This window comes from Xenopus laevis, chromosome 6S (genome assembly GCF_017654675.1).
Source record: "Xenopus laevis strain J_2021 chromosome 6S, Xenopus_laevis_v10.1, whole genome shotgun sequence".
Lineage (NCBI taxonomy): Eukaryota > Metazoa > Chordata > Amphibia > Anura > Pipidae > Xenopus > Xenopus laevis.
This window is the reverse complement of record NC_054382.1, coordinates 114,157,286-114,219,538: the sequence shown is the minus strand read 5'-3', so window position 1 is coordinate 114,219,538 and position 62,253 is coordinate 114,157,286. Positions and strand designations below refer to the sequence as shown.

Sequence of the window (62,253 nt, the reverse complement as noted above, 5' to 3'; positions counted from 1 at the left end):
CTTACACTACAGTTGTGTTTCTGAAGCAAACATACCAGTTATACCAGTGCAGGGCAATACCACATTATATTGGCATTCCTTTAAGACACTTTCAGTTTTTGGTGTTACTGTTCCTTTAAAACCATACCACACACACACCAAAAATTACAATTTGTGAAGCCACTGGACACCACTGGCAAAGTCCATTCCAACAAAGACCACCCTTACTTCTCTAAAGGGCCTAATACTTCTGGGGCCTTGTTGACTCCAGGCTCAATGGAAATTCATCAAATCTCTTGCAGGCCAAAGAAGAAGAATCGCCCTTTGCAAAGCAATATGTTAAAGTGATGCAGGAAACGGTCATCAGCCTAAGAGCCAATGAACTGGGTATGTAAATGAGGTACTGGTAGGGAATGGAGCCATAGGGGTCATGATCCTATGAGATCCTATGAGTTCCTACAGTAGGTAAGGAGCTGTTTTTTTTTGTATTTAAAGATTCAGAATGCTCTGTAGGAACTGAACCACAGACAAGCCAACATTCACTACCTGTGCTCTACTATCTGCCCAATATAGAGATGGACTGAATTCTTTGTGAAAGATTCAGCCTAATACTGAGCTGAATCCAACCCCTAATTTGCATATGCGGAGGAGGGGAAAGAACGGTGCTTGTTTGTGTGACGAAAAGTCATGTGGTTTTTTTTGGATTCGGTTCAGCCAAATCCCAAACTGAATCCTGGATAGGCGATTGTGCGCATGCGCGAAAAGACGCTTGTGCGCATGCACGAATAGGCGTTTGCGCTGAGCAACGCGCTATCGTGCATAGACGAGAACAAGTGGGCGGTCGGGACTCTGCAGTGAAGGGACCGGACTAGGGTAGGAGTAAGTTTGTCCCTGGCGCCCCTCCAGCTTTGCGCCCTAGGCACGTGTCTACTCTGCCTACCCCTAGTTCCGGCCCTGGTTTGGAGTTAATAGGCTGTTGTAATTATATTGACATGTATTTGACGATTTTTCCATTTCTGTAGTAACTATACTGGCATGTCTGGGGTTAATATGCTGTAATAATTATACTGAAATTTCTGGGAGGTATGGTTTGCTAAAAATGGGTGTGGTATGTAGGGGAGTGTCCACATAATGGGCAAAAAGATTTTCTGTGCTGCAAATCTTTTTGTCCCTCTTTCTTTTTTATATCCAATTGTTGGTCGGTACAGATACCCATGTTTACCTGACCCACTGCAGGACTCTAGCCTGTGCCCCAAGCCCTTTGGTAACTGGCATTAACCCCATAAAATAGAGAAAATAGATTTAATTTGTGTGAAAACTGAATTATAAAAGCAATAGGTATACATCATCCAAAGAATCACAGCTGCACAAGATTCTCCTTGTACCAAAAAAAAAAGAAAAGGGGAAAAAAAAGCTTTACCGCTCCCTTCATTGGCACACAGTAGTGATGAGCAGGTCAAAATCTCAAACCTACTATTTGGGCTGGTTCAGGCAAACAACATGGGACCCAGGTGAGAGTTTGGCAGCCCCACCTCTTTGCTGATGTAATACTGCTGACTCCTCTCCATGATTGCTGATGCCACCCATATATGAACCATAAAATTAGTGATAGGTTGGGTTAGGGCTGGACTGGGAGGAAAAAGTAGCCCTGGCAAAATTATCAAAGCAGCCCATGTATTCACGCGCATGCAAAGCATGAAATATAGTTCCAACCCTAACTAGAACTAGTGTTTATTAACAGTCCATTAGCATACAATCCCCAGCAATATTATACACAATATGTACTGGAACTGGCCCTTGCAACAAGTATCTCACCATAGTTTCTATCACAACTATTCTCTCAGATGTATTAGTGGCTCTATATATACAGTATATTTTAAATTTTCCTTTGTGTGCCCCCAGCTAGACCATGAACCCGGCAGATAAAAGGACCTTAATTACCATGTGTGTCACAGGGCAAAAGTGTGGCATACTTGAAGAGACTAGGCTGCCTCATGCAATTAATGGTACATGTGACAGTTTTCCATATAAAGGCGGAAGTGATTGTTTTGAGCATGGATCCTCCTGTTGCCAACATACCTATCATAAGCATAAGGGATTGGGTATATAGCAAGCAACTCTAATATTACTAACTGAAGTTGGTCAGAATTCCTGGTTCTGCCCATATGTCAGTACTGGCATGTGCACTAACAAATACAGGCATTGGCTTAGCTGAGGCTGGCTGTTACAGACGGTTTATTTACATTTCTAAAGTGAGTGGCTAATTTACATATTAAAGACAGACTTAATTTGCATTTTTAGATGAGAGGCCCATCAGGCATTTGCCCGAACACACAGATTACTAGTTTGGGCCTGGGTTGGGCATGGGTCTAAAATCGAAGGGTTGAGTGAGTGTCAGGTTTAGGTTTCACTAGAACATAGAGGTATGTTTATAAGATCATTAGTAATGTGAAAACCTTGACCCACACCTGCACCCGCCTTTCCCCTTCCATTTATAGACCCGTGCCGACCCACCCTGCCGATGACATCAGAAACAGGGTGGGGAAGGCACACACCTATAAAACCGAGGCTGGAAACCGGCAGTGTAAGGTCATGGACAGGAGAGCAGTAAGAAGAGCTCAACTCGGACCCACCCGCAACATGCAAAAGGTGCACTGAGGTCGGCCTGAACCCACCCGACCCGTGGATACTGGTCCGGCCCACACGTCACTTAGGGGCATATTTATCAAGGGTCGAATTTCGAATTGAAAAAACTTCGAAATTCGAATTCAAAAAGACCAACCGAAGTTTTTTTTTTTGGTCGAATAGGTCTGTTTTCAATTGAATAGGTCCGTATTTGGACGAATTCTAATCAAATTCAATCGAATTGATTCAAAGGTTTTTCCCCAAAAATTTAATTTTTTTTAAAGTCCACCAATTTACTCCAAATAGGTTCTAGGAAGTCCCCCCATAGGCTAAAACAGCAATTCGGCAGGTTTTAGATGGCGAATGGTCGAAGTCGAATTTTTTAAAGAGAACAGTACATGATAAATTTTGATATTTGAATTTTCAAATTTTTTTCAAATTTGAATCGAATTTGGACTATTCCCTATTTGAAGTGCACAAAAAATAGCTCAAAATTAAAAAAATGTCATTCAAAAATTCACCTCGACCTTCGATAAATCTGCCCATAAAGATCATAACCCATGCACAACCCAAATCTGCATTTAGTTTAAGCCTTTTAGATTGGAACGTGTGTAGTTATTATGCATACAGTTTCCTATGCAACACGCAACAGGAACTGCCCAGCACTAGAAGTGCATAAAATCCAAAATACTGATATTATTTTTGGCATGATCAAGTCCTTTTAAGGTGTAGATCAACAACTTTTGGTGGTGGGGGAATGGATGCCCTTGATAATAAAGCAATAGAAGGTATTGAAAACTGACAGCTAGGGGCTGATTCACTATGGGTCGAATATCGAGGGTTAATTAACCCTCGATATTCGACTAGGAATTGAAATCCTTTGACTTCGAATATCGAAGGATTTAGCGCAGAAAATTCTATCGAACGATCGAAGGATAATTCCTTCGATCGAACGATTAAATCCTTTGAATCGAACAATTCGAAGGATTTTAATCCAACGATCGAAGGAATATCCTTTGATCAAAAAAAGTTAGGCAAGCCTATGGGGACCTTCCCCATAGGCTAACATTGACTTCAGTAGCTTTTATCTGCCGAACTAGGGGGTCGAAGTTTTTTTTAAAGAGACAGTACTTCGACTATCGAATGGTCGAATAGTCGAACGATTTTTACTTCGAATCCTTCGATTTGAAGTCGTAGTCGAAGGTCGAAGTAGCCCATTCGATGGTCGAAGTAGCCCAAAAAAACCTTCGAAATTCGAAGTTTTTTTACTTCGAATCCTTCACTCGAAGTTAGTGAATCAGCCCCTTAGTTATTAAATTGATCAACTGCTTCTTTGCAGTTGGTTGGTTTAACCAGGTTATCAAATATTTGAAAGGACACCTGATACAAATGAAGAGTGGATACAAAAAAAAAAGAGAAGGTGGAAGATTGTAGATGGAGTAGTCAGAAAAAGGAAGGGAGCAAAGGGAAACAAATAAGACAAGGAATCAGAGGAACAGTAACACCAAAAAAGGAAAGTGTTTTAGAGTAATTATAATATCATGTACTGTTGTCCTGTCCTGGTAAAGGTTCTGGGTTTGCTTCAGAAACTGCTTTAGATTATATAAAGAAACTGCTGGGTAGCTGTGGGACAGCCATTCAAAGCTGAAAACATTAGAAAAGGCACAGGATTCACAACAGATAACAGATAAGCTCTGTAATATACAATGGGATTGTGCAGTGCTTATCCGTTATCTACTGTGTATCCTCTGCTTGAATGGCTGCCCCCATGGCTACACGCTTTTTGCAGATTTTTTATATAAACCAGTTAGTAGTGTTTCTGAAGCAAATACACCAGTTTTACTAGTGCATGGCAACACTACATGTATTCATTACTTAAAGAGATACTGACATCAGAAATGAAACCATGTTTCCATCTATCATAGTATTGGCTTTCTTTGCTACTTATAATTTTGCCATAAAGTATTTGCTTAAAGCTTTAACATAACCTTTCTTACCCCCATGTTCCTCTATGAGGGGGCTGCCATATTTGTGCAGCAGGAGTACATTCGTATTAGAAACTCTAACGGACAGGCTGAGATGGGACAGTCAGGTTGGCAAATAGGGTTGCCACCCGGCCGGTATTTTACCGGCCTAGCCTAGCCACTAAAACACCTGCCAAGGCCAGTATTACAAATTTACCGGCAATGTAGCTGCCGGTAAATTTGTAATACCCCTAACAAAAGCCCTTGGCCTTGCCCCAATCCACTCAAAACTTACCTTTTTGCCTCCTTCTGGTCAGTGGCGTAACTACAATACAGCAGACCCCGCGGTTGCGTGGGGGCCCGGGGGACAGAGGGGCCCTGACCAAGGGGTCTGCTGAACTGAAATTCCTTGCACACTCTGTGCGCCACCAAGATTGTCGCTTGCCACAAGTAATTTGCGGCTGGGTGGATCTGAGGCTTTCCGAAGGGACAGGAGAGCTCAATGTGCGAGCACTGAAGAAGGTCAGCGGATGCTTGTATGCGCGTGCAGGTGTACGTGCGTGCGTGCAGCTAAGCCGGGGCCCCTGAAGATTTTTTTGCAGGGGGGCCCGGCTAGCTGTAGTTACGCTGCTGCTTCTGGTCATCGTGCGATGTGGCCCTTCCCCTATTTATTTCACACTCCGCCCCCTTTTACATCAAGGACAATCCCTTTTTACATCACGGCCCGACCTTCTGTTACCACCCCCGGCTGGTGGAAATTTTCTTAAAAGGTGGCAACCCTATTGGCAAAACAGTCAGGTTTAGGAACATCAACTAAAATGATTTACAAAAACAGACCTCAGCAAAAAATGCTCAACATGACTTATAGGTAACTTTTAATGTATATTTATATTTTAAAAAGTAGTTTTCTAGCGTCAGTATCCATTGTCGGACTGGGATGCCATGTAGGGTTACCACCCGGCCGGTATTTTACCGGCCTAGTCGGTAAAACACCTGCCAAGGCCGGGGCCAGTATTACAAATTTACCGGCAATGCAGTTGCCGGTAATTTGTAATACCCTTTAAAAATTGACATTGGCCTGCCCCCAATTTGCGCAGAACTTACCGTTTTTCCAGTGTTCTGGACATCGCCATGATGTTGCTCCACCACTTTTGCATCATGCCATGTGGATCCACCCCTTTTTGCATCACGGACCGCCCCCTTTTTGTGCCCACCCCCAACCGCCCGGTTTCCTTTTTAGTAAAGGTGGCAACCCTAATGCCAGGGGCCCACCAGAAAACCTTACATTGTGGGCCCAACAGGAAAACAGACAGTGGGCCCACTTTCCAAACTATTATTCCTCCTCCTTCCCTCACTTAACCTCTTTATTTTTCCTAGTCTTTTATATCTACTTAATATTCTCTATTCTTCCATGTTAACATGTTTTTTCCCCATAAAGAAATAGGGAATGACCATGAAATAGGCCAAATGGTTAGAAGCAGGAGGCCACTGACACTTGGGCCCACCGGGAGTTTTCCTGGTATCCCAATGGGCCAGTCTGACACTCAGGGACTGCTTTACATATCTGGCGCCCCTAGGCCCTCTGTTGTTCGTCGCCCCCACTCCTCTCCTTTAATTCGCTAGAATTTTCATCATCGGGACCGGAGCAATGGGGATTGGCGCACAGGAAATTTTAAAATCATATCTCCTTAGGGTTGTCAACTTTTCTGGAAAAAAATACCGGCCTTCCTATATATTTATCTTTTTTCCCTATTAATAACATTGGGATCAACCATCATTTTTACCGGACGGTAAAATACTGGCCAGGTGGCAACCCTATATCTCCTGCGCATCCCTAGTGTTTCTAAACCAATGTGGGTGTGGTTGAGCAGCATGCCTCCCCCTAAAATCCTGCGGCCTTATGCCCGGGCCTTGGTGGCCTCTCCACAAATCTGGGCCTGCTTACACTGTCAGTATCACTTTAAAAACATTCATTTTTTTTGATGTTACTGTTCCTTTAAGCTGGCCATAGACGCAAAGATCTGATCGTACGAATCAAGGGTTCGTACGATTTTCGGAATGTGTGTGGAGAGTCCCGACATTTTTCGTCCGGTGGAGATCGGTCGTTTGGTCGATCGGACAGGTTAGAAAATCTCTGTCGGCTGCCGATAATATCTCTGCGTGTATTGCCGATCGTACGATTTTCAATGGGAGACTGTCACTAGCTTTGGTTGGACATAGATATCGTACGATTGCTGTCAGGGGCAGAACATTGGTGATCTGTTCTTTAACTAATCTGACTGGTAAGACTTTGATCTGAATGGTTAGTGGCGGGTCGGGAGATGGGAAAGTCCGATCGTACGATGATTCGTACGATCGGATCTTTGCATCTATGTCCAGCTTTAAGAAGAAAACTATTACGACGCCTGCAGTTCAATATCCAGCCAGTAGGTGTCAGTCGCGCCTTTCCCTCCCTGCACTGTCCTTGATTGGCCAGCAGATGGCGCCTGATATTGGGGGATAACAAATGATATGTGTTGCGGGGTTGTCTGGATCGTGTCTGCCGTGACGTTCCCTGGAATCGTTTAGTCTCGCACCGTGGGAGGTGGGTGAATAGCGTTTGCTTTGTCGTTTCCGTGCGTGTGTGACTGAGCGGCGGGGCCTGGGCGCGCAGGGGATGTCGGGACTGTAGTGAGCTGCGAGGCCGCGGTGTGTGTGGAGCGTGGGAGGCGCTGGGAGGAGAGACGCGTTGGTTTGGGGCCTGGAGAGATCAATGTAATTGTAGCAGTTCTACTGGGCAGCTGTTTCGTTGCAAGAGCTTACACTCCACTGGCCACAACACTCTCTATTCCTCCCTATTCTTCTCTATTCCTCTCTGCTCCTCTCTATTACTCCCTATTCCTCTCTGTTCCTCGATTCCTCCCTATTCTTCTCTATTCTTCTCTATTCCTCTCTGCTCCACTCGCCCCTATTGCTCTGTATTCAAATCCCACTGCCCATTGTTTCTGTGGAGAGAGACCGTATGTTCCATGTTATTTGTGTCTCTATATACAGCAGCGATATTCAACCTGTACATCTACAGCTGAAGGCGAGTATCCGTGGGACGCTGGGAGTTGTAGTTCAACAGCTGAAGGCGAGTATCAGTGTGACGCTGGGAGTTGTAGTTCAACAGCTGCGGTTTCAACAATCATGCCGGAATGATGTGTATCCTCTCCCAGTAGGGAACTGCTTGCCCAGATATTGCTGGACCGCAACTCCCAAATTCTATAACATTGAAGGAATGCTGGGATTTGTAGTCCAGCGATATCTGTGGACCTGAGGTTATTCCATTCTGTAAGTCCAGCCAGTGGTGTAACCAGATATTACTGGGCCCCTCAGCAAATTATTTTTCAGGCCTCCAAAATGCCTAGACGTTGTCCTGTTTTACCAATATGAGGCCCCTATACCTCCTGGGCCTAAGGTTGCCACCCGGCCGGTAAAAATGGTGGCTGATCCCAATGTTATTAATAGGGAAAAAAGATAAATATATAGGTATTTTTTTCCAGAAAAGGTGGCAACCCTATTGGACCCCCCTGCAGCCACAGTCGGCTTCCTCTGTAGTTACACCCCTGAGTCCAGCCCTGATTGGCTGCAGGTCTGGTACCTTTGGTTTATAGCAGAGCTTATTCCTCTCCTCCTTTTCCGAGACAGCTGCATGCATGCCTCTGACTCTCCCCTGCCCTGCAGTGTATTTACTGAATAAAAATATAAGGATATTATAAGTCACAGAGGAGTTCCATGACCTTCGGCCTTGTGCTTTTTTACAGGTCATGGAACTCCCAGGTTACTACTAATATTCTCATATTTTCCAACAAGGGATACTTTGTTTATTATAATACACACGTTTTAGTGAGTCATGTGACAGAAACGAGCTCCATTTATAACTGTTGACATCAGAACTCACCGTTTATAAGGATATAATTTACAAGATATTCATGGCTTTTGTGTATTTTTTTATATATATATATATATATTTAATATCAAAACAGGGGGGTTGTGGGAGCACTCTAAAGGCTTTAAAGTATATATATAAGTATAATAAATGCTATTGCATATGTACCCAAAACAGGGGTTATTTTGTTACAAAGTTATGATCATAAAATTGATAAGCCACCATACCACGTCAAGGTAAACCCCGAATGGCGGTCCCTAACTTGTTTTATATTTTATGTGCATTTTAGCATTACCTGTAATCAATGTCCGTTGAACGCTGTTTTTTCACTGAGGGCTAAATCCTCCCCAGCCAGCAATCAGGCTTTTAAAGGAGAGATATTCCCAAAACAAATGCCCAATTTTAAAAGCATTGGATCACCACTAGTTTAAAGGGGGGGTATGGGGTGCTACAACCACTGAAGCTATGCCACAGCTCCTGGCTAAATATACAATATCAATATATACACACACACACATATACATATGAACAAAAGCCATGAATATCTTGTAAATTATATCCTTATAAACGGTGAGTTCTGATGTCATCAGTTATAAACGGTGAAAAGTTACAAAATTTCCCTCCCTGCCCCTAATTTGCATATGCAAATTAGGATTCGGATTTGGTTCGGCCGAATCCTGGATTCAGTGCAATATATATATATAACAAACAGGGGAAAGTTGTGCTCACCACTAGTTTTTAAAATCATTAGGCGGGGGTGCAATGAGGGTGTGACCACAAAAAACAGACAAATACAAGATTCCTCTGCACTCAACCCATTATCAATATATTTAAGACAGCGACATTTTGTGCATACTGCTACCGAAAAATGCCTTACCCTTTAAACAACGCAGGGATTGCTCGTCCATATATTGCAATACATTTAAGCCAGCCAACTACGCCAAAGTCATCCCATATCTGGCCAGTCCTATGCTCAATTTTCATCTGATTCATTAAGAATTCTATGGTTTAATTATACATTTTATAAAAGGGACGAATACGTTTTACCTGCAACTTACTAGCTGCTTTCAAAGTAAAACTCCCAAACTTGGCTGCCCTTTTATTAGACACCAGTGGGATCACCTGACTATAGCTGGGAAGGGTGGGAGCTACAACATGGAGCTGGTCACTGCTCCTGTATAAACTATAACAAACAAGGGAAAGTTGTGCTCACCACTAGTTTTTAAAACCATTAGGCGGGGTTCCAATGAGGCTTTGACCACAAAATACATATAGTCAAATACAAGAGTCCTCTGCACTCAACCCATTATCAATATATTTAAGACAGCGACATTTTGTGCATACTGCTACCTACTTTGAAAGCAGCTAGTAAGTTGCAGGTAAAACGTATTCGTCCCTTTTATAAAATGTATAATTAAACCATAGAATTCTTAATGAATCAGATGAAAATTGAGCATAGGACTGGCCAGATGTGGGATGACTTTGACGTAGTTGGCCAGCTTAAATATATTGCAATATATGGACGAGCAATCCCTGTTTTGTTTGAAGGGTAAGGCATTTTTCGGTAGCAGTATGCACAAAATGTCTCTGTCTTAAATATATTGATAATGGGTTGAGTGCAGAGGAATCTTGTATTTGTCTATGTTTTTTGTGGTCACACCCTCATTGCACCCCCGCCTAATGATTTTAAAAACTAGTGGTGAGCACAACTTTCCCCTGTTTGTTATAGTTATACAGGAGCAGTGACCAGCTCCATGTTGTAGCTCCCACCCCCTCCAACTATAGTCAGGTGATCCCACTGGTGTCTAATAAAAGGGCAGCCAAGTTTGGGAGTTTTACTTTGAAAGCAGCAAGTAAGTTGCAGGTAAAACGTATTCGTCCCTTTTATAAAATGTATAATTAAACCATAGAATTCTTAATGAATCAGATGAAAATTAAGCATAGGACTGGCCAGATATGGGATGACTTTGGCGTAGTTGGCCGGCTTAAATGTATTGCAATATATGGACGAGCAATCCCTGCGTTGTTTAAAGGGTAAGGCATTTTTCAGTAGCAGTATGCACAAAATTTCTCTGTCTTAAATATATTGATAATGGGTTGAGTGCAGAGGACTCTTGTGCGCGTCTATATGTATTTTGTGGTCACAGCCTCATTGCACCCCCACCTAATGGTTTTAAAAACTAGTGGTGAGCACAACTTTCCCTTGTATGTGTGTGTGTAAGTATATATATATATATATATATATATATATATATATATATATATATATATATATATATATATATATATATATATATATATATATATATATATATATATATATATATGTACGTAATTCTCTATATATATATATATATATATATATATATATATATATATATATATATATATATATATATATATATATATATATATATAGTGAATTACGTACCCCCTATTGTAAATTATAAGGATATCACAGAGGAGTTCCATGACCATATATAAACACAAGGTCGAAGGCCGAGTTTTATACACGTCATGGAACTTCTAATATCCTCATATTTTCCAACAAGGGAAACTTTATTTATTATAATACACACTTTTTAGTGAGTCATGTGACAGAAATGACATCACTAAGCTTCATTTATAACTGATGACATCACTAGTCACTGTTTATAATGGTATAATTTACAGGATATTCATGGTTCTTGTGTATTTTGTGTGTATATATATATATATATATATATATATATATATATATATATATATATATATATATATATATATATATATATATATATATATATATATATATATATATATGTATATGTTAAACTTGCTGTTAAGTTGAGATAACATTGTAATAAACAGTAAATTGATGGCTAAGAGGGCCATGGTCCTTAGGTGGCCCATTGGTCCCAAATAAAGGTTTTGCAACATAAGAAATTAAAACTGCAATCTGAAGGGGTAAAGGGATTATATGGGTGGATACTTTCTCCACCTATACATTTTCATGGGAATTGCATGCGCCTGTGGAGATGGACTGTATCAGTCAGTACCGACCCGGGTGGAGAAATGTATCAGTCTATACCACCATTTAGTTCTTTTGTATTGGTTGAAATTGTCTTTTAGTTTGATCATTCTCATGGCAGTTTTAAATGTGATTTACTATTGTGTCGGATATATTCAAAACTACAGCTCCCAGCATTCTTAGCTAACTGGGTGGGGATCTGAAGCATCCCTGCTGGGTTACACTGATATAATGGTAGAGGCAAAACTTTGATCTATGTCATGTCTTAGTAAAAACATTTATTCCTTTCAGGTGTCCAAGCATATTCCACTTTACTGAGCTGGTCAGAACCAAGCTGGTCCTTTTATCATCACAGGTAAGGGATCGTCTTCCTAGCGTAGAATGGGCATTTGGAGCAATATGGGAAAAAGGGAAACACATTTGTGTAGATATTTTCTGTGTATAAAACAGAAATGTTCAGATATTCCTGCCTCCATGTTGTTGTTGAACTGCAACCCAAGCCTGTTAAGAGGGTACTGGGAGTTGTGGTTCAAGAATGGCATAGGATGGGGAAATGTGACCAATCTGTATGAAGAATAAATATTCTGGCCATCCATTTGGATAACCGAATAATACCAATAATCTTTCTTCTTCTGTATCTCTTGATGCATCATGCAGCGTCAGTGAGACCTTAAAGGGATACTGTCCTGGGAAAAAAAAAAAATCAAAACACATCCGTTAATAATGCTGCTCCAGCAGAATTCTGCACTGAAATCCATTTCTCAAAAGAGCAAACAGATTTTTTTTTTATATTTAATTTTGAAATCTGACATGTGGCTAGACATATTGTCAGTTTCCCAGCTGCCCCCAGTCATGTGACTTGTGCTGTGATAAACTTCAGTCACTCTTTACTGCAAGTTGGAGTGATATCACCCCCTCCCTCTCCCCCCAGCATCCTAACAAAAGAACAATGAGAAGGTAACCAGATAGCAGCTCCCTAAAGGTGGCCATGGACGCAAAGATCATCGCCAAACGACCGGATCTTTCCCCGATATGCCATTAACGAGCATGGCTATATCGGGGGTAATCTGAACGTTCGGGCGTATGGCCGAACGATCCGATTACGATGCCAATGGGCTCCGGCGGGATTGGTCGGGTCAAAATCAAACCTGTCCGATCGACCAAACGACCGATCTCCGCCTGACGAAAAATGTCTGCACACTCCACACACGATCTGAAAATCGCACGATTCGTACGATAGGATCTTTGCGTCTATGGCCACCTTAATACAAGATAACAGCTGCCTGATAGATCTAAGAACAGCACTCAATTGTAAAATCCAGGTCCCACTGCAACACATTCAGTTACATTGAGTAGGAGAAAACAGCCCGCTAGAAAGCAGTTCCATCCTAAAGTGCTGGCTCTTTCTGAAAGCACATGACCAGGCAAAATGACCTACACACCAATATTACAACTAAAAAATACAGTTGCTGGTTCAGGGATGAGATTTTATATTGTAGAGTGAATTATTTGCAGTGTAAATAGTGTAATTTAGAAATAAAAACTACATCATAAAAATCATGACAACATCCCTTTAAAGAGGGGGCTCACTTTTAAGTTCACATTTAGTATTTTACAGAATGGCTAATTCCAAGCAACTTTTCAATTGGTTTTCTTTGTTTAATTTTTATAGTTTTTTTTATTTATTTGCTTTCTTCTTTTCTGACTTTTTCCAGCCTACAACAAATTCTCTGTAAGGCTACAAATGTATTGTTATAGTTACTTTTTATTAATCATCTTTCTATTTAAGCCTCTCCTATTCATATTCCAGTCTCTTATACAATTTAGTGCATGATTGCTACGTTAATTAGGACCCTAGCAAAATGGAGAGCTTCTGAATAAAAAGCTAAGTAACTCAAAAACCACAAATAATAAAAAATGAAAACCAATTGCAAATTGTCTAAGAATATCCCTCTCTACATCATTATTAAATACTTACTATTTTTCTTCAGCTACAGGTAGAGCTTGTAAAAGGTACAGCCATGTCCTATGTTTTTGTGAACGACTCGTCCCAGACCAACGTCCCTCTGTTGCAAGCATGCATTGATGGGGATTTCAACTACTCCAAGCGCCTGCTGGAGAGCGGCTTTGACCCCAACATCCGTGAGAGCCGTGGCCGAACAGGTCTTCACCTGGCTGCCGCCCGTGGGAATGTGGATATCTGTCAGCTGCTGCACAAGTTTGGTGCTGATCTGCTGGCTACTGATTATCAGGGCAACACGGCCCTTCATCTTTGTGGCCATGTGGATACCATTCAATTCCTTGTTTCCAATGGACTGAAAATAGATATTTGGTGAGTAAGTAGTCTATGTCAGATTTATAATCCATAATGCTTGGGACTTGGGGTCTTCCAGATAAGGGATCTTATTACGTAATTACATATTCATATCAGTCCCTGCCCCAGAGGAGCTTATAGTCTAAGATTCCTAAAAAAAACACACACTAGGGTCAATTTATTAGTAGGGATGCACTGAATTCAGGATTCGGCCAGGATTCGGCCTTTTTCAGCAGGATTTGGATACGGACGAATCCTTCAGCCCGGCTGAACCAAATCAGAATCCTAATTTGCAAATGCAAATTAGGGGGCGGAGAGGGAAATTGCATGACTTTTTGTCACAAAACAAGGAAGTAAAAAATGTTTTCCCACCTCTAATTCACCTCTAAGTGCAAATTCGGTTCGATATTCGGCTGAATCTTTTGCGAAGGATTCGGGGATTTGGCCAAATCCAAAATAATGGATTCGGTGCATCCCTATTTATTAGCTGCCTATTAACCTGACAGTGTGTTTTGGAGTGTGGGATGAGCCAGAGGAAACCCAAACAGATATGCAGAGAACAAACCTGTTGCCGATAGGGCTCTGACTGGATTTGAACTCAGGACCTGAATTGGATTGGAATTGAACCAGCTGAATTGGAACTGAATCACTCTCCACTGTGCTGCTCATTTCTCCCATGTTTACAGTTTTGAAACCAGATTTAGATCTCATAATTACCATGATAGGATAAAGAGCAGTCCCAGAGTTTGTTGTGAGTTTGTACTCATGGGAAGTTGTATCTGCATTCACAGTAGAGTGCAATCCTAAATTGGGGGAAGAGGGGGTTGAATGTTCACTAGACAGAGGTTTTATTTAGAGAAGGGGGGCATCTAGTGGCGGGGTTATTGCTGTATTGCACACGGTAGCTGCACCACCTGCACTGATGCTTCAGGATGAGGAGTGGTGCATCAGGCGCAGGTATGTTGTTGCAGTGCTGCTGCAGTCTGCCTGTCATCCATACATCCCTCCTGTTCTGTGAATATGGCCCCCGTTTGATGCACCCATGTGCAGTCTAGGAAGGCACAGGATCTGGAAGGTGTGTAATTGTGCATTTGTGTATAGGCCCGAAGATTTTTATTGAATGGTAACAAATTATTTGTATTTTTTTTTTTTTTTTTTACTAGAAATTTCAGGATAAACCACCCCTTACTTTTTTTAAATAAGCACATTTCTAGTAACAGGCCAGACACTTGACAGAACTCCACATGTAATCCGATTGAGTGGAATTTGCACATGCTCACTGAAGGCTCAATTGCTTAGACGTAGGATCCCATGTCACACAGAATTTTGGGACAAATGTCCCCCCTCAATTGCCAAATCAACCGTGGCCCCATACACCTTAGGCTTATGGCATACAGGCTTTTCTGCTAGAGCAGTAAGTCCAACTTCTGTGGTACCGAGGGCCAACATTTTTCTCCCCCTTTCAAACCACACCCATTTAAACCACACCCATGTTATCTCAACTCTTAAGACCATGTTCACATTAATGGTGGTAACACACCAAAAAAACCAAATGGTTGGTGCTCATTGCAGGGATATCATTTATCACTCATGTCAAGAGTCATACCCTTAAATATACCAAAAACACACCCTTAAATCCATATACCGCCTCCTACCTTGTGAATAACACTGGACCCCCCAGCACATGATTAAACACCTTAGGGCCCCCTAAGAACAATTTCCAAATGCTAACAACCCCCCAGAACAAACCCTACCAGGCTCATGTACCACAAGGTACAGAGTAGGGCAGAGTATGGCACATACAGAGAGCATAGGGCAGGCAAAATATCACGCACACATAGAGCATAGGACAGGCAGAGTACGGCACACACAGGAAGCATAGGCCAGGCAGAGTGTGGCACACACAGGGAGTATAGGGCAGGCAGAGTGTGGCACCCACAGGGAGCATAAGGAAGGCAGAGTATGACACACACAGGGAGCATAGGGCAGGCAGAGTATATAGCACATACAGGCAGAGTATGACACACACAAGGGAGCATAGGGCAGATTAGTCGCCCAGCGACAAATCTACTCTTCTTCGGGCGACTAATCTCCCCAAAATGCATTTCTGCTGCCTAGAATGTAGATTGCGTCAGCTTTCCGAAGTCGCCTGAAGTTTCCTTGTGAGGGGACTTCTGAAAACGATGAGAGTGGCATCCCACCGGCGATTCACATTCTAGCCGGCGGAAAGGCATTTCGGGGAGATTAGTCGCCCGAAGAAGAGGAGATTTGTCGCTGGGCAACTAATCACAGCAGGCACTGCCATGTGGAGGGGCACTAGAGAATAATTGTTGTCAGAGAACCCCTGTCACCGGTGGTGATAGACAGACCTTTGCACCAAAACTTTGTGCAGTCACAAAGGTAAATTATTAGCTGTTCTTGGACTCTTGAATTGTGTCTCGAGCAAAGCCTTCCAAGTGATGGCACAAATACATGTGTGTGTATATGAGTGAGCCTGCCCAGGCAAGTCCTTCTGTAACTACAGCTGTGTCTCCCTATGGAGATATTTTCTCTCTCCCTCAGGAAAGAGAGATAATTAGACTTAATACAGGTTTAAGACTTTAAAACCTTAAAGGCCAGAAAAGAGCCTACGATATCCTTAAGTTGTTCCAGAGCTCTCAACCTCTGCTCCTCCTAAGCTTAATAAGCAGCCTTTCTTATGTCTGTAAGTGATACTCTGCCTTATTTTAGGACCTTGACTGTTAAAATTTGCTTCAGTTATAGGATTAGTGGGAGCTGCCATTTTTTTCAACTTGACTGAAGCGTTCCTGGCCATGGCCTCGACTCTACATGCAACTGTATAGGGAGCATTTCTATGAATAGTTTTAAAGCTTTATCTATTCTACTACTGTCTTGCTCTCTTTAAGGAAAAGAAAAGTCACCTCGCACACCCTGGCCTTCAGCAGCTCTGCCAGGTGCTCAATTACCTGGAGGGATCGGCACCCTCCTCAACCAGTAGTAAGGAAAAAAGGCAATGGCACACTGGACACGATCAAGCAGGGAAAACCCTTGCAAAGATTTATTTGCACACGATGCTAATGTGTGCAAATAAATCTTTGCAAGGGTTTTCCCTGCTTGATCGTGTCCAGTGTGCCATTGCCTTTTTTCCTTGCTCTCTTTAAGATCAGGACCCACGCTCAGATTTGGGGAGACTAGTTGCCCGGCAACAAATCGGGGCGACTAAACTCCCTGAACTGCCTCCCGCCGGCTAGAATGTAAATCGCCAGTGGCACTCGGAACGCTTCGTTTTCCCGAGGTTGCCCAAAGTTTTCTCACAAGGAAACTTCTGGCGACTTTGGAAAATAAATGCTCCAAGTGCCATCCTGCCGCCAATTTACATTCTAGCCGGCGGGAGGCAGTTCGGGGTGAGTAGTTGGCCAGAAGAAGAGATTTGTCGCTGGGCGACTAATCTCCCCAAATCTGAGGGTGTGCCCTGAAAAAACTTTCTTTCGTTTCTTTTTTTTTTTTGTTCAAGTCAAGTTTATTTCAGATTCCACAGTACAATTATCTTAATCAGGCAGTGTCAACACAGGGAAATACCAATACGCAGATTGGAAATATGTTTTTATACTTTATACAAGACAAGGTTATAGTTTTAATACAGATGAGGATCCACATTCATCTAGGCTGTAACACAAGTTATAATTCACTTAGAAGTTACAATTATTCCATTGTCAAACAGTACTCAAACCATTTACCCCAAATTTTTGTAAATGTTGCAAGGTTATCCCTTCTTCTATAGATATACTTTTCTAGATTCCCAGCTTCACTTAAGTCGACTGCCCATGCTTTCACACTTGGTGCAGCGTCTGCCTTCCAATTTTTGGTGATTTGTCTGCGTGCTTGGAACAAGGCTTTGCCCAAGAACTGCTTCTTGTCTGACTGTATGTCTGGGCTAGTAAGAACTCCTAGCACACACATAATTGGGTCATCATTTAACTGTAACTCCATTACTTTACTTAGTCTAGTAACAATCTCTTTCCAGAATTGTGTTAACATCGGGCACGCCCATAGAGTGTGTATAAGGGTCCCTGTCATTTGTTTACATCTTAGACACAATGGAGAAGTCTCTGGGTACATTTTATGAAGTTTCTCTCTAGTGTAATAAGCTCTGTGTATCATGTACAGTTGTAGCAACTCATGCCTACAATTTTTGGAGATTTGCTTAGGGGTTTTAAGCGCTAATGCCCATTGGCTGTCTGTCAGTACTCCTAGGTCTTTCTCCCAGCGAGTTTTACTTTTTAGAGTGATATCTCTACAGCAACTTTTTTGAATTATTTTATATATGGTTGATACCTTACCTTTCCCATTTCCTGCTTTTAGGTGGTCTATTAATGGATCAGCTTCTATTATGGGAAGTGTGCGTTTGTATTTTTTAAGAAGTTGCCCATGCACTCTTGCATACATTAGCCATTGTGATGCAGGCAGCTCAAATTGGTTTTCCAAGGTTAGGAATGATTTCAGTCCTGCCTCTTCCCAAATATCTCCTATAGTGACAATACCACATTCTATCCATCTTTTTGGTGGGACTAGGTCCGCAAGAGTGCCAAATATTTTATTATTCCACAGGGGAGTGGATGGGTCCACGCAAGGGTTACGCATGAGCTTTTTGGCCATCACATATGCTTCACCTGTAGCTTTGCTTATGGGGTTTTGTCCAACCTGTTTTGGTGTTGAAAGCAAAATTTGCCATGCCATTAAGTAAGGTGGATTCTGTAATCTCCATAGATTATATAGCGGGACACATGGCCCATTCGAGGTTAGTGAGCAGGTGTGTGATAACTGAGCTGCTAGGTATAGCAAGTGAAAATCCGGAAGTGCTACTCCACCTTTCTGACTTGGACATTTTAAAAGTGACATCCCAATCCTATGTCTTCCCTTGCCCCAGATGAATTCCCTCACTTGTGTTTCCAATCTTTTAAAGAAGGCTTTTGGGGGTGCTGTGGGGGTATGCCACATCATGTATAAAATCTTAGGTTGCACAAACATTTTTATGAGGTGTATCCGCCCAGATGGACCGACCGGGAGATTCCCCCATGCTTCAAATTTATTATTTACCCAGGTGAGCAAGGGAAGTAGATTCATTTCGTAGTAGGATTCAATTGGCAAAGAGACTTCCACTCCCAGGTATGTGAATTTGGTAACTATTGGTAATGCCGGCTTTTCCAGCAGCTCCCCCTCCTGTTGTGGATCCACTAGAAAGAGTATTGATTTAGATTTACTGACTTGGAGACCTGATATTTTACCAAATGTTTCTGTTAAGGTCATGAGTTCTTTGAGGGAGTCCCCCCTGTCCCCTAGGTATATAAGTGTGTCGTCCGCGTACAGTTGCAATTTATCCTCCTGGACTGGAGTGATCCAACCTTGCATTTTGGTGTTTTGGCGGACCGCTGCAGCAAATGGCTCAATAGCCAGCGCAAACAGCAAAGGGGACAGGGGGCACCCCTGCCTGGTGCCCCTTGTGAGCTGAAAGGTGGGAGAATCACCACCCCCCACTCTGAGCGAGGCCACAGGAGCCTTGTACAAGAGTTGTACCAAAGAGATAAACCTAGGGCCCATTCCGAAGGCAGCCAGGACCCTCCACAAATACGGCCACTCCACTGTATCAAAGGCTTTAGCGATGTCTAAAGCAGCTATAGCTCTGCGGCCTGAATTAGTGTGCGTAGTTGTAAGACTTTGCATCAGCCTTCTGACATTTAGGGCAGTGGTTTTCCCAGGCATGAAACCAAGCTGATCATCATTAACTAGTGTATTAATTACTTTTTTCAACCTAGAGGCCAATATTTTCGCCAGCACTTTAACGTCAGCTGTCAACAACGATATAGGTCTATATGATTCGGGTAGTGTCTGGTCCTTGCCTGGTTTAGGGAGAAGGGCTATTGCAGCTTGATACATGGAGACTGGAAGTTGACCCTTCCGCTCTGCCTCTCTATACACTTTTAGCAAGATGGGAGCCAGTGTTTTTGCGTGTTTTTTGTATATTTCAATCGGGATTCCATCAGCTCCTGAGGCTTTCCCAGAGGGAAAGGTATCTATCGCCTCCTGAACCTCAAGGAGAGAGAGGTCTGATTCTAGGAATTCGCTATGTGTCTCAGTCAGAGTTGGCAAATTTATCATGTTTATAAAGCTTTCCACTAACGGCATGCTGCTGGCATCTACTGTGGACTTGTACAATTCCGTGTAGAACTGTACCAGTATGTTCTGAATCTGTGTAGGGTCAGAAGTTAGGTGGCCCTGTCTATTTTTTAGTAAGGTAATTGCTGGAGGAGAGGAGTGTGCCTTGGCTAGGTGAGCTAGCATTTTCCCAGCTCTCTCACCACTTTCTATTATATTTAGTTTCATGAAGTCAACTTTTGCTTGTGTTTTACCCTTTAAAAATTCTGCATACAAGTGTTGAGCTTTTTGCAGCTCAGCAAATTTTTCGGCTGTTGGGTCTATTATCACCTCCAACTCAATATTATTTACCACTTGTTCTAGTTGTTCCTGTGCCATTCTAGACTGTTTTTTGAATGTATTAATCTCGTAGTTAAATAATCCTCTAATATATGCCTTCAGGGCATCCCATAGCACCAGGTTGTCCACAGTGTGTTCATTAAGTAACAAGAATTCCCGAATAGCATCCTCTATAGCCTGCTGATTATCAAGTATATTTAGCCAGGCAGGATTTAATGACCAGCGTGGTTTAACCTGCTGGGTATCCAGCCTGAGTTGGAGTTCCAAGGGGGCGTGGTCAGAAATTCCTCGGGTTAAATATTTAGCTCCTTTTACCCAATGAAGTGCCCTTTGGCTAACAAATGCAAAATCTATACGAGATAGTACACTATGAGATTGTGAGTAGCAAGAGAACTGGTCTGGGTGCAGATGTCTCCAAGCTTCTACCAAACCAGCTGTCTTTGTTAATTCAAATAGGTTTGAAGCTTTATCACGATGCATACAGTTATCTCTCCGTAGTCTATCCAGGCTTACATCTAAGATAGTATTAAAATCCCCCATAGCTACTACCTCAGCACGGGGATAGTTAGCAGCAAACTCAATAAGTTGGGTCAAGCAGGAGTCATTGTAGGGTGGAGGTAAATAAATTGAGGCTAAAATCACCTCATGTGTTTGGATAAAGCCGTGCAGGAATAGATAGCGACCTTTACGGTCTGACTTAACGCTTATCAACCTGAATGGAGTGTCGCGGGATATCAAGATTGCAACTCCAGATGAGTAGTTAGAGAATTCAGCATGGTAATACCATCCCACCCATGGCTTTTTTAAGGCTAGGGATTTTTTACCAGTTAAATGGGTTTCCTGCAGCATAACTATTTTTGCACCAGATTTTTTTATAAAGTCCATAACCAGCCTACGTTTTATGCAATCATTAAGCCCACGCACATTCCAGCTCAATACTTTGGTCATTGTTATTATTTGGGTGTATATTGTCAAACATTTTCCATGTGTATCGGAGGGGGGATGACATCTTTCCCCGGGAGATCTGCCTACATTTATTGTACTTGAACATTTTGTTTTGATAAACCATAAACTTTTTCAACCCCTGCATGTGAACCCATTTACCCTCCCCATCAGACCAGTTTCTGAACCTCTGGCTGATTTGTACCCCGAAACCATTAACAAATAACATCATAGCATTTGCTTGGAACATTGGCTTAGCACTTGGCCTAATAGGCCGCAAACTTCGTTAAACAATTAGTAACCAGTGGCGCTTTTCTTAGGTTACACGGAAATCTCCCCCCCCCCCGGCCCCAGGGGTATCATACTAGGCTCCCGCAAAAGTATTTTTTTTTTGTATGTTTTTTTTTTTTTAATTTTTCCCCTCCCCCCCTCCCCCATATAATTGGTCCCTGGAGATAGAATCATTTCAACATACAGCTATTAAGCAACAAATAGAGAAAAGGAGTTAAGAATTGCAGGAAAAGCATAGTTAGTTAGATAAGTCAATTGCCCGCTTGAATTTCACAGTTTATACGACCTGCCATTGCTGAGTTTCAGCTCATTTTTGTCGCTGCAAGATCAAGTGTCTGTAACCATATTATCTGAGGTGATGTAGAAGGGCTCAATTCTTCGCCTTTGACTCGATCCAACCGTTGAGATCTTGCGGTGAAGTAAAAAAATGGGTGTTGTTGTCGGCTATCACTCTTAGACGCGCCGGATAAAGCATTGCATACTGCAAACCCATTTCTCGTAGTCGGCGCTTGCAGTCGATGAAGCGGGCCCTCTGACGCTGAACCTCCGCCGAAAAGTCGCCAAAGATGGAAATTTTCCCTGTTAAGTAGGTTAAGGTTTCCTTCTTCCGAGCTTGAGCAAGGGCGATGTCTCTATCCCGGGCATTAAGCATTCTTGCGATGATCGGTCTGGGAGCTGCACCTGGTATAGGGGCTCTAGCTGGTATTCTATGCGCTCTTTCAACTGCGAACGCTTGTGAAAAGGCCTCCCTTCCGAACTTTTCTATCAGCCATGCTTCTATGAAGTTTTCTGTGGAGGTGCCCTCGGCCTTTTCTGGAAATCCTATAAATCGAAGATTATTACGTCGCAGCCTGTTTTCAAGATCATCCGATTTGCTGGTACAGGTTTGTATCGACTGTTTTAGTTGCTGTATGTTCTCGGGTAGTGGGTTGCATATGTCTTCCACCGAACTCACTCTGCGTTCCAGGCTGGCAGTTCTTTCGCGCACTTTTTGGAGATCTAGTTTTATGATCGACAGTTCGACTTTTATCTCCTCCGTCTTGGCACAAATCAAAGATGTGTAGGATTCTTTTGATGATCTGATTTCTGTGAGGAGATCCGTCAATGTGGGCTCATTTGCCACCGAGTCCTCTGGGCCACAATTATTAGTTGTTGATGAACCAGGCCCTTCCTCGTCGCCATCTTGGCTGGAGCAGGTTTCCCTGCTATACCGTTCCAATCTAGTCGCAGCTTCTGAGGCACGCTTCTGGGCGCGATTTTGACCCATGAGTGTTCTCTGAGGGAGAGGGTCCCAGGGAGTTAGTCTAGAGTCCGTTTTGCGGGTTGATGATCCGGATATTAACAGGATATTCTGGGCCGGGGATCAGAGCTGAGCTCTCACACGTCTGCTCGCATACGGCTCCAAGCCACGCCCCTTCTTTCGTTTCTTTACTGATGGGAGGTGCTCAATGCAGGCCCCGCTGCAAGATAAAGGCCTTTTTACCATAGACTCAGAAAAATATATACACTCCACACAAGGCTTCTGCAAAAACTGAAGACTTCTTTCTCTTTTATTGAAGTGAGATTAAGGTGGAAGAAAATCCTCTGTAAATCCCTAATTGTTACCCACAGTGCACATTACCCCCTCCTCTTCTCCCAAGTATACTGGCCCCTCGTACATTTACACGAACTGCAGAGCTTCACAGCAGGGTTGGAGGCTGCCATCTTTAGCCTTGTCACTTCCTAGGTTTCATGGTGATTGGTGATGAGATGCGTGCAGGGCAGCCATCAGGGGGGGACAAGGGGGAGAGTTGTAGGGGCCCCCGAGGGGCCCGGTCACGCTGCACTTACTTGATTATCCGGGCCCCCCCCCCCCCCCGATTTTTGAGAGCTGCCGACTTCGGGAAGGCAGGGTGGGAGCACAGGGGGAGGTATCTTTTGTCCATTCCTTTCCCTTATTGGTCACAGAGTTTAAGTCCCGGTTGAGCTGCTCAGGGATTTGATAGCTGAGGTTTGAACTTCCCCTCCAGCTCATCCAATCACAATGCAGCTTTACCGGGACTTGAAATTCTGTGACCAATAAGGGAAGAAAATGCAGTCACTGGAAGAAGATGCAGCCACCTGTGCTCCCCTCCATCCTTCTGAAGTTGGCAGCTCACTGACAGCCGGTGGGCCACACTAAAGAAGTCATTGCAACATGGCAGGGCCCCCTAAAGTTTAGGGTGGGCGCAGCCCAGGGGGCCCAGGAAATTTTGTCGTACGGGGCCCTGTAATTTCTGATGGCGGCCCTGGATGCGTGGGGTGGGGTTAATGCATTTGGGGATGGTGTAGTGGGGAATGTTGCACTGCCAATTGCAGTTATATATACATGAATGGTTTACTTTCCCTTTATTTTCAGAAATATTCAGTTTTTTATATCCACTTACAAGATGATGCTCGTATGAGATGTAGGAGGGTCAAATAAATATTCTACATATCCGTATTTACAGAGGTGGAGGATGTGTATCCCTCCAGCTGACTGTGGATTCAGTTTCTCTACATCATCATCTTGTAATGATTTGCTTTTGTGCCTGATGATCACTTTGTTACTTTACAAGAATCTGTGATAAAAATGCATTTTCTTTTGAATCCCCACAGCAATCACCAAGGGGCCACAACACTCATCCTAGCCAAGCGCAGGGGAGTGAACAAAGAAGTGATCCGCATGCTGGAGTCCCTGGAGGAGCAAGAAGTGAAAGGCTTCAATAGGGGCACTCACTCCAAGATGGAGACCCTGCAGACGGCGGAAAGTGAACAGTATGTCCAATGCTCTGAGCTCCTAATGGAAAAGGGACACAACACTCTGTCGGAAGGATCCCCTGAGGAAGATTGGTACGTTCCACATAATAGTATTTTATGATTAACTGTGCCTTTTATGATTAACTTGTCCACGTTTTTATCTAGTATCTACTAACTGCCCTCATTTATGCTTGATGTAGACAGTGAAAGTGTGAGGACAAAGAAAGTTGCAGCATTGTGGGGGGGGGGCTATTTTGATTTGGTATGTACTAAATTCTGTTTTTGCTGCTTTTAACCAATGTGAGTCACTGGGTCTCAATTAACTCTGGCCAAATTAGCCTCAGGATAGTAACCCATAACAACCAGCCACAGTTTAAAGAAATTTAAAAACCCTCACAGCAAATTACTGTAAATGTGCTTTTCAAGACATTAGGGGGATTATTTATTAAAGTATGGCAAAAACTTGAAAAATGTGAGGTTTTTTTTTTTCTTACTATAAAATCAGATTTTTTTTGTGGAGAAAAAAAAAACCCATTTTTCGAGATGATGGAAAAAGTCAGAATCCGAAATTCCGGAATCTCAGACCTAAGAGGTTGTCAATGGGAGAGGTCCCTATCCTATTTGGAAGTTTCTGTGGTCTGCACTGGAATTAGCCCAAAATCTGACTTTTCTGGCTTTTTGGGAAAAAACTTGTACAATTTAAGGAAAACCTCTGAATAAATGTTTTCGTGTAGTCATTGATCCAATTAAATCATGCTATTTTAATAATAAATACGTTTGGTCTGACTTTTTTTTTTTTTTTAAATAGTCAGAAAGATTTGGATTTTGATAAATAAGGCCCTAGCAGTTTACATCTAAAGAATATAAAACCACATCACCACCTGCTGTTCGTTGTGCCGACTGACTATGGTTAGAAATGGAAAAATTTATTTCATAAGAGAAGGAACGTTTTGTGACGATGCTCTGATATATGAAGTTAGCAAGCAGAGTGTCATTTGATTTTTCTCTGGTCTGTTCTCAATAAAGTAGTCACAAGATGCTCTTTCGTAATAACTTAATTTTCAGCCGCCTGCAGAAAGGACCAGATGACCAGCAGGTGGGGCTGCTGATTCAAAGTTCTTAGAAGATCCCTCTAGCAATTTATATGAATTTGTTTTGAGGGTTTACATTTCCTGCTGATTAACTGCACATGCTCTGTGCTGCTGTCACACACACACACGTGTGTGTGTGTGTGTATGTATATATGTATATATGTATATATGTATATATGTATATATGTATATATGTATATATGTGTATATATGTATATATGTATATATATATATATATATATATATATATATATATATATATATATATATATATATATATATATATATATATATAGTGTTTTGGAAAGTACCCGCACTCTTTCTCCTGAATCCGATTGTGGGTGCTTAGTCAAATGTAATATACTGGTACATAGTTCAGAATGGACTAGCACACAATTTATTAAATCAACACTTATGTATCCAACGCAGGGGCTGAAACGTTGGATACACAAGTGATTTAATAAATTGTGTGTTTCACAATAATTGGAGTGCTAGTCCATTCTGAACTATGTATATTACATATGACTAAGCACCCACAATCGGATTCAGGAGTAAGAGCGGGTACGTGTGGGTACTTTCCACTAGTCCATTCTGAACTCTAAATAAATATATATATATATATATATATATATATATATATATATATATATATATATATATATATATATATATATATATATATATATATATATATATATAGTTCAATATGAGACACCTGCACTCTATCCTCTGTAGTTCCTTGCCGGGTGCTCGGTCAAAAGGATATGTATCAATTGAAGATGGACCAGCACTCCGTTTTCTTTATCAAAAGTGTTTATTCAATACACTGTGCATCCAACGTTTCGGCCCGCATTGGGGCCTTTATCAAGGATCCTTGATAAAGGAAACGTTGGATGCACAGTGTATTGAATAAACACTTTTGATAAAGAAAACGGAGTGCTGGTCCATCTTCAATTGATATATATATATATATATATATATATATATATATATATATATATATATATATATATATATATATATATATATATATATATATATATATATATATATATATATATATATATATATATATAGTCTACACATGGATTGCCCCAATTTTTAATTTTGGAAATACTTTATTGCTACAATATATTTTCAGACACTTTACAATGGTTATTGACATATATGCATTAAGGGGTTAAAATTAGATACAGGTTGTGGGTATCTGCAAGTAATCCTGTATGGCTGTGTATGGTTTTAAAAAAAAAAAAAAAAATATTTTCTAATGATTTTAACATATTCACTAGCACTTTTTATTATGCCTAGGGCATTCGTAAGATATTTATATGGCCGAATGGCACATTTTGATAGTGTCCAAATAGAGGCACCAATATTTAAGCTGGTTGCTTTCCAGCCATACGAGAGTTAAATTGCACCTGTGATGTCGCTGACACGTTCACACTATGTGGGAGGTGGTTATTTAAGGGTTGACTTTGTATGTATTTTCACCTTGAAAAAGGTTGCAATAGGGACCGAAAGCCGGTTTTATATGCAACACAATATATTGCTTTTTGATGCAGAAAGACCCCTGGTGCTGGTGTTTTCTTTCTCTATATACAGTGTGTGTATGTATATATATATATATATATATATATATATATATATATATATATATATATATATATATATATATATATATATATATATATATATATATATATATATATATATATGTATATATATATATATATATATATATGTATATATATATATGTATATATATCTCTATATATATATATATATATATATATATATATCTCTATATATATATATATATATCTCTATATATATATATATATATATATCTCTATATATATATATATATATATATATATCTATCTCTATATATATATATATATATATATATATCTATCTCTATATATATATATATATATCTATCTCTATATATATATATATATATATATCTATCTCTATATATATATATATATATCTATCTCTATATATATATATATATATCTATATATATATATATATATACCAGATTATTGGGCAGATTTATCAAGGGTCGAATTTCGAAGTTAAAAAAGTTCAACCTTTTCTTTTTAAATTTTTTTGGCCATTTTCGGTCAAAGTAAAATCGTTCGACCATTCGGTGAAATCGTTCAAATCGAAACAATTTAATAGATCAATCGAACGATTTTCAAAAAAAAAAATCCTTTGACTTTTTAAAACGTAGCCAAATTTTGGCTATAGGTTCTAGGTGGTCCCCATAGGCTAACATAGAAATTCGGCAGGTTTAAGGTGGCGAAGTGTCGAAGTTTTTTAAAGAGACAGTACTTCGATTTTCGAGTGGTCGAATTTGTGAAGTTTTTTCAAATCGAATTTTGGCCTATTCGATGGTCAAAGTACCCAAAAAATACTTTGAAATTCTAAAGTTTTTTAATTCGAAAATTCACTTCGACCCTTAGTAAATGTGCCCCTAAATATGTGCTCCCAATACAGAACCTTTCAGCACACAATTTAGAATCTTAGTGCAAATTAGGATATGTGTTATTGGACAGCTACTCTCTGTCAAACAAAACAATCTTTTAGCCAGTTACCGTATATACTCGTGTATAAGCCGACCCGTGTATAAGCCGAGGTACCTAATTTTACCTACAAAAACTGGGAAAACTTATTGACTCGCGTATAAGCCTAGGGTGAGAAATGCAGCAGCTACTAAAAAAAAAATTGAGGCATGAGTGGGTTAAATGTTTTTGAATATGGTTTTATTTCAAATAAAAACAGTAAACTACCGTAACTCTGTAAGTGGAGAAAGGGTCAATATGGTATCAACAATGATACTTTAAAAGTACAACCACCTGAGCTCAATCAGCAACCAAATTAAAACACAAAAAGTTAAAATCCTTCAAAACTGGATTCCTCCTCATCATCTGTTTGTCCAAACAGAGCTTCAATTTAAGCTGGTGTGAGGATGTCAGCATAGACATTGTCATCATCATTGAGTTCGCAGGCATCACCATCACTGCTGTCATTCTCATACAATGCGCAGTCTTCACTGCCATCCATAGCATTACTAATGCCACATTTCTGGAAGGCACGTTGCACCATGTCCTCTGGAATATCTTCCCATGCATCTTCCCATGCATCTTAGATTTCCAGCTTTTGTCAGTTTAGCTTGACCAGATGACATCCATTCATGCCACATCTTTCGCACACGGTCTTTGAAAGGTTTATTTAAAGACACATCGAGGGGCTGCAATACAGATGTAAGCCCACCTGGAATAACAGCCAAAGTAACTTGAGAAGACTTTGCCAATTGTTTTATGTCATCAGATGTGTGGGCTCTGAACATATCCCAAACTAGCAATGATGGTTTCTTTTTTAAGGCTGCTCCTGGTCGTGCATTCCAAATTTCTTCCAGCCATTTTTTTGTTCCGTCTGCATCCATCCAGCCTTTAACATGTGCACGCACTGTAATTTTTGGTGGGAATTTTACCTTTTTAGGCAAGGTCTTTCTTTTAAAAATAATGACAGGCCGCAGCTTAGTTCCATCAGCCAAACATGACAGAGCAACTGTGAAATGATTTTTTTCATTTCCTGTGGTTCTGAGGAAAATAGTTTTGTCTCCTAAACTTGCCACAGTTCTGTTGCTTGGAAGATCAAAAGTCATAGGTGTTTCATCCATATTCCCAATATTTCCCAGGTCATAGTTATGAATCCTTCTTTGTTTTATGATGAATGATTGGAATGACATCACTTTTTCTTCAAGGTCTTGCGGCAACTTCTGTGAAATCTTTGTTCTCTGTCGCAAACATAGGTCAAACCTATTCATGAAGCGGGTACACCATCCTGCTGACGCAACAAAATTTTCAATGCCTGGTACTTTATATTTGTCATCCTTAGCCATTTGAAGGGCACGTAAGCGAATTCCCATGCGTGTTACGCAGTAACCATTTTGACGACACTCCATAACCCATTTATGCAATTCAATCTCTAAAGCCCCATAAGAAGTTGTTGAACCACGTCGAGCTTTTTTAGCCTTTGGGATCTTTTGCAAGTCAGCCTTCATTTTCCGCCACTCCCTCACTTGTTTTTCATCAACACAAAATTCCCTACTTGCAATACTGTTATTGCTTTCTTCTGCTCTTGACACAACCTTCAGTTTGAAACTAGCTTCGTATGACCTGCGTTTTTGTTTTGGTCTAGGATTAGCGGTATCGGTATCCATTTCTAACAGGATAAAAAAAAAAGTCAGTCCCCCCATATATACAGTAAAATAACCTTATAAAACAGCCCATGTACGGTATATATTTATGAATTCAGTTGGTGGTTAGGAATTTCCTAATGTATCACTGGTTGCCCACTAGAGAAACTCACCCCTTACATGGCTATGCTATAGACACAAGCCTTTAATGTGTGTTACCAAAAAGCCAGGCAGGACTGCTGCTTATAATGGGGATCAGATAGGATCTGTGCAGCCACTGGGACAGAATGTTCTGTTATTCAGATAGCTAGAATCTCAGCTGCCATAAAGCAGGACAGGACTGCTGCTTACAATGGGGATCAGATAGGATCTGTGCAGCCACTGGGACAGAATGCTCTGTTATACAGATAGCTAAGGGGGGGGGCAGCCAATTATTTCAGTAATGTTATGATGTGCTCTGCTGTACTAAAAAATGAACGAAAATAATGCTACCAGGGCTGCTTTTTTTCATTGGCTAACCGACACCCACCAGGAAGTGCGCAAGAGTGCCCTGCTCACAGCTCCAAAGAGACGCGCCAAAGATTATTATTCTGTGTGTATGGTAAATGGCAGGACAGCTCTGTGTCAGAAGCGCAGCTGCAGGTCAGGCCCAGGAAAGCTGCCGATCGGATGCGCAGCCATCAGCTGGGAGGCGGCACGAGCATCGCGCATCGCTGAAATAGGTAATATTTTTAACTGACCCGCGTATAAGCCGAGGCAGCGTTTTTCAGCTTGTTTTGGGTGCTGAAAAACTCGGCTTATACGCGAGTATATACGGTATTTATCCATATAAAGCACCTTCGTTTTGAAAGCTGTTGTGTATGTGGCCTGTATTTAAGCACTGGCAAAGGCCAAGTAGATCACATCTCCTGTAGCCCTGCTGGGCAATGGTTTGTTTGACACAGTCAGCCGTGCTGATTACTACTTATAATTCCATACTCTCTATAGATGTCAAACTTACAGGCCTGCAGAGATCGTAATCCATTTTTCAATATTGGAACTCAAATTTCGTTAGTTTCCTCCATTATGTTTCAAAATCTAATTCGAGAAATTAGTTCAGTTTTAGCCAGGCCTTTAAGTACTTGATGGTATATTCCGTCATGCCTCCTATGGTCTTGTTCACATTAAGTTTGCTTAAAGGAGAAGGAAAGGCTAAAATTAAGTAAGCTTTACTAGAAAGATCTATATAAATATACCAGTAAACCCTCAAAGTAATGCTGCTCTGAGTCCTCTGTCAAAAGAAACACAGCATTTCTTTCCTTTTATTGTGTATACATGGGCTTCTGTATCAGACTTCCTGTTTTCAGCTTAAACCTCCAGGGCAGGGCTTGAGCATGCTCAGTTTGCTCCTCTCTCCCACCCTCCTCCCCTCCCTGAGCTCAGAGCTATAAGTGAGCAGGGAGAGACTCAGGCGGGAAGTGATATCACATCAAGCTTATATGGCAGCTGCTATCCTAAGTAAACAGAGACAGTGTCTACAGCTGTTTTCTCAGGTATGGTAAAGCGTTCTGCAGAATAAATATAGTGTTATAGCTTGCACTATAGTGGCTAATCTGTTGGCAATAAACTGTCTTGGAGCTTTTCTTCTCCTTTAAGTAACAAGTCCTGTTCCAGACACCAACTTGTTTTGAGTTAAACCGTCTGTATTACTACAAAATAGGCCCTGTAACTATGGCTCCTCTATTGTATATACCAATAAAAAGAAGAATTCCCCCCTGTAACCGAACTATTTCATTTGGGAAAAGGAGCCACAATCGCAATTTGCTTCTTTCTACTATAAATAAGCATAACAAAATTAAGATATTGATCTTCATAAGGGAAGCAATTACATTTTCATCTATTTTTCCTTATTGATTGTTGCCTTAAATACTTTGTAGCATTTATAGGTCCTATTCCTATTGTGAATGTAATATGCTGGGATTTGTGAGTAGACAACAGCTGGAAGCTTGTTTATTATTATATTTATTTTTTTTATAGTTTTTTTATTTCCATTCTTTAAAAAAAAAAAACTCCACATTTCAGTAGTGGTTGTGAAGTGCAGGTCACACTGACTTTGTTTTGTCTGCATTTAGTTGTGGGGGGCAAATGTTACATGATAGCCTTTATACTAATTACAACAGTAACAGTTTTTCTGATAAATGAGTGGAAAGGAGCCTTGCTTGGTATTCATAGTGAAAGTGACCTTTGTCTGTGCAAACACAGTTACATATTAGCTTGTGGGTGGGCGCTGCTTTTTCATTTGAGGTTAACGTTGTATATAGTGATCAAGTGTGATTCTCACTTGTAAGGAATATGGAAATCTACAGCCTTGGGCATATTTGATCTATTTGGTATTTTTTTTTCCATGAATTTCTTAAGGAGAGCTGCAGTGACAAATCAGATCTAGGGAGCATGACATACTGCAGAGCCTTAGGCTAGGGCCAGACGGCAGTGCTGGAACAAGGGGGAGGCAGAAGAGGTTCCTGCCTAGGGTGCGGGCAGGGCAGTTGCCTGTTAACAATTCTTTAGCCTGCCCCTAGTACAGATTCCATCCCTTCTGCAGCTCTCGCCTACCCCCTCTTTCCTCCCTCCCCTGCCCTCCTTCCCCTTCATTGCCCTCCCCTATGTTATGGTGCATACGCACATGGGCGGGCAGTGTTAGCCGACTCGGTTGCCTAAGGTGCCTGGTTGGCCTGGCCTGGCCCTAGAGTCCTGTGCAGAACCAATTTGTTAAACCCGACCCGGACCTGCAACCCATAGTAACATAGTAAGTTAGGTTGAAAAAAGACACACGTCCATCGAGTTCAACCTTTTTTTTTTTTTTTTGTTAACCTGCCTAACTTCTAGTTGTTCCAGAGGAAGGCAAAACAAAACCCATCTGAAGCCTCTCCAATTTGCCTTAGAGGGGGAAAAATTCCTTCCTGACTCCAAAATGGCAATCTGACCAGTCCCTGGATCAACTTGTACTATGAGCTATCTCCCATAACCCTGTATTCCCTCCCTTACTTACTTACTATGAGCTATCTTCCATATCCCTGTATTGACGCCTTCTTAAAACGATCTAATGTATCAGTTAGCTGAATCCTCTTCTGTGTTCGCGTTCTGTAGCTTTGTGTCGTCTCTGGCGCAACACAATATCCTCTTGCACTCACCGGCCCTCCTTCGTTGATCCTGCTAGGTGCCCAGTCCTTGGGGGATACGGCAATCCCCACACTTCTGTATAGACAAAATGGAGAGTCCTGGCACTCAATAGCAGTTGCAAAGGGGTTAACCCCTACGTGTTTATTAGTCAAACAATGCACAACGTTTCTCTGGCGCACACATACTCAGCGGATTTTAGCTCGAAATGCGAACTCTGGTTTCTTCTGCGAAATCCTCCATGTGTGTTTGTCAAATCCAAATGCACACGGAACTGCTGCAAGCAGGGAACACCTTAAATGTTTAATGCAGAAGTGCAACGTTTCGGGGTGCCCTTCCGCATTAAATGTGCAAGATGTTCCTTGCTTGCAGCAGTTCCGTGTGCCTTTGAATTTGTTGTGGAGGAGACGACACAAGGCTTCTGGACCCAAAAACAGAAGAGAATTCATCTAGGGGTCAGGGCAAAAATTTCTTGCAGCAGGCTGATTTTGGCCCTTGCCTTAATGGCAACAAAAGGTGTTCCAATGTTTAGGCTAGAAAAAGCCTACCTTGTGAACAGGGCTGATTTATGAGCCTGTAGGTACAGGAGTCCTGTAATAATAAGCCCCCAACTGCAGATTGGGGTTCTGTGCCAGGCCAAGGCGCAAGATTTAACATCTCTAATTCTAAGCTGAACTTTATAGGTAAAAGATGGTAATAATTAAAATGCTGATGCTTTTTACAAAGAACATACAGGTATGGGACCTGTTACCCAGAATGCTCGGGACTTGGGGTTTTCCAAATAATGGATCTTTCCATAATTTGGATCTTCGTACCTTAAGGGTTGGGGCAGACAGGGGAGATTAGTCACCCGCGATTTTTAAAAGCGAGTTCTGGTGACAAGTCGTTTTGTCTTTGCATGCGGCTACATGGAAATTATGCACACAGCGCGATTTGAGATCGCCTGTAGCTCCAAAACTCGCAGAGAACCTTTTTGGAGCAATTTGTCAGAAATAGCATGTACATAGAGAAGTACTGAAATCTCCTACCAGCACACACACCCAGAGATTAGTAGTCGCGATAGTATGTAAATTCTTGCGCTGGCGTAATGACGTGGAGACAACACGCCGAGACGACTTCCGGCTCTTGCGTGGGAGGAGAACGTATCGCGAAGCACTATGGGGTATAAATTGCTTGGAATCAAAAGTCGTGTAAAATCTTTCCTGCAGAAAGACGATCGCCTTGTCACGGCAACTTCCTTTATAAAAATCGAGGGCGACTAATCTCCCGTGTGCCCCTACCCTTAGTCTACTAGAAAATCATGTAAACATTAAATAAAGCAAATTATAATTTGTCTGTGGGAAAAGACCTTCCCATATTTTTTCTGGATAACGGGTTTCCCGATAATTTATCCTATACCTGTATTGTGATAGGGTGCTTTATTTGCAGGTCAATAGAACTAATTTCAGTGAACCAGTCAGAGCATGCTTACTAAGGCGGATCTATTAAAATTCTCCAAATGAGTGGTATTTGTGTTTTGGTCCCAGATGCAAGAATAAAGTATTTTACATGTAGGAGGTTGGCGCACCACATCTGTGAAAGGTCACTTTATGCTACCAAGTTTCCTTGGTTCAACCACAGCTTTATTTTCTGCCGCATTAGTAAAGAAACCTACAGCAAGGCTGCTACATGTTATTTTCTCAACATCCCACTCCCCTCCTACATGGCCTTCAGCTCATCCTTCCAACATTTCTTCATATATCGGCACTGCACAAGTGAATACACACATCTCTTATTTCACAATAAATGTGTGTGTGAAGGGCCAATTCGTTTTTCACTTTTGCTACGAGAGGAAATGCTATGTCTTTGTGCATATGGTAAGATAAAAACATGCCATATGTATTGCTTCCCCTTAAAAGGGGATGCCTTTTTTTGTGGGGAGGGTGGGAAATAAATTGTGAAATTCATCCAACTGATTGAAGTCATGAATCTACTTTTGCATTTCCTATTTATACTCCAAAATTATTCTATTTTACACAACCATGTTTTCATGCAGAATTGTGGCATTGTTTAAATGATACCAATAAAAAACCAGGGTTGCGGCAAAATTGGTGAGAATTTCACAGCGGCAACAGGCCTTTTTAAAGCTTGTTCTAGAGACTCCCTAAAAACGGCAGTCGGAATGCTCAAAAACATGTCCTTGTTTGAAGCTTATTTTCATATAGGGTAATAAAATATGGGAAAATATTATGCGCATATATTTTAATATTTATTATTCAAAATTTGATGACTTTTTATGTGTTTATCCATCAATGTTTTAGTATGTAAAATTGGAATCAATGAGATGACATTAATGTAACCTCTTTTTAGCTGATCGTCCTCTGATCACCTTCCAATGGAATTCCTTGTGCAGTTAGGTTCCACCAATCTGGGATAATTTTAGGGTATGCCCATTTAAAGGAGAAACAAAACCCTTATTGAAAAAAACACTACCCCAGATAGATCGCCCTCCCTCCCCCCCCCCCCCCAGCCTAGCTGCTTTCCCGGGCAAATGCCCCTAACTTTATACTTACCCCTAGGTGCAGATTCAGGGATTGGAGTTCACGGCAGCCATCTTCTGGGTCTTCAGTAATCTGACAACAAGACTGGCATGGTGCCGCATTCGCAGTTGGAGCAATTTCCAGGTTCGACAACTGCACATGTGCCGAAATTGATGGATATTGCCGAAGCACCAGAAGAAGACACGAAGATCCGGAAGGTGGCTGCCGTGAACTGCGATCCCTGAATCTGCACCGAGGGGTAAGTAAAAAGTTAGGGGCATTTGTCCAGGGTAACAGCTAAGCTGTGGGGGGAAGGGGGTCTATGTGGGGTAGGGTTTTTCTTTTTTTTAATAAGGGGTTTGTTTCTCCTTTAAGCAGTTTGCTTGGCTCCTACTATGCTGCAACTGGATGTTACAGGATAATTTTGGCCTATGCTGTTGGCACCATAGATGAAACCCGACTGGGTACAACTAGGCTGAATGGCCATGTTTATTTGGAAACCCTGTATTACAGTCCTGTCTACTTTTTTCCATGTTGTAGACCAGTGATCCCCAATCCGTAACGTGTGAGCAACATGTTGATATGCTTACATTTGTCACCCAAACACAAAAAGCTGTATAATAAAAGTCCTATGCAAATTAAAACATTCATAGCTGTTGTAAGTTCATTTAAAAACCTCAGCTGTTAATCAAATATTGTCTGCCCCTCCTCCATGCTTTAGGCATAGAGGCGGGGCAGACAATTACTTTCACTTTCCATTCAGCACTTCCTAGATGTCACTGCTCTCCTCACATTCCCCCAGTTCTCTTCACCATTTAATTGTGTAGCCAGGGCATGGGGATGGACATCAGGTCCCCCATTCTGGTGAACAAACAAGATTGATAATGTGATAAAATAGGGTTTATTTAAAGAAAATGCTACTAATGCCCTGTTCAAGGTTAAATGGGATGTTCACAGAAAAACCAACAACAACTTTCATTCTATTTTATTTTTTTACAAATCTCTTTGTGGAGTTTTATTATTGGTCTAAAATTCTAAAAGCATGATTGTTAAGTTTAAAAATCACAAAAAATACAAAAAAAATTAAAGACGTCAATGGAAGAAGTGCTGATCCTGTTGACCATTTTTAGCCAATTGGGACTTATAGAGGTTTTAAAATTTTCTTTCATTTAGTAATTGTCCAAAAAACAAAAAATTTTTAGATTTTTAGTGCATCATTCAGATTTTTATATTCCAATCTTTTATAAAAGATGTGGCTTTTGTGGTATTAGAGAGAATACGTTTATTTGTGTATTCTAAAATCACTAAAATGACAATGTTGCTAAATGGGCCTCCAAGTGTGTTTTTTTTTTTTTTTCCGGACTGTCCTTCAACTAAATTCTTGGTTGCTAGGGTAAGTAAGACCCTAATGTTGTTACAGTTTGATTCCAAAATAAAGAGGTGTAGAACAAACAGACAACAGATCATAATAAGTTATTTTTTTAAAGGAATTAGTCAGTATAAAAATAAAAACTGGGTAAATATATAGGCTGTATAATATAGGTAGTTAGCCAAAAATGTAATGTATATAGGCTGGAGTGACTGGATGTCTAATATAACAGAACAGAACACTACTTCCTGCTTTTATGATCTCTTGGTTTCCACTGATTGGTTACCAGGCAGTAACCAATCATGGACTTGAGGAGGGGGGCACATGGGTCATAACTGTTGCTTTTGAATCTGAGCTGAATGCTGAGGATCAATTACAAACTCACTGAACAGAAATGGACCATGTGGCCCCCCTTCAAGTCGCTGACTAACTCAAAGTTATAGAGCTGAAAGGTAGGAAGTTGTGTTCTGGTTATTATGTTAGACATCCAGTCACTCCAGCCTTTATACATTACATTTTTGGCTAACTAACTATATTAGAAACATTTTTTATTTTGTACAGCCTATCTATTTACCCAGTTTTTATTTTTACACTGAACTGTCAGATTTTGTCTTGAGGCCTTGTATTGACATTTGACCTGTAAGACAGGGTGTCATGATACAGGCCTGTAATAGTTAATAAAACAGGCCAAGGTATCATGAGAAATATTTCTGCCAACATCTAAATCAGACACACAACAGGCCTCTTTTCACTATGGTCAGAGGAGTCAGAGCTGTAATTCCCTCCTCCATGCCCTGGCTGATAAGAGCCATTCCATGGGGAGGGGGAAGCCCAAGGAGTGAGAACGTAAAGTTCCCAGGAAGACCCTCAAAGGTGAAGTGAAGGTCACATATAAGGTATACTCAAATATATTTATCCTTACAGAACCCATACCTGTTGTACGAACAGTATAAAAAACTGATGATGGGTTCAAGGCAATTTCATCTTTCCAACGAGTCCAAACATGACTAGGTTTGGTACTCTGTGTATTAGATATGGATATCTGGGCAGGGGCAGGTCACACAGTATTGATGTTTAGTATCTATGGAATCCCTGAGAGAATTAATAACCAATGAATATAATATCATCTCTCTCCTATGTTCCAATAGGGAGTTATGATCATTATATTGTTGGTCCAGTTCTTACTCACAGGAGGTCATAAAAACTCAAGCTGTGTCCTGCTAGGCCACGCCCCCTTACATTCCTGAGGGAGGGAGGAGTGTGCAGTTACCTGATGCCCTAAAATCACTAATAAATAGTCAGCTCTTCTGACTAAACTTTGGATTTACTTTGGAGGACCAATTGCGATTGGAAGTTATCCCGTTTGTTTCCCCTTGCCTCCAGGACCAGGAATTCTATATCTTTGGAGTTAAGTATAGGTTTTCCATGTTTTCCCTTTTATTTTACAACTGTTTGTACTTGTATTATTGAATGTATGTCTCTTTTGTAACATCTTTTTTGTATTTTGCACTGTTATACCTTTTATAATATTAAAGAGAATTTAATAAGATTGTCTTTGATGCTCTAAACGAACCTAGCCTGAAAGAGTGTAACTGTGAGCCTTAACCCTCTGCATGCTGAAGTACTTGTTGAATCAGTAGGTGTATTGTGAATTATTACCTGTTAGAGAGAACAGGGGAATAGTCACATTAGGTTTCTATCGCCTGTGAATGATAGATGGTGGCAGCGAATGAGTTTTTTGGGTGTTGGTTGGTGTTTGGGGTGCTTTTGTGTTAGTCTAACCTGTGTGCAAGGTGGGTGAGAGACTGAGTGAGTGACCCCTGATAGCCACACCTAAAGTCACGTGCGGTTGGAAGTACCGTGTTCGTGACACAGGGTTTTATTGCAGTGGCTATTTTAATATGTCCCTTTTTCTTACAGTGCAATGGAAAGTCACTCCCTCCTGAATCCAAACCTACAGCAGGGCGAAGGGGTCCTCTCAAGCTTCCGCACCACTTGGCAGGAATTTGTGGAGGACCTGGGTTTCTGGAGAGTTCTTCTCCTGCTCCTCGTCATTGCTCTTCTTTCTCTGGGTATAGCCTACTATGTTAGCGGTGTGCTGCCCTTTGTGGAAAATCAGCCAGAACTAGTGCATTAGAGAGAGGTAGAAACCTTTCTTTACAACCAACCTGTTTTAATGCAGTGGAAAATTGTATGTGCTGCATAAATATATATAGATATATATCTCTCAAACCAATTTCCGGCCCCGTTTTGGAACTCTGTGCATTCCGAATCGTTTTCAGGACATCTTGGATGGAATGTGTCTTTGTGGTCTTCAAACATGTAGTAGGACATCCCTCCCATTAGTTGGTATAAGCAAAATGGCTGCTTTGTAAGGCTGTTGTTGGGGCAGGGAAACCCCATTTGTCCATCTATGAAGAATAAAATCCACAATGTTTCTAAAATGCTGGCAAGTAGACAAAATGGCCATTCCAAATTGCTAAGTGGTTTGATGAATATTTATCCATAGGTTGAACTCATTTCCCAGTAAGTATAATTACTGCTCACAAGTGTTATTTCTCTATTTCAGCCTTTTTTTTTTTTTGTCGTCACACCATTTCCAACTATTTGTACGGTTGTTTATGACGAGTATTGGAAGCTTAATGCTGTCAATCATTTGTAAATAATGTAACTATTAATGTGTTTTGCGGGGAAAAAAAAATCCTTGTATAAGGTGCAGAATGACGCAAAACATTTAAATGTATTTGACTGATGAACGAGACGTTGCATGTTCTACGCTTATTGGCTTATTTATGGGGTAGATAATGCTGTAGCTTGATATTGTGTATATGGTGTCCGACATAAGTTAAAAAAAAAAAAATTGTCACGTTTTCAGCAAATTACCAGCCACTTCAGTTCATAAAATAATTGAATCAGCTGTATATTAGCACATCAGCATTTTAGTGGTCTCCTCCTCTCTTTGTGAGGATACAGTACATTGTGAGGCTTTAACATTAAGTATTTAAAGGCGCCCCGATACCCTGACCCTCATGAAGCAAAGATAAAAAAAAATAGAAGGAAACTTGAAACAGAAATGATCTTTTCTCCATGGCAATCTGAGGCTAAGCACATGCACATTGCTTATAAGTAGGGATGCACCGAATCCACTATTTTGGATTCAGCCGAACCCTCAAATCCTTTGCGAAAGATTTGGCGGAATCCTAATGTGCATATGCAAATGAGGGGTTTTATGACAAAAAGTCACACGATTTCCCTCCCCACCCCTAATTTTCATATGCAAAGTAGGATTCTGTTCGGCCAAATCCGAAATCCTGCTGAAAAAGACCGAATCCCTAGATTCGGTGCATCCATATACAGATACAGATCCAGAGTTCATTCCTCAGAAGCAGTCTATCTTGCCTTAACCACACCTATTCCTCTGTGCCCTAAACTGACAAGAAATACAGCCAAATACATCACCGGTGGAAATTTATCAGCGCCTTTCTGTTCAAAACAACTCGGCTCATATCTGTAAACAGAAAAAAAGACTAAAACCACGAATGGGCCGAATTTATGTGAATTTATCTTAATTCAAATGTACTCACAACTCAATGGTATGTTAATTAAGAAAAAATTTGAACGTCTAATATTCTATCTAATATACAATATCTAATAGCCCCGACCCAAAAAATTTAATTGAACTCGAATCGAGTTTCCCCTCTGAAAAACTTGAATGTCAGGAAGGCAATTAACACATTCAAATGATTCAACGGACCCGCTGGCAAGAATATGAATTGCCAGCGGTATGGCATAAGAAACGCTTTGGATTTCCAAAGTTTCCTCAATCCAGCGATTTTCATTCTAGCCGGCGGGAAAGCAGTTCGGGGAGAATAGTGCCCTGAAGATGAGGAGATTAATAGCCAGGCGACTAATCTCCCCTAATCTGACCGTATGTTTCTGCACTTAAAGGAAAAGTAAACCTTTAAAATAAGCGAATGCAAAACTGATAAGGGTGCTATTCTAAGAGCTTTTGTAATTTAAATTCATTAATTATTTTCTTTTAATTCCAAGATATTAAGGGATACATGTACTGTTAAAATTAATGAATTTCGTTACAACCGCGCCACCTGCTGGTCATTTCCCCACCAGTCTGACCAGCAAGTAGTCAAGGAAGTTGTCAGGAGAAAGAAAGAGGCTGATGTTCTTCTGCTTAGGAATAAAATCAGAAACCTTACTCGCATCTTTCCTAAGCAGAAGAACATCAGCCTCTTTCTTTCTCCTGACAATTTCCTTGACTACTTGCTGGTCAGACTGGTGGAAAACTGACCAGCAGGTGGCGCTGTTGTAACAAAATTCATTAATTTTAACAGTACATGTATCCCTTAATATCTTGGAATTAAAAGAAAATAATTAATGAATTTAAATTACAAAAGTTCTTAGAATACCCCCCTCATCAGTTTTACATTCACTTATTTTAAAGGTTTACTTATCCTTTAAGGGTCAGTCCACACGAGCAGATTCGGGGAGATTAGTCGCCCCAGCAACAAATCGGCTCTTCTTCAGGGCGACAATCTCCCCGAACTGCCTTCCCTCTGCCCTCCACTGGCTAAAATTAAAATCGACTGCGGCAATGCACACGCGACACTTCGTTTTCCAAAGTCGCCCGAAGTTTCCAGTTCAGGGAGATTGTCTTCCCAAAGAAGAGGCTATTTGTCGCTGGGGTGACTAATCTCCCAGAATCTGCTTGTGTGGCTGTTTTTAGCAAGCAATGTGGATAATTGATCCAGTGCCTGGACTGATAACTGCCCCATTGGTGATATATTTAGCTGTTTTTCCATCATAATTATGGGAACAAAAGATTATATGGTGTTTTACAGTAGTTTTTAGACAATATCCCAATTATGGACTGCTATGAACTTTTTGCACAGGAGAGAAATGGACTTAATTATAATGTGTTTTTGTAAAACTGGACAAATAGTATAGTGTATGTTTAGCCTTACGTTGCAATGGATTTAGACATCTCTGCTCTATAAGAACCACCGATAATGTTTGTTTTGTATTGTTTAATGTTTATTATTGTTTTTTTTTTCTCCTAATATTTTACATCATCAGATGTTGGAGGCAAACATTAGTATTTCGAATAAGGATAGAGATCGTTTATTGGGGAAAATTCATCAGCCTGGCCCCATGTTCTCATACATCAGTACACAGCTGGGAATCACGGGAAAATGGTAATCCTAATGATAGAAATCTCATCACATTATTAAATGAACCCCAGTGCCGATTTTAAATTATTATACTGACATTTATTCATTGTAAACATGTAGCAAAAGGTTTTGTCTTTTCATCTACAGTAAGAATACTTGTATTCCTGAATTTCTATTACTGAATTTGTTTTGTTTTATTACAATTGTATCTTAATTTCATTTTTCTTCAATTGAATACATTCTTTTAATAACTGTAAAATATTATGAAGGTAAATTAAAATATATCCTTTATTGCCATGTATCTAGCTTTTCCCTCGGTTTCTCTTTTGTGTGCTGCATTTCCTTTCTGTATAAACCCCTACGTATACAAGGGTAGTCTACCTGATTTAGAACTCAGACAAGAGAATGAGATCCATTAACACAACTGGACCTTCTGCTCTAGTCTGGCTGATTGGCCCTTTCCTCAAGGTTGAAGGCTCTGAATACAGTTTGGAGCTCACGGCTTGAAAAGTAATTGGCCTTCTCCAACACTAAGGGGGTTATTTACTAACTGCGGTTGGGCTTTTTTTCTTTTTCTCGAATTTTTCAAGATTTATTAAATCCTGATGCAGCAAAAAGTCAGAATCAGAAAATCCGCCATCTCAGACCTGCTGAGGTGAAGTCAATGGCAGAGGTCCCTATCCTATTTTGAAGTTTCTGCGGTCTGCGCTGAAATTAGCCCGAAAATCTTAAAGATTCAGGCTTTTTGTGAAACAGCCCGAAAAAATGAAGCAATTCGGGGGGAAAAAACTTGACTTCACTTGATTTTATAGAGTTTTTACTGGAACCGATTAGATAAAGCTTTTTTAAGAATAAATAAGGTCAAATCGTGGATTCTAGTTTGGGCTGACTTTTTTATTTAAAAATGATTTTGATAAATAACCGTAAAAGTTCATTTTGAACACTCAAACATTAGTGTGTGTTACCCCCAAGCATTAGAAAAGTCAGGACTATGTAACTAGGGATGCACCTAATCCATTATTTTGAATTTGGCCGAACCCCCGAATCCTTCTTGAAAGATTTGGCTGAATACCGAACTGAATCTGAATCCTAATTTGCATATGCAAATAAGGGTTGGGAAGGGGAAAAACATTTTTCTACTGGTTTTGTAACAAAAAGTCGCGCAATTTCCCTCCCCGCTCCTAATTTGCAGATGCAAAATTAGGTTTTGGATTTGGTTTGGCCGAATCCTACATCCTGGATTTGGTGCATCCCTAAATGTAACCATATATTTATAGAGCCCCCTGTGTATGTGAAAATAAAGAGGGTTTACTTTGCAGTGGACGCAACAGTAATTAGATTTGGTGCTGCCCATATAACGCTAGATTCCAGTGCTCTGATTACATTTTATTTTGTAATTCATACCCACCTAGTTACAGTAGGGTGGATATTAATAGTTATGTTATGATTTGGCAAAGAGAAAGAAACCTGAATTAGTCATTGCTGGGCTAAAGAGCTTGCTGAATAAATATTGCTCAGGATTTTTGTATCTTCTGTCCATAAAAAAAAAAAAAAGAGGCCAAGTCTACAGAAAGGGTCCCGTGTGAGAGTTTTCAGGCTTCTAAAGGTGGCCACACGGGATCTTTACTTCAACCATTGTTTATAGGAAATATTGTTCATTTTCATTTACAAACTTAAAAAGAGTTGAATGGTCAGATATACAAGAAAAAACAATAGAATTCTACCTCTATCTGATGATTCAGCAGTAAACCCTGGCAGATGTTGATGAACTGTGAGTAGTGATGTCATATAATAGATTAAGTACTCCTTGTTGGAAATTGGAGGATAATAGAAGGCCTCATGCTTTTATATGGTAATAGAACTCCTCTGTGACTTATAATATACATAGATTTTACAATAGGGGGTTCTTTATTCACTATATAAACAATCTATTATTTCCTTCACTTCTGTAATAGATTAAAGTACGGTGTTCCAAATAGCAGAATGATAACCCTATGCCCCAAACATTCCAGATAATAAATGACAATATAAAGGTACACGTATAGCATCTGTTATGCAGAAAGCTCTGAATTTCTTAAAGGTCATTATCATTATCCAAAAACTCAATTTTAAAGCAAATAATACTCTGTAATAATGAAGCAGTAGTTTGTGCGTGATGGTAACTAAGCTGCATGGGTCCATATTGGGGACAACACAATCCTATTAGGTTTATTGAATTTTAAGGGTGGTGGCAGATAGGGACATTAGTAGCCCAGCGACAAATCTAACGCCATACATACACTGAACATTGTGCAAAACTTTTTTTAGTATGATAATATTTGTGTGTATGTCCACCTTTAGGATAAGAAACCCTTGATCCAGGATTTTGCCTGACAGCAGTGCTACAGATACACAAACAAACACATTCTTCTAATAATCCTATGGTTTATTCCAGGAAAAAACACCTCAAATTCTGTCTTTTCTCTGTGGAAGGTGTATACTCTTCAATTACTCTGCCCTGGGATACAGTGGAGTTGTAGGATAATAAAAAGAGTGTAGAAGTGTTACTGATCTCATAATTGCAGCCCTGAAAGGTTTTGTCAGCCTTTAAATACATTGTAAGCAAATGGCTTTGCCTATGTGTTTCATGATGATACAGGTGTATGCTGCCAGCCACATGTAAAAACAAAAAGACTGTGTTGTTTCAGATTAGGAGAGACTTTTAGAACGACATTTGAATCCGGTTTCTCAAGGATAAATTACAGATTACTGTCAAAGAGGATATCTAGTGTACTTTTTCCCCATAGATAACATTATGGATATAATGTCTCCCATATACTCCATGTTATCCAAATAATCCGGATTTTTCTCTGTAATAATAAAACAGTAGTTGTACTTGATCCAAATTAAGATGTAATTAATCCCTGGTTAATCATGCGCGAGCACGTCATCTGATGTGTTCTTTTATTGAGGGCTTGCTCTCCCCACACAAACTTACGAGAGCATAAGAGTTGGAATCTAGATCTACTTGTTCATGGGGAAAAAAAGGATTATGGGTTTCCATTTAGTTTTCAACCAATGTACTTTGAGTGGGACTTACCTGGAACAAAGACCAGAAGACTTGATCACTATTCGAGGTGACTAACATGACCCATGTGGTGTAATTACCTTCAGAGGTCCAGGCTGGATCAGACTGGTCTCATACATACAACCCTCTCTTGCATAAGCATTATGGGTATTTATTTTAAGTATTTAAATGACTAAAGGTGGCCATACACGGGCAGATTAAAGCTGTCGATATCGGACCGATTCGGCATCTTATCTTATGTTGTGTTCAGAATAATAGCATTCCAACATCACTAGCTAAATATTGATTGGCCTAAAGAGAAATGGTGCAACATTTGTGGACTGATGAAAGCAAGATTGTTCTTTTTGGGTCTAGGGGCCACAGACAGTTTTTAAGGTGACCCCCAAATACAAGTCACAGTACAATGTCAAGCCGGTGGCACAAGCATCATGATATGGAAATGTTTCTCATATTATAGTGTTGGGCCTATTTATCTCATACCAGGGAACATGGATCAGTTTCAATACATCAAAATACTTGGAGATCATGTTGCCTTATGCCCAAGAGGAAATGTCCTTGAAATGGGAGTTTCAACAAGACAATGACCCCAAACACACCAGTAAATGAGCAACATCTTGGTTCCAGACCAATAATTGACGTTTATGGATAGACCAGCCCAATCCCCGAACCTTAATCAAATAGAAAACGTGTGGGGTAACATCAAAAATGCTGTTTTTGAGGCAAAAGCAAGAAATGCAGAAGAATTGTGGAATGTAACAGATTGTTGGAAGTTGGTGGACTCCATGTAACACAGATGTGCAGCAGTTCTCAGAAACACTGATTATACAACTAAATATTAGTTCAGGAAAGCAAAATTTTTTAGTTCATACAGTGAATGTTTGAGTTTGGAAAGAAGAATGCAAAGACTGCCTAAAATTTGGATTTGGAACAGCCTAAAATTTCCTTTTCTTCATTTTCTCTAAAGGAATAACAAACATTTATACAGTGCAGTGTTCCCAATGCAGTTGTGTGTATGGAAATAAAACTATTATAAGGATTTTGAGCTTTATTTATTGCATTTCACGCTTCTGTTCATCATCCAGTCTGTCATTCAAAGTATGGCTGGTTGATAAATTCGGTGAAACTGGAATGGCAACTCTGAAGGATTGTCCTTTAAACTGTCTATGTCCCAAGGGAGGTCTATAATGTTTGGCACGGAAAAGTTAAGTTATAACTATCAAGTGCAACAAATTAGCTGAATACATCTAGTTTGTTTTCATATTACACAATGCCCTGCATTCTACAATCTTCTTACAAAGTTTCCCTGACTCTTTTGTCAAAACTTTATCAAGTATTTGCAAGTATAAGTGCTCCCGGTGAGCGTTCCTTTTAAAACAATGCATCGCCGTTTATCTGGCATATGGGAGAAAAGCTACTAAAGAAAGATTAGCAGACGCGGTGCTAAAAAGCCCTGCTGGGATGCAGTGCAGAGAGCTGAATAGAGTTCGCAGGCTAGACATGTTCTAGACTGAAAAAAAAAAGGTTTGGTTCGATATCAAAGCAAAATTAAATATTAGAATTTTACAGTGCCAGCAAGCTTTGATATGCAGTTCCCAGACAAGTTATTGTTTTGCTGCTGAAAATGGTTTGATATTCCAGATATTTACAGGCGAATGGTGGGAACAGGTGGTACAGAGTGAGCTCCCCCAGGTCTCCTTTACTAAGAGTACTCCTCTCCCCTCTCTCTCTCACTCATCCCACTCTCTCTCTCTCTTACAAGCCACAACACCCACACAAACTTTGCCTTACAATTACCCACTTAAATAACAATGCACATTAGCTGCCAATGAATCAAGCCACAGGAACTGTTCTCCCTTTCAGTAGATTTGCAGAGACTTTAAACGCCTCTCATGAAATAAATCATGTTGCAGATGATGTATGTGTTTTTCTCCAAAAAAGATGTAAAGCTTGCCTGTGATACGTATGTGATACTTGTCCCTTGCAGTTACATGTTCATGCCATAATAATATCTTTCTGTGTCCTGTTGGCTTGTCTGGTGAGTAATCTGTTGCCAGCATTGGCTGTAAATGGGAAGATAGAGAAGGTACAAAAGAGATTTGGCTCTCGCACACCCTTGTAAGAGATAATTACAATGCTGTCTGGTGCACAATTAGGGTTGCCACCCGGCCGGTATTTTACCGGCCTAGCCGGTAAAACACCTGCCAAGGCCGGGGGCCGGTATACCAAATTTACCGGCAATGCAGTTGCCGGTAATTTGTAATACCCTTTAAAAAAAGCCCTCGGCCTGCCCCCAATTCACACAGAACTTACCTTTTTTGCAGTGTTCTTGACATTGGGACGATGTTGCCCCGCCCCCTTTCGTGGCACACTATGTAGCCCCGCCCACTTTCCCCATCATGGCCCGCCCCCTTTTTGTGCCCGCCCCCCACCGGCTGGTAATTTTTTTCAGTAAAGGTGGCAACCCTAGGCACAATGGTAGAGGACCGGCAACCCCAAATTCAGTCTAGAAGTGAAACACTCCAGAGGCACACAGAACTAATGCAAGCACGGAACACCTTGCACGTTTATTGCAGAATAGCAGTGCAAAGTTTCGGGGTCAGGCCCTTTTATTAAGCAAGTTGCTTGATAAAGGGGCCTGACCCCGAAACATTGCACTGCTATTCCGCAATAAACGTGCAAGGTGTTCCGTGCTTGCATTAGTTCTGTGTGCCTCTGGATTGTTTGACTTAAAGTTAAAGAAGGTAGACACATACACTTAGGACATTTAGGGCAGAGACAGAAGAGAAGATTCGGGAGATTTAGTTGCCCATCGACAAATCTCCTCTTCTTCGGGCGACTAATCTCCCGAACTGCCTTCCCACTGGCTAGAATCTAAATCGTCGGCGGGATGGCACTAGGAGCACTTCGTTTTTTTGTCGCCTGGGAAAACGAAGCGCTCCAAGGGCCATCCCGCCGTTGATTTAGATTCTAGCCAGTGGGGAGGCAGTTCGGGGGATTAGTCACCCGAAGAAAATGCGATTTGTCACCGGGCGACTAAATATCCCCGAATCTTCTCGTCTGTCTCAGCCTTTACTATTATTCTTTCTCAGCTGACTTATTTAGATTATTGTAAAGAATAAATCTTTGATCAGGAACCATACTATGACATGCCATTAGCTAGGCACATTCCCAAATATAAAAACACGCCAATCGTTCCCAGTAATGGCAATGAATAAGGATACCGACAACCATATCAATATATACCAATAGATTTTATCCAGACTAAAACTTTCTCAATATGTGTTTTTTTAATTACTACAATTTAACTGAGGCCAATACCCACTACTAATTAAGAAAACACACAAGTCCATATTTTAATGATATTTCACCACTCGCGTTCTCCATCAAAAGCAACAAGAGCAAGTTACTTTTTTTTTCATATATAGATACATCATGTTTCCTGTACAATATAGGGAATCATTTTAACTGCAATATTGCTAACTGGGGCACTGACTGTTGGATATAGCCATTTATTTTCCTATTTATTAAAGAAAACTATGCAAATCTGCTGTGAAAAAAAAGGTAAATCTTTGCTGTAAGGGCTTTAATGCCTAATACAAATAAATCGCCTCTTGAATTCACAATTCCTAATATAGTTTGATGGATAGCTATGAATAGAGCTCTTTGCATCACAGGCAGGAAAAGAATGGCACATTCTGTTATTCTGTAGATATTTTGGCATTAAAACATAATTAAATAACCGCATGGCTTAGTGGCTTTAATGTGTCACGTCTTGGGGTTGCAGAGTTTATGAATGCAGGTATTTTTCCATTCGTTTGAGAAGGAATTTACTCTCCCTTTCCTCAACTTCTTGATACTCTGTAGACATGAGTTTTTAGTTCTACCATCTTTGTGGCAAAAAATAGAATAATCTGTGGGGTGTATGCTGGTATCTGTTACTGCTACATAGTTTTAAGCCACAGCTGGCCACTCTCACTGCAATTTCCTTAATGTAAGTAGATAGTAAGATGCATAAAATATGCCAAAGGTCTGATTAAAGGGCATGTAAAGTCTAAAATAGAATAAGGCTAGAAATATAAACATGAACTTACTGCAGCACAAGCCTAATCAAAAAAATAATTTATGCTTTCAAAGTTGGCTACAGGGGGTCACCATCTTGTAACTTTGTTAAACATCTTTGCAAGACTAAGACTGTGCACATGCTCAGTGTGGTCTGGGCTGCTTAGGGATCGTCATAAACAAAGCTGCTTGAGTTCTGCATGGCTGGGAAGTAAGGCGGGGGCTCCCCCTGCTGTTCATAAGTATGATTGTTTCCCTGCTCAGCAGTTAGGGACCATCTGACAATTCCTATCCACAGCAGTAAATGAAGGGAGAATTTCACGGCATACCGTCAGGTTTCTTATAAAAACAGTACACATTTTATAATGAAAGTATATTGGATATAGGTTTCTTTTTTCATTAAAGAAAGTCAAAATGGGATTTTAATGTCCCTAACTCTTTACTTACCCCTTGGTGCAGATTCTGTCCAGTGGAGTTCACTGGCGCCATCTTCAGCTGCTTTGGCAATCTTCTGGTCTTCACCCGGTGCTTTGGCAATTTCCGTGAGTTTTGGCGCATGTGCAGTTGTTGCGAAACAGAAAATTGCTCCAACTGCACATGCACCAATACGGCATTTACTTCCCGAAGATTACCGAAGAGAAGAAGATGGCTGTCGTGAACTCCGCTAGACAGAATATGCACGAGGGGTGAGTAAAGCCTTAGGGGCCCCAGGGGTTACAAGCTGGGGGGCGAAGGGTCTATGTAGGGTAGGGGGGTAGGGTTTTATTACTTTAGGGTTTGCTTCTTATGCATTGTCCTGAATAGGTTCATCTTCAGTGGAATGCTACCCTAGGTGATATTAGCTTACTTGCACTCCCCTGGGAATTTTTCTGCGGACACCCATGGTTAGATACTAGTTAGATTTGTACCATTTCTGTGCAGTTTGGGCTGTGATTATATGTGTCTTTTTCTTAGGAATGTCACTCCCTGGCTGAATGAGAAAGTATGAAAGGCTGTGCAGTACAACACTGAGAAAAGGCAAAAGCTGGGTGCCAGATTATTCTGTGTCCTGTGCCAAAAATATCTTAATATGAACTTATTACACTTATTTAGTAAGTTTGATTGAGCTTTAGCCAAGTTAAAGGCTTCTGCAAGTTGATCCAAAGCAACGTGGGAGGCTTCACAATTATAAAATTAATTATAATTACATTTACCTCTGAGGCTCCCAGCTCATTTTTGGAAACTGTAAAGAAATTACTTTTTTTTCACCTCTCTTGGTAAGAATTCCATAACCCACAAAATATTTATTGCTCAGACCTGCATGTCTGTGTATTTTGAATATAGGGACGTGCTTATGGGTTTTCTTAGCGGCTCTCAAAGGCCGTCTGGATTTCAGGGGCTTAGCTAAGGAGAAAGAAGATCCTGTAACTGTTAGGGGGTATAGGGGGCTCGTTTGGCCACTGATTGATAACAAGTGTTAATACAGGTATGGGACCTCTGATCCAGAATGCTCGGACCTGGAGTTTCTGGATAAAGGATCTTTCTGTAATTTGGATCTTCATACCTTAACGGGGGAATGTAATATTGGTCACTAATGCAAAAACCATTCGAAGCGCGAATAAATGTTCACAAAGCGAAGAATTTTGCCTTTGAGAACCATTAACCCCTCACACGACAGTAGTATATCGATTGTGAATTTTATCGTTTGCGACAGTGCGCAGTATATGTAATAAAACGTTACGTAGGCTCCAAAAGTTTACACCACCTTCAAGCAGATGTTAAAGGTTCGCAATGTGCAAATAAGATTCGCAATGCAATAAAAGCCTAATGAAGAATATTACATTGCGTTTTGCAAATTTGTTCTCTTCGCAAATTTTATTACATTTCCCCCTAAGTCTACTAAAAAATCATGTAAACATTAAATAAACCCCATAGGCTGGTTTTGCTTCCAATAAGGATCAGGATAAAGTACAAGGTACTGCTTTATTATTACAGAGAAAAGGGAAATCAGTTTTAAAAATTTGGATAAAATGGAGTCTATGGGAGACAGCCTTTGCGTAATTCGGAGCTTTCTGGATAACGGGTTTCTAGATAACAGATTCAATACCTGTATATTTTAATTACAAATACATACCTCCCAACATTTTGGAAGTAAAAAGAGGGACAAAAATTTTTTTTCAGTACGTAGTGCAGCAATTTTGACCACACCCCTTTCTGTGGCCACACCCCCTAATTACCATGTTTGTTTTAAAAAATTTAGCAGGTTATGAAAGTTTGAAAATATTTCTCCTTATCTAAACTGTGTTTTTGTGTCTCAAAATTGTTACAAAGTATCTTATTTGCACCTGTTAGCTGTTCTGGGCTCTCTGCTAAAAGCCAATTAAGTGAGAAACTTTGTTTTCTGGCTGTTCAGTGCAGAGAAAAGAGGGACTTTCCAGTACAAATGCGGGACTGCGGGTTGAGCTGTCAAAAGAGGGACTGTCCCTCCAAAAAAGGGACAGTTCGGAGGTATGCAAATATCGTATTTCCAAAGTTGGGGGGGTAAAAAATGACATTACATTTTATTAGATAGATATAAACCCCAAAACAACATTTTGCCTGATTAAAGAAAATGTGAATCTAAGCTAATTTCCAATATACTTTATTTAAAAATAGCCAGAGTTGTTATAATACATATAATTTTTTTTCTGCCCCTTTCTATCTTTCTGTTCTTGTTTCAAAAACCATGACCAGCAGGACAGAGAACAGACAGGGACAGATATATACTGCTTTTTACAGCCGTTATTCTATGTATACAAATAACTTTCAAACCATTGAAAAATCATAATTAATGTATATTAGAAAGTTGGGTTTACATCCCCTTTATCTACAAGGGTGATTCATTGTGACTTTCCACCTTTACTCCACTAGATGACAAATGTACAGATGTTTCAGGATCAAAACGTACAACTACTTAAAAAATTCATATAAAATATTGTATCAATACAGCAAGAAAATGTTGGAGCTAACAATAGTGCTAACTGGCTTCTCTGGCTTAGGTTATGCACAGTAACATCAGGGGGCAGATTTATCAAAGGTCGAGGTGAACTTTCGAATCAAAAAAAATTCGAGTTTTGAGCAATTTTTTGTGTACTTCGACTAGGGAATAGTCCAAATTCGATTCGAATTTGAAAAAAATTCAAAAATTGAATATCGAAATTTATCTTTAAAAATTCGACTTCGACCATTCGCCATCTAAAACCTGTGGAATTGCTGTTTTAGCCTTTGGGGGACCTCCTAGAACCTATTTGAAGTCAATTGGTGGACTTTAAAAAATCTGTTTTTTTGGGGGGGAAAATTTTGAATCGGGATCGATTGGATGCACTATTCTTACGATTCGAAATAGGCCGAATAAGGACCTGTGTGATCGAAAACGGACCTATTCAACTAAAAATTTGAATTCAAATTTCGACGTTTTTTTCAAATCGAAATTCTACCCTTGATAAATATGCCCCTTAGTGTGCTTTCTTTTTCTAAATTTTTTCTTTGCCTTTTATGCAAAATGAGTGAAGGGAAAACATAACTGGTACTCTGATACTTTCATACACAAACACAGATGGACCTCTTATGGACCTTAAAAGATGATGCAGAAAGTTTCAGGTGAAATATTATCCTGTTTATAAGTATAAACGTCACTTACATAAGACCACTACAATCGTATTTAGGGTTGCCACCTTTGACCTCTGCAAAAACCGAACAAGAGAGCAGGATGAAGGCATTGTGGGCGGGGCATTGACACATGAGGGTGGGCTTTATGATATTTGGGGATGTACTTGTGTTTTGTGTGGGCGGGGTTGTGACATCAGAGACAGTTGTTGGCCAGATTCTAATAAGGCTGTGACCCAAAAAACCCTAAAAAAATGAACAGGTGGTGACCTTAATTGTATTCTTAACCGCATACTAGCCTAGCAGCTGTTAACTTCAAGGCCCTACAGACATGTAAGAGCTAGAATGGCAGCATCCCAGGGGTCACATAGTATTTCCCTTTAAAAACTATATTGGAGGTTCTGTCAGAAACACACAATTCAACTAGTAAAAATATTAAATGATTTAAAGCATATTAAACCCTTTAGTTTTTTTTTTGTTTGTTTCTAGCTAAACACAGTTCTGGGCATTTTTTGCTCTGGGTCATTGACAGCAGAGGAGGAGTTGATAAAACACTCACTATCCCATAGAAAAACAATGTAGTCAACTGATTGGCTGTATGTGGGTTGGCCATACACAGATTGCTTGCTCAGACACTTGGCACCCATTTGCCTGTATATGGGACCAGAAGAAAAGCCCTTACTCACTCATATCTGATCAAGGCTTGTCACAGGATATTTTTGGCTTTTATATATATTATAGCCTCTGTCTCACTGAGACCTTTTTAACACCCTTTCCACACTTACCTGTGTACATATAATCCTACCTCACCTTAAAGGCGAACTAAACCCTAAAAAAACCTAAACCCTAAAAATGAATATGGCTAAAAATGTCATATTTTATATAGTGAAACTTATTGCACCAGCCTAAAGTTTCAGCTTGTCAATAACAGCAATGATCCAGGACTTCAAACTTGTCACAGGGGTCACCATCTTGGAAAGTGTCTGTGACACTCACATGCTCAGTGGGCTCTGAGCAGCTGTTGAGAAGCTAAGCTTAGGGCTCGTCACTAATTATCCAGCAGAAAATGAGGTTGGTCTGTAATCTTAGCTGATGCTACAGGGCTGATTATTGCATTTTCATGCTAATTGCACTGGTTTCTGTGCTGTCATGTAGTAATTATGTGTATTAATTACTAATCAGCCTTATATTGTGACATTTCTATTCTATGTGTACTGTATATTGTGAGTGGGTCCCTAAGCTCAGTAAGTGACAGCAGCACAGAGCATGTGCAGTGAATTAGCAGAACAGAAGATGGGGAGCTACTGGGGCATCTTTGGAGACACAGATCTTTACTGCTAAAGGGCTGTGGTTGCCTTGGGCTGGTACAGAAGCACAAAACATAATGTACAACATTTCTAGCTACTTCTTTAGTTAAGCTTTAGTTCTCCTTTAAACTTAGACCTTCGTTGTTCCTTTGTGTCACATGACACTGCTACCCCCTTGTACACCAGGGTCAGTTTAAGGGTAGGGAATTGACTTGTTTTGTTTTCAGAAAGAAAAAAAGAAAATGGGAGAGGACTGGACAATTCTGCTTGTCAATCCAAAAATGTCTTTAGTTATTTAGCAGGATGAAAACTTGTAGCTCACATGGCCTGGTACAGTGATGTTGATGTTTCTCAGCTTGTCAATGTGCAATAAACACTGCAGAAGTGTTTCCTCGGTTCATTCATTAGTATACCTCCATTTATTTAAAGGAAAAGCATCTGGATATATTCTTTGGTTTATCTGCGTACTCAGGGACCCCAGCCAAAGAACAGAATATTCACAGTATGATGATCCACTATTTTGGACTTTTTATATAATTCATGCCTATAAAAAGCCCAACACCATTCACGTAACCTGTCTGGATCTATGTAATCCCAAGGGGCTCTTAGTTCTAAATCCAAGGCTCCGTATCAGTGGCTATTTCTTGTTCACTGCTCTGATTTATATCCATCTGTCCTAGGGCAGTGCTCAGAGGAATGGGGAGTTCCCATATATCAGATGCCAGATTATGAAAAAAGCCCCAACCTTCTGGCACACCACCCAATATAAAGCTCATTTAGCATGGAGAAGTGTCAGATCCGTTTTGAAGTCTTAAAAACATCAAAAAATTAAAAGGGTTGCTTTGCCTTCAATTAGCTGGGATCAAGTACAAGGTACTGTTTTGTTATTACAGGGAAAAAATGGAATTATTTGATTTGAAATTGAGTCTAGGGAAACTGACCTTCCCATAATATAGAGCTTTCTGGATTAGTGGCTTAATGGGTTTCCAGTTAACAGATCACATAACCTATATACACACAGCCTTGCATTCAATCAGCTCAGATGTACTTGATGTGCTCATTAATAGCCTAATATTAGACCTGATTGTTCCCCCAGTCTATACAAGGGTGGTCCATATACTGAATGCTCTTAGTAGGATGCTGATACTTGTAGTTCACCATCTGCAGATCCGCAGGTTACTTATTAAAGTCTACTTGGAAGCTCTTTATAGTTCCTGTATTGCAACTGTTTATATAAAGAGCATCCCTCCATTACTAAGAATGTGATTATAAATCAGTCTGGGGTTGTACAACACTCTGGTCATTCCGAACTTGCACACAATGGGACTATTACTGTATTGTTTGTTGTTTGAAGGCTGGTTGCTAGGCTCTGCTCTCATTGTTTGCTATATGCTGTCTTGCCTGGGCACTTGCCCTTTATTTAATATATCTGCTGTTAGCATTCTGCTTGATTAGGAATTCCTTTCTTCTTGAAATCTGAATACATTTAATTAAAATACAATTTGACATTTTTCTCCTGTCTGGAAAGTATTGCTTTTCTTGCATATGGAATATTTATGGAACTGAACTAAAACCCCAACTTGTAGGATGTGCCCCTTGCATTGTGCTTAAAAGTGATACATGCACCTGTTTATTTTACACAAACTAGTCATTGTCACTTTCTAACACTGGTCATCCTCTATTTAACTATCAATTATTTACATACTGTCTAAAACTAAACCCTTACACCCCACTGTATGTCTATTAATTCCTTACCTGGGTCAGTGTATCATAAGGGGAACTTGAGGAGTGGAAGGGCATACAGCTATAGGACCTTTTATCCAGAATGCTCAGGACCTGGGGTTTTCCGAATAATAGATCTTTCTGTAATTTAGATCTTCCTTAAGTCTATAAGAAAATCATGTAAACATTAAAGGGATATTGTCATGGGAAAAAAATTTTTTCAAAATGAATCAGTTAATAGTGCTGCTCCAGCAGAATTCTGCACTGAAACCCATTTCTCAAAAGAGCAAACAGATTTTTTTATATTCAATTTTGAAATCTGACATGGGGCTAGACATCTTGTCAATTTCCAAGCTGCCCCAAGTCATGTGACTTGTGCTCTGATAAACGTCAATCACTCTTTACTGCTGTACTGCAAGTTGGAGTGATATCACCCCCTCCCTTTTTCCCCCCCAGCAGCCATACAAAAGAATAATGGGAAGGTAACCAGATAACAGCTCCCTAACACAGGATAACACCTGCCTGGTAGATCTAAGAACAACACTCAATAGTAAAAACCCATGTCCCACTGAGACACATTCAGTTACATTGAGAAGGAAAAACAGCAGCCTGCCAGAAACCATTTCTCTCCTAAAGTGCAGGCACAAGTCACATGACTGGGGGTAGCTGGGAAAATTGACAAAATGTCTAGCCCCAGATTTCAAAGTTGAATATAAAAAAACCTGTTTGCTCTTTTGAGAAATGGATTGCAGTGCAGAATTCTGCTGGAGCAGCACTATTAACTGATGCGTTTTGAAAAAAACATGTTTTCCGATGACAGGATCCCTTTAAATAAACCTAATAGGCTGGTTTTGCTTACAATAAGGATTAATTATATCTTAGTTGGGATTAAGTACAAGCTACTGTTTTATTATTACAGAGAAAAGGGAAATCATTTTTAAAAATTTGCAATATTTGGATAAAATGGAGCTTATGGGGCACAACCTTGTGTCATTTGGAGCATATATTGGAAATCTGTATTTCCATTTTTATCCATGCTTTTACAAATTAAATTTGACTGCTGAGGTCAGACACAAAGGAACTTTAACAGACCTGTTTCAAGTGTAACAGCTTTCCTTTCTTGTTCAGACACACTAGAAAAAAAAGCACCATTAATCCAAGTTTAGTAAATTCTGTACAGCAAAATAATGTATAGATTATTCCTGCAACAGATTTATGGTTTCTAGACTAATGCTTCTAGGCTTTTTTCTCATTATAACACAGATAACACATTCAGCATTATAATGTATTCAATAAACTCCCACATTGTGATTTTGGGTCTCAGCATTAAACTGCCATTGTTGAGGAAAATTCATTACCTTGGCTCTGTATTTTACTGTTGATGCATAGATACATATTGCTTTATAGCGGGTCATTACAAGGGTAGAGTAATGCATTGCTAGCGATTTTTTCGTGCTGCATTCTGGTTTGAGGGAGAGCTGCCAAGTGGCATAATATCGGCAGCCAAGCCAAAGCAGTAGAAGGGAAAAAGGTATGTTATTTTTTTAAAAAGTGTGTACCGTTTTTATAAGAAACCTGACTGTATGCAGTGAAATTCTTCCTTCATTTACTGCTGTGGATAGGAATTGTCAGATGGTCCCTAACTGCTGAGCAGGGAAACAATCATACTTATGAACAGCAGGGGGAGCCCCCTCCTTACTTCCCAGCCATGCAGAACTCAAGCAGCTTTGTTTATGACGATCCCTAAGCAGCCCAGACCACACTGAGCATGTGCACAGTCTTAGTCTTGCAAAGATGTTTAACAAAGTTACCAGATGGTGACCCCCTGTAGCCAACTTTAAAAGCATAAATTATTTGTTTGATTAGGCTTGTGGTTAGTGATGGGCGAATTTGCGCCATTTCGCTTCGGCGAGAAATTTGCAAAATGGCGAAAAATTTGCAAAAACTCGTTTTTGACGCTGGCGTCCGTTTTTTTTATGCCGACGAACTTTCGCCAGCGAATTTTCGCAGCTGTTTCGCGGCAGGATTTTAGGGGACGGCATGCTGCCCGATCACTCCCACATTGGTTCAGAAAAACTGGGGATGCGTGGGAAATACAACAGTTTTTAAAAAAAATCCTGTGTGCCAATCCTCAGTGATCCAGGACCAATTAAGAAGATTTGTGGATGTGCACAAATAAAGGGGAGGGGACGGGGGCAACTAACAGCAGCAGGCCTAGGGTCACCCACGATGTAAATCCGGCCCTGATTTCGCACCAATGTTGCAGGGGGTCCCATGAGGCCCAAATAATCATAATCAACATATGATGGTAAAACACGACAACCTCCTTGATATGTTGGGGCCTTAAAATGAATTAGCTGTGGGGCCCTGTAACATATAGCTATGCCACTGCAGTTTGTCAAATTGCCAAGCCATATTGGTACATAGATAGAAAGTCTAGGAGCAAGAGATAAAACCAGAGTTTTTTTTAAATTAAATTTGATTTTATTAGAAAACAAAATGCATACTGAAGCATTGATATGGTTGGACAGTTTCACCAACATTTTCAACCCTGATTTAGGTGGCAGTTTGACCAGTGTTTGCTTTACTGCCCCGACTACTGGTGTAGGTTTCTTTACCTAGAAAGGCACATGAGTATGACATTGTGCCACTCCTGAGCATTACTTCTCCATTACATGGATAAATACACCCCTCACATGGAAACTTCACATATAAGTGCAAACCCAACATGTAGAAAAAGTTATACTGGAAAGGTAAATATTCATAATTCAGCTGAGAAATAGTGCATTGCTAGCTCTACAATATGCTAGAGCATGTAAATCCAGTACTGACAACATATACACCAGCCCAACACTTATATATAAATAGCCATGTTGTACGTAATGTTTTTCCTGGGAGGTAAGGGTGTTGTCAAGCTCATAAAAGCCTGCATGCCTCCCTTTAAGCTGACATGAATATAACCAAATATTTTCCATTTTTCAATAGCTTAAAGCAGTGGGTCCCCTTTAAAGCATTCTCTTTGCCTTAGCAGCTAAACCCTGGGATTTTATTTACCATGGGAAAATATTTCAGGTATTTTTTAACATTATGAATGCAGACTCTTTCCAGAAACTAACATTATTAGGTTATAATACATGACATTGTTATTACTCAGTTTCTGTAAGGCTCAGATATTTTGTGGCGGTGCAGCAGAGTGAGACAAGCAGCATGGCAGCACCGTGACAAGTTTGTGGCATTCTGCTTGTGCAAGTGTGGGTGTGGTATCAGTCTATCCATTTTCTGCTGTGATCGTTCTGGCATATTTGCGGTTAATGTAGTGCTCAATTATCCATTGTCTGAAGTGATCTGACTGGCCTGTCTGGGGTTAATATGCTTATAATCAATGTATATGGAGATCTTACAGGTATGTCTGGGGTTAATGTGCTCATTGTCCATTTTCTGCAGTGATCCTACAAACATTCTCAGGTTAATGTGCTAATAAACCATTTTTCTGCATTAATTTATTCCGCACTGTACACTTTTTCCTTGGGCCCCATATTTTATTAAGGCAGCCCTGTTTGTTTTTATATGCACTGGGGGTGTGGGGCAGCTGCAGGGAGTGCCTGCTAGTGGGTGCGCTTTTGTGTCTGGTGAGACCCTGGGGTGAGGTTCTCTGGTGGGCTCCATGTACCTTTTTTTTTTTACTGCAAAAAATTTAAATAATTGAAAAACTACAAAAAAAAAACCACAAAACGTTTTTTGCAATTTATATTAGAATGCCTCTGTCTATACAGGAGAACAATCCCTTTAAATCCAACTATGTATGTCCAATTTTAATACAGTAGAACCCCCATTTTACGTTTTTCAGGGGACCAGAAAAAAATGGTGTAAAATCCAGGAAAATATAAAATCAGGGAAATGTATTATGCATAATATATAGGTGGGACCACAGAACAACAATGTAAAATGAGGAAAAACTTAAAATCAGCGGATGTAACATTCAGGTTCCACTGTATTTATATTTTATAAAAATGTTCTTCATAAAAACATTATTTATATATTTTGTAAAAGTGGCAATATGGGTAGGGGATCTGGAAACCCGTTATCCAGAAAGCTCCAAATTCCGGAAAGTTTGTCACCTGTAGACTCCATTTTATCTAGATTTCCTTTTTCTCTGTAATAATAAAACAGTAGCTTGTACTTGATCCAAACTAAGATATAATTAATCCTTATTGGAAGCAAAACCAGCCTATTCGGTTTATTTAATGTTTACATAGTTTTCTATTAGACTTAAGGTGTAAAGATCCAGATTATGGAAAGATCCCTTATCCGGAAAACCACAGGTCCCGAGCATTCTGAATAACATGTCATATACCTGTACCTTTTCCAAAGGGAGAGATAGCAACACCCAGGGGCCCATTTACTTAGCTCGAGTGAAGGAATAGAGGAAAAATAGTTTGAATTTCGAATGGTTTTTTTTTTGGCTACTTCAACCATCGAATGGGCTACTTCGACTTCGAATTGAACGATTCAAACTAAAAATGGTTCGACTATTCGACCATTCGATAGTCTAAGTACTAGTTCGCCACCTAAAACCTACCAAGGTCAATGTTAGCCTATGGGGAAGGTCCCCATAGGCTTCCTAACAATTTTCTTATCGAAGGAATAGCCCTCGATTGATGGATTAAAATCCTTCGAATCGTTTGATTCAAAGGATTTAATCGTTCGATCGTTCAATTATTCCTTTGATCGTTCGATCAAACGAATTGCACTAAATCTTTCGACTTCGATTTTCGAAGTCGAAGGATTTTACTTTGACGGTCGAACAGGGCCGGGCCGCGCCACGCCGCACAGGCGCCCAAGGCAAGCCAGCGGTCGTGTCGCCGGCTTAGCCCAAGTGCGCATGCGCAAGGTGGCGCTCGCGTGCGCATGCGTAAGAAAAGCGGTAGTTTTTACTTTTGCGCTTCTGCGCATGCGCAAATTGCCATGCATGCGCAGGAGCGCAAGAAGAAGTAAAGACCACAAAGAGTCGGGCACCGGACTGGGGGTAGGCGACAGAGGAGGTGCGTGCCTGGCACCCCCCAGCTTTGCGCCCTAGGCACGTGCCTACTCTGCCTACCCCTAGTTCCGGCCCTGTGGTCGAATATCGAGGGTTAATTAACCCTCAATATTCGACCCTAGGTAAATGTGCCCCCCAATGTAATTCTCAGTCAGTTATATGCATCATTGTTTTATTCACAGCAGGGAGCTTTTCAATTCACACAACAATGGAAAATAATGAAGAAAATTTCTTCTTCTGACTCCACAACTGATTGGTCCACTGAATACATCAGAACCTGGTTTTTGACAATTCCTTAGCCACAATAAGAACAACTTAATCCAGAAAAAATACAAATATTTTACAGTATCTTACAGTAGTTTAAGGTTTTTTTCTTATTCTCAGCTGCACCCACTCACTCACTCACAGCCCCTTCCCTATTCCACTAGCAATGACTCATAAATCCTAATACCTGTCCTGGCTTTTCCTGTTATTCTCCATAACTTACTTACTTAAAATTTACTGGGAGAGATATCCCTTCTCTTTAGAGTCACAGACACATGTAACAGTATGCAAAGCAAATAATAGTGAATATTTTTTTAAAGGATTGAAGTGTAACACGGGGTGGTTCACCTTTACGTTAACTTTTAGGGGGGGGTCGAAGTGAATTCTAAGTGAATTTTTGCATTCAAAAACTTCGAATTTCAAAGTAATTTCGACCATCGAATAGGCCAAAATTCGGTTTGAATTGAAAAAACTTTGAATATTCGACCATTCGAAAATCGAAGTACTGTCTCTTTAAAAAAAACTTCAACTTCGACACTTCGCCACCTTAAACCTGCCGAATTGCTATGTTAGCCTATGGGGACCTCCTAGAACCTATAGCCAGTATTTGGCTAAGTTTTTAGAAGTCAACTTTTTTTTAAAAAATAGTTTGATTGATCGATGAAATCGTTCGATTCAAACGATTTCTACGATCAATCGAACGATTTTAATTCGATCGAAAACAACTAAATTCAAATAAAATAAACTTTTACTATCTAATTTTTTCAATTTGATGGTCGAATTTCGAAGTTTTAGCACTTCGAAATTCGACCCTTAGTATGTTACAGAATGGCCAATTGTAAGCAACTTTTCAATAAGCCTTCATTTTTTCTTTTTAGTAGTTTTTGAATTATTTGCCTTCTTCTTCTGACTCCTTCCTGCATTCAAACAGGGGTCAGTGACCCCATTTGATAACAAATGCTCTGTAAGGCTACACATTTATTGTTACTTTTTATTACTCCTCTTTCTATTCAGGCCTCTCCTATTCACATTCCAGTCTCTTATTCAAATCAATGCATGTTGCTAAGGTAATTTGGACCCTAACAACCAGGCTGCTGAAGAAAAAGCTAAATACTGTAACTCAAAAACCACAAATAAAAAAAAATGAAAACCAATTGCAAATTGTCTCAGAATATCACTCTCTACATCGTACTATCAGTTCATTTAAAGGTGAACAACCCCTTTAATGACCAATCACAAGCCCTTACCATAAGAGGCTTCCAAATTTATACTGGAATTCTAGGGTAAAAGGCTGAATTATGGGGAAAAAATATGGTGAGTTGCATCAGAAAACTACTCTTTGCACTTTTGTCATGTT

At 40.3% G+C, this 62,253-nt stretch overlaps 1 protein-coding gene across 4 annotated transcripts; it reads left to right on the top strand.

The window, feature by feature from the left end:
* The first annotated feature begins 7,012 nt into the window (after positions 1 to 7,012).
* On the top strand, positions 7,013 to 39,318 carry ankrd46.S (ankyrin repeat domain 46 S homeolog). 4 transcript variants are annotated; one of them, XM_018223871.2, is made up of 6 exons: positions 7,016 to 7,152; positions 7,602 to 7,680; positions 11,780 to 11,843; positions 13,480 to 13,820; positions 24,144 to 24,377; positions 38,550 to 39,318. In XM_018223871.2, the coding sequence occupies exons 4-6, from the start codon at positions 13,510 to 13,512 to the stop codon at positions 38,764 to 38,766; spliced, it is 762 nt and encodes a 253-aa protein (XP_018079360.1). In that variant the 5' UTR covers positions 7,016 to 7,152; positions 7,602 to 7,680; positions 11,780 to 11,843; positions 13,480 to 13,509; the 3' UTR covers positions 38,767 to 39,318. The 4 variants fall into 4 exon arrangements, with proteins under 4 accessions (XP_041423876.1, XP_018079361.1, XP_018079360.1 ...); XM_041567941.1 differs by lacking the exon at positions 7,016 to 7,152 and adding an exon at positions 7,214 to 7,322; XM_041567942.1 differs by lacking the exon at positions 7,602 to 7,680 and having other exon boundaries at positions 7,013 to 7,152; positions 13,486 to 13,820.
* The last annotated feature ends 22,935 nt before the right edge of the window (positions 39,319 to 62,253 follow it).

Coding starts and splice junctions, on each gene's coding strand:
- ankrd46.S (XM_041567942.1), top strand. CDS start 13,510: ATGTCCTATGTTTTTGTGAACGACTCGTCCCAGACCAACGTCCCTCTG. Junction 13,821..24,143: donor GGACTGAAAATAGATATTTG/GTGAGTAAGTAG, acceptor GAATCCCCACAG/CAATCACCAAGGGGCCACAA. Junction 24,378..38,549: donor GGATCCCCTGAGGAAGATTG/GTACGTTCCACA, acceptor TTTTTCTTACAG/TGCAATGGAAAGTCACTCCC.